We start from the raw sequence: 72,089 nt of genomic DNA, 5'->3' as shown, positions 1-72,089 counted from the left end.
TGTTCTAAAGATTTCTCTTGCATATAAGATTATATTTGCATGGTTAGAATTCTCATTTCATGAATGAAAATTGTGCATAGATTACATTTGCATAGTGTTCACGAAAATTGTGCATAGATTACATTTGCATAGTGTTCACAAGAATTGTGCATAGATTATAGTTGCATAGTGTTCACGGAAATTGTGCATAATTACATTTGCATAGTTTTCAGACAAATTGTGCATAAATTACAGTGCGTAGTTTACAACTTAAAGCTTTGAATTGCATTGAAAAATTAGAAGTGGTACATTTTGGAGTTAATATATTAAAGAAGAACCTCTTTACTTACTCTAGCTAGAATTCATCGAAATGAAGAGATTACAAATTTCATATTTAATGTATTAGAGTTTTGAGTCAAGTCATAAAACCATTAGTTTCACGTCCATTTACCCTTTGAGTAAATAACAACTTAATAACACAGCATTAATAAAATTCATCTAGAATTTTTATTTTTTTTAGGGCTCCTTCCACCTACAGTAGATTAGGTTGTAGGTATTTTAATAGGAAAGGAAGTAAACTTTCCGAAGCTACAAACAAACAATAGAATCTTGAGTTAGGGAGAGAAATCCAATTATTTCAGTTTTTCTCTAGGAAGCTATTCGTATACATGAGTTAAGCACGAGATCATATCAGATATGGTGAAGTGATCGTACCCACTTCATTGGCTATGATAGAGCAATTTTCACGTATTACAATGATGTCGAAAGGTACTTGGGTCACTTGAAATTAAACCTCCAATTAACCATGTTGAGTAACTTTCAAGGGGATTGAGCTTTGTTACTCTGCCCCTGCATGTACGTCCGATTTACGACTGTACCCCCAAACAGAATTGTTGTAGTTGGTAAGCTTAGTGACCTGTTGTGGTACACAACAACCCCCATTATTTCTAGATTTAGAATAAGAAATAATGGGGACCCTTCTAAATTTTTAAAAATAAACCCTTTCTTTTTTCCATAAAATAGGATATCAAACTCTCTATATCAATATTGTAGTTTGTAACTGCCAATGGATGTGTCATTACTACCTTCATTTTATCAAGATTAGCTCAAGTACTTGACTTTGCACAGTCGACAAACCTGCACAAAAATCCTTCATTCTCAGATATTCAGAATCAAAGAATAAGAAGGAAACAATTCAACATTGATATCTTTTGTATTTCTTGGCAAATGATAAATCTATGAAATTCCACACCCTTTCCTGGGGAGACATTTTGCACAGATGAAATTTTTATTAATAAGTAAACCACGCGGTATAATTAATGAGTAGTATACCAGCAAAAGTTTTATGCAATAGGACTCCATAGAAACCTTGGAATGGGCACAAGCCTACAATCAAGCATTTACACATTCTTGGGAGCACATGTTATGCAAATGTTCCCAAAGAGCACAGAAACCCGACCTAGCAGATAGTGGGCACAAAGGTATTCTTTGGGGTTATGAAGACAATCAAAATCCTATTGATTGTAGGAACTTGATGACCATAAGTTGATCATCAAGACAGGTGATATTTGATAAAAGAACTACAGCAGTAGCAAAGCCTAGGCAATATAATGAAATCAAGAAAAATTACCCAGTAGCTGAAGAAACTAGCAAACAGGAACATGCTGAAGAAGCAGAAGAAAAAGTGTATCAAAGCACCACAGAAGAAAAAAAAACTGTACACGGAAATAGTTGAAGAATCTAGTTCAAAACTAGAGAATAGTGAAGTTGTAAAAATGCAGAGACAGAAACAGATACAAATGGAAGCAGAATATGCACAACTCAGAAAATAGTGTGCTTGTACAAGAAACCATCAATTAATTTCACACATTATGATGAGGTTCATATAACCACGGAGTTTTGAATAAGTAAGGGATAAGGAAGAATGGTGCAAAGTTAAGTAGACTAAAATAGGTTTCACTTAGAGAAACCAAACACGCAATTGTACAGAGTTACTTGAGGCCTAAAAGGCAATTAGATGCAAAAAGGTGGACAAGGAAAAGCACAAAATCAGATGGTATAGATCAAGTACAAGGCAAGATTAAAAACTGTGTTAGCTCTAGCCTCTTGCATTGCAATTTGGATGGACAGTACATCAAATGGATATGAAGAGATGGATAGAGTAAGATGGGTAAATGGAGTAGCCAACGAAATTCGCACAACCTGGAGAAAGATCATCTTTTCATAATTTTTTTTACGATTGGTAGTTTATAGATCCATGGTTTTGGTAAACCATTGGCCCATGGTATTTCCTACCATATAAAACAAAACAAAAGATTTTCTTAAAGTGAAGTGCATGTTAAAACAAACATTACTCCATAGTTGGAATAAATAGTCATTTACAAGAGGATGTCCAATCTCAGAGTAGAAGATAGGCTAGATGGAGCAGACAATTTCAAATCATGAAAGCATAGAATACTTCTCATCTTAGAAGAGAATGAGCTCTTGGATTATGCCAAGAAATACCTCCCAGAACCAGAAGAGGAAGAGGCCAAGGAAAAACATAAGAAGAATGTGATCAAAGCCAAGAAAAATAGAAGATCAATTCAAGATCACAAGAAGGATGTGTTTAAGATTAAGTGTTACAACTGTCAGAAGTTGGGACACTTTGCTTACCAGTATACTCAAGGGAAAGGAAAAAGAAAAGATAATGCACATGAAGCAGATATGGAGGAGTCTACATCTTAGAAAAAAGACAAGGAACAAAAAATATTAAAAGTATGTATTTGCCTCAGCTCTCATAGGCACCATCACTCAAAGAACAATATTTGGCTAGTAGACAGTGGTGCTTCCAAGCACATGATTGGGTTCCTAAATTCTCTTACAAATTTGACAAAAAGGAGTTCATCCCTTCAAGTGGAACTTGGAGATGATTCAAATCATGCAGTAAAAGGAGTAGGAGAAACATCATACCAACTTGATTTAGATAACTCCATTTCAATAAAATATTTATTTCTTATACAAGATTTATGGAATAATCTTCTCTCTATCTTTGCTTTAGAATATCGGGGCTTTAGTATCTTTTTTTGATGGCCAAGTCCTTGTATGGCTTAAGGGTTCAATTATAGATTCAGCCGATGTGATTGTTGTCCGAAAGGGAGGAATTTTTAAATCAAAGGGACACCCAACACAAGCTCTTATACACAATAGTATTATCTCTAGTGAGCTATGGTACTGAAGACTTGCTTACCTCAACTACAAAGCCTTGCCAGTTTTTAGCAAAAAGGTCACAGGTCCGCCAAATATGTAGGCGAAGCGATGGAGCATGCAAAGGTTTTTCACTTAGCAAGAATGCCAAGGAAAGTTTTCCAAGCAGTGACAATAGATCCAAGGGAATCTTAGACATTATACATTCGGATGTATGTAAACAAATAATTGTATCATCTTGTTCACTGTACTGGACCCGCCAACATTTAGGGGATCACCCTGGTATGAATTCCCAACTAGACCTCACACCGCTTGGTGTGGGAGTCCCATATGGTATGATGGCCCAGTTTCCATTATCTTAAGGATTTGCCTCAACTCTTGCTTATCAGCATAGGAGAGTGGTTCGCTTTGTCTTCGAGAAGTGGGGTTTGTGTGCCTGGTGAGTGTAAGTGTACTTGTGTTAATGGTTCTTTCACTATGAGGGGAAAAAGGTGAAGGTGAGTTCCATGTTGAAAGGAATCAATCCCAGCTTAGCTAGGAACACACAACACTAAGGACATACACAGATTCCGGCGGAGTATTCCACTCGGATGCGGCAGTCACAACATACAAGGTAAGATAACATGTACAACACTCACGGATTAGTTCGAGACGAGTGCAATGATTGTTACAGCAAGGTTCATGTGAAAGGTCTTTCCGATGTGTTTATCTTTTTTAAGATGAAGAATTCAGCACCTCCAACTCTAACAGTGCCTCCTAAAGATTGGTCCTGACACCAACCTTTCTCATTTATATGAGAGATGTAGACTTCAGCACACCATCACTCACAGTGCCTCCTAAAGATTGGCATCATATTAAATTGATCAAAACTCCTAACCAGAAAATTGATTCCTGACAACGGACACCTTACTCATGACCAACAAAACCGTACTCCTTCATTATAGCTGACACCAGACAGAAGACACTAATGGATCACCAGCCCGACAGAGTAGTCGACATGGACGGGACAACATTAACAGCATATACAACACATTTTCATTAATAGATTACGCATTACAACAAATGAACCAATTCAGATGTAGAACACATGGTTAAAGGAACATGCATTACAAGTGTTAAAGATAAGCCTTACAACAAATACAATACATGTGTGAAAACGTGTTGGCCTGTTGACAGGCTTTTGAATTAAGTGAAAGCTCCAAGACACATCGTTACACCATACATCACTAACCCCGTTAGCAGGGGGTTGGAGCCACTACTTACTCCTCAAAAAAAAGATTACAGACTCTCTTGGCTATGTGGGAGGAGCTGAGGTGAAAGGTCCCTTCATGTACAAATGAGGGGGGTATTTATAGCTAAGGGTGAAACTGACACTTGTGGTTGTTCGACTACCCTCATGACCATTCGACTTCCATGACTTTCCAACTTACATGACTCTATGTTCAACAAGTGGGTCTCTTGGACTTCCACGTTACATCACGTTGTTTGACATCAAGCCCATAGTGGAGATGTGAGCAACATGACTCATGACTTGATTCGACATGACTTGACATGACAATGCTGGTACATTCATGTCGGTATTGGAGTGCATGTCTAGCTAGAGTGATGCTAAGTGATGGATGTCTTCATTGTGTACCATAGCTTCAATTCCACATGGCGAAGTGCACAGAGTCTTCAAATTATGGTCCTTGGTTCGCTTGATGACTCTTTAGCATGTTGTTCCTTGCTTTCATGCTAGAAGGCTTGATAGGCTCACTTGTTCACGAAGGTGCATGTTCGTAACGTTCATCCGCCTCGCATGCTTCGCTCGTTCGTCCATTGGTGAACCTCTCCATCTGCATGTGGTCCCTTCGTTCATCCTGATCATCGTCTTGACATGTTTTTTGGTGTACTTGTACCTACAGTCACTCATGATGAGACGACCTCAAATCCAAAACCTCCTAGTCTACCATGATACATGATCATTCGAATGCAGGTACTATGAGAGGCAGCAGGGTTGTCATGCGGGATGATGGCTCTTTGCAACTGCTGATGAAAACTACGTAAGAGTCATTGAGAGATGGAAACAGGAAATCTGAGTCGAAAGTGACTGTCTGCAAGGTCTGGCTCAGCTGGGAGGCAAAATTGTGCAAATTTTGGGAGGAACAGTTCAGGCTGCTAGAATGCAAGGTAGGGAGGGATTGTGCAGTTTTTATGGGGAACTACCTGGGAGACTAGCAGCCAGATCTGCACAATTCCCAGAGGGAACTGCCAGTTGGCTGTTGGGGTCACTGGCAGCCAAATCTGCGCAATTCCCTAAGGTATCTTCCAATTGGATGTTGGGGTCACTGGCAGCAAGATTTGTGCAATTCCCAGAGGGAACTGCCAGTTGGCTGCTGGGGTCATTGGCAGCCAGATCTGTGCAATTCTTAGATGGAACTGCCAGTTGGTTGTTGGGGTCATTGACAGCCAGATTTGCACAATTTCCAGAGGGAACTGCCAGTTGGCTTCTCAGTCACTGGCAGCAGAAACTGCGAAATTCCTGGAGAGAATAGGCAATCTACTGCTGGGAGCTGCTAGCTGGGAAAATTGTATTAAGGTCGGGAAGTCAACCTGCTGATCATCTCTACGTAATTTCTAAGCTGAGCTGACTTATGGGCAGCGGGAAGCCTACTCATGAGCACTGCGCAATTTATGAGATGAACAGTCGGTCAACTGTCCGGGTGGCCAACATGAGTGCTGATTGAATTACTTGCACGCAAGACAGCTTGAACGAACTAGCTTGGTGCCTTTGCGCTATTTTAGTTGACAGTCGATCAAGTCGAAAGCAGGGTGATGGCTTAGCTTTCAGTGAGGAGTCTGGTCATCAAAACTTCAGCAAAAATGACTAAGTGTGTGAACAGGCGAAAGATGTATAGGTGATCATATGGACACACACTCACATGACTTGACAATGAAAAAACCAAACCATCCGGACATACATGTTCAACATGACTGACTGGCGGTGCAAGCGACAAGCATGACACTCATGATAGATTGTTCATGATCGAGACAATGCTTGCGCGACAGTGAATGTGACTCCATGTGTGAGTGCGACAGATGCTTTCATGGTGAACACAACAAACACATACGAAGAAAAGACTTTGGGCATAACCAAAACACAGTCGCAAGCATGACTTAAACATCAACATGCAGAGACTTAAGTGAAATAAACAAGCAAGGCGAATGTAAAGACACATGATCTCATGGAGTGAACCTGGGTGTGTGCAATAATCAAGTGAAACTCTTCAAAGGAGGCTCCGAAATTGATTTAGGCCAAAATTTTGGAGGGTGGTTGTAGCCGCTACAACACATCTCTAGGTAAATTTTTATATTCTGTCACTTTTACTGATGATTTCTCATGCAAAACATGGATCTATTTCTTGAAAGCAAAAGATGAATTTTTCAATAAGTTTCAAGAATTCAAGGCTTTAGTAGAAATTCTTTCTGGAATAAATATTAAAGTTTTGAGGTGAGATAATGGAGGTGAATACAACTCAAATGAGATCAAGTACTTCTGCAGAGAATCAAGGATTAAGAGGGAGCTGACAACTCCCTACAACCCCTAACAAAATTGGGTTGCATAGAGAAAGAATAATTTAATTATAGATGCAGCTAAAGCAATGATCCAGGACCAAAACTTACCCGTGTATCTACGGGCAAAAGCATCCAAAGCAATTGTATATGCTCAGAAAACAAGTCCTCATAAGATATCGGTGAACAAGACAGCAGAAGAGGTATTCACCGAGAATACACCAAAAGTCATCCATTAGAGGATATTTGGTTGTCCATTGTAGAGACATGTTCCCCAAAGAAAAAAGAACGAAGCTAGAGTGTTTAGGAAACAAGGGCACCTTTGTTGGATACAGTGAGACTTCAAAGGCTTATAAAATACACATCTATGGATAGAGAAAGATTGAGATTAGTAGAGATGTCACTTTTGATGAAGAAGCAGCTTCTTGGAAATCTAGTGAGTCTCACATGGACGAGGACAGAGAGGAGCAAGAGGCTCCCAAGTATATAGTGATGATTGACTCTACTCTAGAAGAACATATCTCGGAAGATCAATATGAGACAATAGAGCCAAAGATACCAATAGATCCACCCAAAGAGGTTGTAGTCATCAAGAAGAGACCAGTATGACTCTAGAACACATTGCAGGAAGCAAAAAAACATGCAACTCCCAGAGGCTCCTTCAAAGAGAGCAAGGGTCAACACAGGGTTTCCAACTATGTGGCTGTAATGAGTAAGATCATTTATTCAGAACCTTGCACTTATGAGGAAGCCACAAAATAGCAAGTGTGGAAGGATGCTATGATGGAAGAGTACCAATCCATCATGAAAAATGATGTGTGGAACGTGGTTCTGATACCCGAAGGTAAGTCAGTGTTGACTTCAGAATGGATCTACAAGGTCAAGCATGTTACATATGGAAACATAGAAAAGTAAAAGGCTATATTTGTGGCTAGAGGATTCTCCCAGAAAATGATTATGACGAAACATTTTCCCCAATAGCCAGATACACTTTTATTGGATCTATCATCTCTATTTCTTCTATTATGGGTTTGAAATTATAGCAAATGGATGCAAACACTTCCTTCTTGAGTGGTGTAATGGAAGAAGAAGTGTGCATACAGAAACCACAAGGTTTTGTGATCCATGGGAAGGAGTCCCATGTTTGTAAATTGAAAAACGCTTTGTATGGGCTTAAGCAAGCACCTAGGTAATGGTATGCAAAAATATATAGGTATTTGATGAGCTTGGGTTTTACCAAGAGTAATGCAAATCCCAACCTTTATTATAAGCTTGAACATGGTTTCCCCTTGATATTGGTACTATATGTATATGAATTGTTTCTTACAATGGATGAGAAGCTCATAAATGGGGCAAGAGGGAGCTCACTTCAGAGTTCGAAATGAAGGATTATTGTTTAATGCACTATTTCTTGAGATTAGAAGTGTGGTAGAGACAAAATGAGATCTTCCTTGGCCAAGGAAATTATACAGTTGAGATCCTGTAGAGATTCGGGATGATGGACTGAAAGTCCATGCCCGCATCTATGGTTACTATTATGAAGTTATTAGGTGATTCTTTTTCATATTTGGTTGATCTCATGATGTATAGACAGTTGATCGGATCCTTGATGCACCTGGTTAGTACTAGGTCAGATATATTCTTTGTAGTGAACACATTGAGTCAGTACATGGTTGAGCCTAGAAATGTACATTTGGTAGCAGAAAATCATGTATTGAGGACCTACAGGTACAATTGGATATGGACTCAGATTTGCCTTGGACGGTGAAGTAAAGCTGCAAGGTTATACAGACTCTCACTAGGCAAGGAGTGCAATAGACACGAAAAGTACCTCAAGATGTTGCTTTAGTTTTGGATAAGGTATAGGCACATGGTTTAGCAGAAAACAGTTGTTAATGGGACTCAGTAAAGTAGAGGTTGAATATATCGCAGACAATGATGCAAGCCATGAAGAAATTTGGCTTCGGAAATTACTTGTATGGTTATTTGATCTAGAGTTGGAGCAAACCTTGATATATTGTGATAATCAAAGTTGTGTGAAGCTTTCAGATAAGCCAGTCTTTCACGACAAGTTAAAGCATATAGAGATCAAATACCATTTCATCTGAGACATGGTACAAAGTGGAGCAGTAGAACTCTAGTACATATCCACAGATGAGCAAACAACAAAAATTTTGAACAAGCCTTTGTCTAAAGTGAATTTTGAATACTTCATAGACAAGCTTGGTGTGATGAAGAATGCCCACCCTTGTTGAGAGGGAGTTGTAATGTTTTTCCTACAGTAGGCAGATACTCTCCCTCTAGCCAAGGGTTTCCTAAATCAATCATGTGAAGTGACTGAGGGAGTAATGAGTATCCTGGTACAAGTATTTTCTATGCCATGTGAAGTGGCTAGGTGTGATTAGTACTACTAGGCGAGGAGAAACATCAGATATTTGCAACGCAGTCTTGAGACTATGGTGGTAGTCCTGCCCATACCATGTGAAGTGGTTGGGTGCGATTGGGACAAGTAGAGGAGAACATCATGGAAAAATACCTCCCTCGCTAAGAGGGAGTGTTGAAGTTTTATATAGTAGTGGAAGGTATCCCCTTCCAGATAACAATGTATAATATATATTATATTATATACAACAACATATATTTATATATTATATTATATATACAATATAATATATAAATAGAAATAATCAATAATTAATTAAAAAGACATTTCTTATTGAAAAGATGTGTCTATTAATGAAAAGACACCCGGACTATGTATATATATCGGGCTGCTCAATTGTAATTAGACACAAATCAATATCTCATATATCATATATCAATCTAATAATGTTTTCTCAATCGTAAAAATGAAATTAAGGTTGAAATTTTTTCAAGTGTGTAATTATTGATCGTAAGGCAATAATTACCAAGGTCTAAAAATAAGAAGGAATTCAACATCCACGAAAAGTGAGATGCTATTGCTAACCGAGAAAATGAGTGTTGATGTGGAAACACCTGATTAAATAGCAAAGGGAAAGAAGGTTAAATGGAATAATTCTAAAATTAAACCAGAATCCATCTACAGGAGCAAGAAGAAAGACTTGTCCTAAATCAAATGCTTCAATTGTCATGAATTTGGGCACTATGATACAAAGTGTCCACACAAAATTCTGGCAAGAAGAAATCAGGGGGATCAACAGGTGAAGTTTTGACTTCTCAATTTGTGTTATACTTCACCCTTATCGCATGCATGGCTAGCATGGTGATGGGGAGTGTGTGGTACTTGGAATCAGGTGCCTAATTCCACATGACAAGATGTAGAGAGTTTTTCAGTAACTTGGAGGAGAAAGATCTCCATATCCATATTGATCTTGGGGAAGATAGAAGGTACAATGTTACTAGGATTGGTACAGTAACCTTTAAGAGGGAGTCGATATCCCCTCTTCGCCTCAAATATGTGATGTTTGTTCCAGGGCTAAAGAAGAATCTCATCTCTGTAGTAGTTTTGGAAGACTATGGTTATGATGTGATATTCAGAAAAGGGAAATCATTCCTAAGATGCATAGCCACTGGAAGGTGAAGAAAAACAGGGGTCATGTGAAGAACATGTATAAACTTGAGGTGAGAGAATGTTTACCCTTGAGGATCAAGGCAGAGATTAGAGATGTGGTGGCTGAGAAGGAGATAGACCTCACAAAATGGAGCCTCGACAAGTTGGTAGTTAGGTTGACCAACAGGATGATTATGAGGAGGAACATCCAGATACCTCCAATAGAGGGAGGGTTCGAGAGAAGTGGGAAGATGGGGCAAGTATAGATATACCTCTAGGAGTGAGGTGGAGTGATGTAGAACCTTAGTCCAAAAGTTGCAGAAATTTGGGCAGGGTCTATTGAGGTGTCCTCCTCATGGATCATTACCTTACTATAGGGGCCCACAGTATTCAGTAGCAGGAGGATTAGTGTTAGTCGGATATTGAGGAGTGCAAAGGAGTGTTGACATTAGAGTAGGAGGCTCAATATAAGAGTCAACAGTAGCACAATTTTCCAAGTAGACAATTGTAGACATAGTTGATTCAATGTTTTATTTTTTATGCTTCTCAGTTACAGTTGTTGCAGTAGCAACAGCAATAGTGAGAGGTTTTGCTACAATACATTCCGATAGAGGAACAAAATTTTGACATCTTGACAAAGACTTTGTCAAGAGGGAAGTTTGAATTCCACAGGTGTAGTATAGGGGTGGTTGATAAACCCATTCTTGCTAAGAGGGAGTGTTGATAAGTGTAGCAAGAAAGTCTCAATTCGCTTTTTCCTTGCTCAAATTGAAAAAGTTTGAATTTCCACGTAAGCAGACAACATGGAGGCACTCAACTGAGATTATATGGCTCTTGTCACTCAGTTAGCTTAGTAAATTTGAGTTAGAGAGCTTGGAGTTCAGTTAATCATGTGTGATTGATAATTTGTAGCAATCAAGGTCAGTTATTTCCAGTTGTATTCAGTTAAACTAATTCCAACTGTTGATAGAACTAGTGGAAGATCAAGTTTGTAGTGGGACAACAGTCTAACTCAGTGATCATCTAGTTAATTGATCAACCAGCTCAAAATAGCTAATGCATGCATGGAATTCAAGTTCATCAATTGTGGTGGAGATTCCAACGCAGTGTACAATTAATTATATACTAGATTGAGTGTACATTTTAGAGTATTGGTCAAGTGATCAATCCTTGGGTACCGTGCAATATCAATGGGGAGAAAGGATATTTCTCTATCACTTAATCAACACATTAACTATGATTTAAGTTGATGTTTATAGATATAAGTAAAAACGGGGGCTTCATCAAGGCTTTTGCCATGATGAGCCACATCACAATTTCATGCAATGAAGTTTTAATGCACATCCACCCTCTTCTTCATCAGCTGTGTTGGTGGAGGTTCACCCATATAAGAGATTATATAAATGTACAGGGGATAAGGATGGACATGACGAGCCTTTTCATCAAGGATAAGGGGCCAATAGATTGAAACATAGTGAATTTGTACATGCACCGGATTATTAACAGTGATTGTGTATTTGAACCTATGAGACGAAGCACAGGGATGATGTTAGTGGTCTTAATGGAAATTTACGACCCCCTGCACGGAATTGACAGCATCCAAAAAAGTTATATTTCTCTAGTGTGAGGATACAAGGAGGCATGTCGAAATAATGACCAAGCTTGGGAGAAAAACATTTGAGGAGACTTGGGGAGATAAATCTCCACTACATTTGATTTTAATGCAACAAAAGGGAAATTTAGAACCTCTCTATGCGGTAATGTTGATCAATAAGTGGTCTTTGCAGATATACAGGTGAAATTATAAGTTGGCAATGCAGGGTGGTAATAACAACTTCTGCAAAAATAGGGGATACGGTGAGAAATAGCTACAGGGGATTTCTTATCACACAGCAGGAGCAACCCTGGTATATGTGGAATCTAATTCCAATGGAGGCAAAGCTATCTAGTTTGTGTGCATCCTTCGTTTATCTTAATTTCTAGATCATTTGGAATAAGTACGAGAGGACAATGTCGAGACAGGCATATAGGGTAGAACTTTAGAGGGCTTGGAAGGGCTTTTCACATAGAAATAAACTCAAATGATAAAATTGGAAACTTCTTAATTATGGAACATTAATGTTGCAATTAAAAGATGATATCATATGCGGTGGATTCCAAGCTTTCGAATGACAAATCTAATTCCACCTAGAGTGCAATCAGATTCCAGCTTGAGTAATGCAAGTGATGGTCAGCATGGGATGTAAGTTCATTCTTTAAAATACTTTGTGAAAGAGCGCACTCAGTTGTTTACATATATTAAAAGTATTTTAATCTATGTTTTATATATTCGGTTTTACTGTCATTGTATAAAGTAGATTTGTCCCTTCTCTGGCCTCCATACATGGGACCACGGGACCATTTGTTATGTTTTTAGTTTCCTTTATTAGTGGGAAGATGACCTTTCAATATAGCTCATTTTCAGTAATAAAAACACTACCACTAAAAACAGTCACCAAATAACTCTACAATAAATAATAGCAAGTTTGTCAATTGCAACTACTTAGGCAATTTGGTATCCATTTAAAATTTAAGCTCAGATAGATAGCAAATACTATATCAAAATGGCAAGACATCCCTCCACCAAGTGCAGGGAACCCATACTCATGCCCAAAACAGAACTATTAAGAAAAGCCAATATAACAAAACTTAGTTTTTGGATGTAGCACATGCCAAATTGCCGATTACGGAAATGGAATAATGCCCTCCTAAAATTCCTCCAAATTGGTGTAGTTATGAACCAAGCTTTGTTATTCTCAGTTGGAATGGCTTTCTGAGTTATCAATAAATCATGAAATATCAAATTATTATTAGATACAAAGGATATGATGTCCTAGGTTATCACGAAATCATGTAATATCAAATATTTGTAAATATACCTAACTCTGATGCCAAGTAACGAACAAATAACTTCAGAGAAAATTATTGCCACTAAATATGCCACAAGTTCTGTAAAATATGAAAAATTCATACCAGAGTCTTACAGATCTAGAGCTCTTTATATGTGCCATATCAAGAGTCTTACATCTCTAGCTCTTTGAATGATGTACTGTTACAATAAACCTCAAATGGAACAAACCCCTTCCGGGTAAAATCATCAGCATTATTAGCATTTTGTTCCTTCAAAACCCACTTTCAATATTAAAAAGGAAAACATAAATGAAACGAATCAATAAGTACTAAGAAGCTATAGCTTTAACCTGCCCTCCACAGGTTATTTGAAACACCATTTGGGATAAACTCAAAAATAAAATGCATGATTTGCACTACAAGCATATTCTCGGGGAGGTGCTTAAGTTAGCACACTATGGAAAATTGATATAGTTGTGGAAATATCTACCAGATAGAGCAAATGTATTTGCATTTTCTTCATCAACCAACGGCTTGGAATGATGAAAGATATCTGCACCCTTAGCCATTAGCAACAATTTCATGTATGGCATCACTTACAAATTGGTCTTCCGACCGCACTGCAAGCTTCATAGCAACTTGTTTAGGTCCATCAATGCCAAACGACAGTCTAACTAGTACTTGAACATTGCCAATGAATCTACCAGCCAATAGGCAAGTGTGTGAACGTGAATTGCTTGAGACAACATCAGTACCCTGTCACAATCAAAAAATGCATCAAATACGAATTGCAAGATGCCAATATCTAGAAGATGGCACAAATAATTTGAGTACAAGGTACTAGAAAGAATCAAGCTCGTGAATCTTACCTCACAAGCCTGCATTCCGAGAAGACTGATTACTGCCTGTACAGCCTCTGACAAGCTTTCCCTCACACCAAGACCATACTCATCAACACGTTCAAAGTCTGCCCCTAAGGACTCCCATGCATTTTTGAAATTTGAAACTCCAACCTTCAACATGTAATCAGCTGGAGTCACCTGTACATGAAAAGAGGGTAATTAGACTTGTACATTTTCGTCCTCCGGTACAACAATGGGCACTTAAGCTATATCATCTTTATCATCACAAGGAAAATGCAACCTCTAGGTCCTCAAGTTGATATTCATCTTCAACTCCCTCCTCTTCTACATCACCAGTAGCAGGATCAACCTGAAAGACAATCCACACATTTAAGTTCCACCTTTTAAACCAACTAACCTTCACTCAAGCATCCCCAAATCCCAAGATAGTAAGCATCTTACACAATACAAAGCAACTACACCAATAAATTTTAATTTTCATAATCTTCTGGATTGATTCTTATTTCCTAGGGTATAGCACAAATTATTCAAAAAATGAATAAGTGAATGAAATAAAACCGTGTAGAAAACAAGGAATTCATGTTTGATATGGCCTTAAAAAGTAAATCAAAAAAGACTTTTGACATAAAAATTTGGAGAAGTTGATTGACAAAAATCCAAAGACTCGTATTATTACAAGTATATGATCTCTGACAGAAATCAACTCCAGAATTAGGGAAGCACAATAATAAAAGGAAATCACAGGTTAGGTTTTTAAATGGAAACATGTGTCACTCTGCTAAGTTGCTAACTATTCCAAGCAAAAACATGCCACAAGAACCATGAAGAGACTTCTCATTAAATTTGCAAAAACTACAATTTTGCTATACATGGTTCCTGCTACAGAAATGTGTTGCATGCATTTTGAAATCTACAAATCTGAAACGGCCATATTTGAGCCTATTTTCCATTCAGTTAGAATATACAAGCAGCTTGACTCATGTTATTCTGGTTGATCTTCCTTGTGCATGGATTATTTTGGAAAAAATGTTTGGAAAAAACTATTTGAATTTTTGCATGATCAAATGTACATGACAAATGTCTTCCCACCATATAATGATACTGGAACAAAGGGTTTTCCATATCAAAGGTGTTTAGCTCCTTTTATGAGGGAGGTTCTCAGATTTAGATCAGAGTCCTTGCAGGGTCCCTGTCCAGTTTCCTTCAGGAGGATCACCTATTTCTTCTCTGCTGTCCAATCAACTCAAGGAAGAAGCAACAGCAGAGATTCAGACTTCGTCAGTATCAGATCAGTGAGCAATTGGGTAATCATCTGCTTAATTTGAGAAACACCATAATTCTTGGTATCTGCAATTTATTCATATGCACGAGAGCTAGGAGACCAAACCTAGCTACTTATATATCTTTGAAAAAAAAAGGCAATCATAAAACAATGCAATGCTCAAGCCCACTCCACAACTACCTATCCAAATACTCAACTGGTGACTCACTTAGCTCTATTGTGCCCAAGTTTATAGAGGTGACAACCAAGGCAAATCCCGTGAATTGTCTATTTCTAAGGTGAATATACAAGTGTAAAAACTTAACAAGGGCTCATTTATCCAGAGCATCTCCACTTCTGTTTGTCATACAACCCCAAAACTTACACTTTTACCATGGAAAGCATGCATGTGCCTTATGTGGAAAAAGTGCATTTGCAAGCGCTATAAATAGATGTTAATTAAAAAAAATTGACTAGTGGTTTACTTAACTCTATTGTGTCCTAAATTTATAGAATTAAAAACTAAGGTAACATCTAGTTGATCATCTATTTCTAATATGCAGATATGATTACCAAAACTTTGTTAGGGCAGTTTAACTGAAACATGGCCACTTTTGTTTGTTACATAACACATCTCAGCCCACTCACTTTTACCATGGAAAAAGTACATTTTTGTAGAAAATTTATAGGTCCCCGTAGCCCCTCCAGTCTAGTTTGTTTTGCACATAGAGTTTAATGCCCAGAACCCATTTCAATTAGCTGATATATAAACATAAATGTGCGTTCAAAATAAAACACTGCTAGGCTACCTCTGATCTTTACACACAGTTCAGCTGACAAAATAATACCCTGGAAAAACCCAAATGGGAAAGCCAGTCTAGGAGTTTTTATTGCATTTCACAGAGAAATAATTACCGCATTAAATTACATGTCAAAGGACTTATCTCTCCTTTGAAACTTGTGCTCAGCCTACTAGGAAATCAAACTGCTGCTCAGAAATTCGTGCCTCTGTCAGACCTTTTCCTTCCTCAAACTGCATGCCAGAGATCTGCAATTATTGCCTCGAATTTCAGACCTCTGCTCAGCAAGTATTACCCTCCACTTCTGCGCTGAAAACTCTGTAATTTCTCCTTGAACTGCATGCTAAACAGCCCTGAAATTTTCCTCAAATTTAAGGCTGTCAGACAGCAAACTCTTTAATTTTCGTGCCAATTAACCCAGCAATTAATGCTCAGACTCTCCCTTGAAAACCACAATGATACTCGACCCACATTCCCTCAAAAATCATGCTGAGGATGACTGAACTTTCTCGGGTTTTGAGCCAGAAATCTCTGCCTTGGGATCCAAGCTGCTTTGTGGTCTCTTGGCATGGAAACTCAGATCTATCAGTCCAGCAAACCCTTACTGAATTTTGTGCCTCAGAATGATGGAATCTGCACTCAAATTCAGTGCTGGAACTCTACCCTTTTCATTGGTCTGAGTGCTGCTATCTTAGCCTTGAAACTCTGGCCTGAGATTTGGTCTCCTTCACAATGCTGTAGCTTCTCTCCTTAAATAATGGCTCTCACAGCCTTCCTTCTCCTTGCTGTAGATTCTCTCCACCAGCAGAGGCTATCTCAGCCTCCTCCTCCTTGAAGCTCTCTCAGCGTCCTCCTCCTCCTTGAACCTCTCTCAGCCTCCAACTCTTCTCCTTCTCCAACCTACACTTGAAGAAAAATGAATGAGTTCTCCTTGCCTTTTTCCTTTTTTGGTCTCTCATAATGAGAAACCCTAACCCTTTGATCTATCACTGACATTAGATCTCAGCTCTCATAGATCAATGGTGGGGACCTAATGTCCAGTTGACCCCCCTTTTTCATGTCCCCCACCTTCATTAAGAGCTTCCCTAGTCACTTTAATATTGCTTTGTACCTTGTATCTTTTTCCACATAAAGTAACTTTCATAATATAAGGTACCATGTACTTTTACTCATAAAGTCACTTTGAAAACATAAAGTGACTTTAAGTCACATGACTTCAATAACTCATAAAGTCACTTACTAAAAAGGTGTTCTCATGTGTTTTCCTAGGCCAAGGGCAAAAAGGCACTAGGAAACACTTCCTCGGTACCCTATCTCAACAACTTTCAAGCAACCAGTGTAGACCTTAATTTCCAATTGAGAATTAGCCCTTGTATTTTCTCTCCTATTTTCTTTTGCCAGTAACCTGTTACCAGAGAACTAGTTTCCTTTCACCCCACTTACGCCAATAATCACCTCTGCTCCAACATTCATGATAAGAAAAAAATATACCCTTAAATTTAAACCTTCTGACCACCTCCAGTTTTCCAACAATTCAGTGCTGGAACTCTACCCTCAGCTGTCCCCTTAGCTTCAAACTATACATTGCCAACTGTGCAACTTCTAAAATACCTTTCAAGGTTGGATTTTATTTATATATGTATATATCATTTCATTATTCTGGAAGCTACCCATGTTGGATTCAAAAGAATGGGAGCACATTTTCTTGTTTAGAGACTATTTTTCTTCAAAAGTATGCTCACAAACAACTGTTAAGAACAGGGTTGTTTTTGGCTGGATAAACTAGAGCAGCAAGGCTATTGTTTCCTACTACCCTAAAATAATACTTAAACAAATTGATTCAGGCAGAAAATCATGATATTTGTGAATTTACAGAAAATAAGCTAGTCTCTAGAGAGTTTACAAAGACATAAAAGTTCCGAAGAATACCTCTTTCACAACAAATTTCAGCATATTTGAAAATTTCCCAGTAGACAAAGCTCCTTCTGGTTTTTCAAATGCCACAAAAGTCTGTCCGGGTGAGTCATAAGGCAATGATTTTAGAGGTTTAGATACCACTTCAGAAAATTCTTCTGCCTCGGATGCATCTACTATTACATGAACCTGCAAACGAGGAAAGAAAATGAGATTTTGCAAATGGAAAAGATAGATAAAACCATCATGGATAATCTACACTCGAAGATAATTACATTAAAATATCTGGGAAGGTTTAGATTTTTATGCACCCAAATAGATATGTCTGAGATAATCGTTAGAGAGGCATACACTACAAAAAGGATACACATGTAAAAATTAAATTGTATTTATGCACAGTAACATAACATGAAAGTTCATGCAGAATCCTACATTTTCCAAAACTTGTTCTGGTATAGTGTTTGTGCAGTTATACTGGAGCACAACATGGTTAGAAAATATGTGCTTCACAACATTCACTGCATATTCTGTCTCTGCCTCAGTCAGCTCCACAGGTGGGGAAGACTGCAAACACAGGAAATAACACATGCTACCCGAATAAGTGTATGACAAACAAAAACAGCTTCCGTTGTATTAAATCAAATTCAAAATTACAAACCAACAACCTTGAAAAGTTTTCCAAATTCTGAAAACTCAGGGATTGAGGCGAGTAATTTTTCATATGTTTCTCCAATTGAAGTGACAGTAGTGGGCCCAACATTTGTTGCTGCTGCCTTTTTTCCAGGGGCTTTCTTCTCTGCCAAGGGCTGTGATTTAACCTCTTTTGGAACGGCAGACAGGTTGAAAGGTTCTTCGCTAGCCTCCTATACATTCAGAGATACAAAGGACAAGAAAGTCAACAATCCATCTATAATCAAATGGTAAGAAATTACTTAACAAAAGCTTGAGAAAATTACTTACATAAGCCTGTAAACTTGCTTCAAGGTTAACTAGTGGCAAGTGTAAGGTACCATAAATAAACTCCTTCAAATCCCTTCCATCATTATCAGAAGAAACATCACCACCAAGAGCATTTAGGTAAAGTGTTGCTCGGTCCCGAACCTGTCTCAGATCCAATACAGATTTATATTTAGATTTTGCATTCTCATTTAAAGCAACTTTTCATTGTCTCATGCTGCTATGCTAACCAATATGATCAACGAGAACAAAAGATACCAGCACAACATCACATTAATATATATAAAAAACATAAAGAATATTTTTAAGCCAGGAAACAAAACATTTTAAAGACATAGTGGAATATCACAACATAAGGTGCAAACCTTCATCCTAGCACTAACTCTTCTCTTCAAACATAACAAGAGAAACAATTCAACCATAACAATGAAAAAGAATCACAAGCCTAGCACTTATTTTACTTCAAAATATAACAAGAAAACAAACTCAAACATAGTTTTAGCACTAGCTTCACTCCAAGATATAGCAGTACTCACCTCATCATCATTGTCAAAGAGACACCGCCGCAACAATACAAATATGCGAGGCTGTACAGCACATTGACAACGAACATAAACATATATTTCAGAATAATCATCAGAACAATAGATTACAATGCATGTTCTTTAAGATGACATTATATACGAAATATAAATACAGAATATGCACCTTTAGAGACTCAACCAGTGCCCCAAACTTTGCTAGTGCACTTACAGCACTTGCCCTGACCGTTGCATTTTCAAGAATAACTCGATTATAAATGTAACGAATATACTTGCTAGGATCTGCGGTCTTTGGTCCTTCATTACCAAGAAAATGAAGAATCTGCAACAGAAATACCTTATCAATAATATGCCGCACATTTTCTGAGATAATAAGTCAAGCAGATGGATTAATTAAAATATTTTGGATAGTGCATTGTAGTTGACTTGTTCAAAGCATAGTCATACATGGACTGCATTTTTGGATATTTCTCTCCATAAGATTTTTTCTAAATTCTTTTCAATCTCTCAAAGTCAAATTTCTCACACTTGTTACCATTTCAACATCTTTAGCTGCCACGCCTATATGGCCTAATGATATTCCAACATCAGGGAGCAGAATAGACAACCACTACTTCTGTGATCAGTTGGAGGAATAGAAAGACTGAATACAAACAATGAAAAATGAATGAACAAAAATTGATGACACAATGCTAAGGTTTTATGCAGTAGATAACACTTACTTGTGTAGAAAGATAAGTAAATTCACAATCTTCAATGAATTCACAAAGATGAGACAAGCCACTTTCTTTTGCTTCTGGGATATCTCGAATGAGAATAAGAATAGAGTCCACAATAGCTTTCTTATATTCAAATCCACCTTCTTCTCTAAGTATATTACTTAGAAAGTTCATTCTGAAAGATCATTCGACAAACAACATAGTTACCAGCTGTCCTCCAAGAAAATGAGCAAAGAAGACATATTTACATGGAACAACAAAAAACTCCCATTTACTCACAGTGTTCGATACTTCTGTGGGAACTTTAAGCACAGAGATCGAATAGCTTCTACAACAACAATCTTGAACTCATCCGCTATATCTGACATAAAATTCGTGATTTGCTTCATCAAACGATCCACACTCGACTCATTTCCTGTTTTCAACAGTGTAGTAATAGCCAGAGTGGCTATGCTCCGGTTTTGATCTGATATCAGGCTCTCCATATCAATATTGCAGTTTGTAACTGCCAATGGATGTGTCATTGCTACCTGCATTTTATCAAGATTAGTTCAAGTACTTGACTTTGCTTAGTCTACAAACCTACACAAAAATCCTTCATTCTCAGATATTCAGAATCAGAAAATAAGCAGGAAACAATTCAGCATTGATATTTTGTGTATTTCTTGGCAAAATGATAGATCTATGAAATGCCACACCCTCTCCTGGGGAAACATTCTGCACAGATGAAATTTTTAGTAATAAGTAAACCACGCAGTATAATTGATGAGTAGTAGACCAACAAAAGTTTTATGCAATAGGACTCCACAGAAACCTTGGAATGGGCACAAGCCTACAATCAAGCATTTACACATTCTTGGGAGCACAGCTTATGCACATGTTCCCAAAGAGCACAGAAACCTGAGCTAGCAGATAGTGGGCACAAAGGTATCCTTTGGGGTTATGAAGACAATCAAAATCCTATCGATTGTAGGAACTTGATGACCAGAATTTGATAAAAGAAGGCAGCAGAAGGAAAGCCTAGGCAATATAGTGGAATCAAGCAGAATTACCTAGCAGCTGAAGAAACTAGCAAACAGGAACCTGCTGAAGAAGCAGAAGAAAAAATGTAGCAAAGCAGCACAGAAGAAAACAAAATTGTACATGAAAATAGCTGAAGAACCTAGTTCAAAACCAGAGAATAGTGAAGCTGTAAAAATGCAGAGACAGATGCAGATACAAGTGGAAGCAGAATATGCACAACTGAGAAAAAAGTGTGCATGTACAAGCAACCATCAATCATTTTCACACATCATGATGAGGTCTGTATAACCAGAGTTTTGAATAAGTAGGAGAGAAGGAAGAATGTTGCAAAGCTAGGCAGACTAAAATAGGTTTCACCTAGAGAAACCAAACATGGAATCATACAGAGTTACTCGAGGCCAAAAAGGCAATTGGATGCAAAAAGGTGGACAAGAAAAAGCACAAAATCAGATGGTATAGATCAAGTACAAGGCAAGATTAAAACCGTGTTAGCTCTAGCCTCTTGCGTCGCAATTTGGATGGACAGTTCATCAAATGGATATGAAGAGCATTTCTTGAAGGGATGGATAGAGGAAGAAGAGTAAATGGAGCAACCAATGAAATTCGCACAACCTGGAGAAGAAACTCTTGTGTGAAAATTACAGAAGGTGCCTTATGGCCTGCAGCAAGTGCCAACATTCATTGATGAATATTTTATAGAAATTAGATTTACATTGGAAAAGGCAACAATGCCATTTTGTGATAACCAAAGTACAATTCAATTTGCAAAGAATGCAGTAATACATGCAAGAAGAAACGTATTGAAGTCCATTTCCATTATTTGAATATTTGCAGGAGGAAGACTAAATTCAGATTAGTTATTCTAATTCAATATTTTCACAACCTCCCTAAGACAAAGTTCAAAAGCTCAGATGTTTATTGAACATGAGCAAAGGATTTTTCAGCACATATTGTAAGTATGATAAAGTGCAGAGAAAAGGTAAGCAGGAGAATTGTTGGCACAACTACACTGTCTGGTGAAAAAATATGATAATGTATCATGTGCGCAATTTCTGATGCAGGATTGAATCCGCTGTTGATGTTTTACATAGCAGCAGAAGGCATTCCCTTCCAGACAACAATGTATATTATATATTATATTATGTACAACAATACATATTTATATATTATATTATATATATAATATAAAATATAATATAAATATAAATAATCAATAATTAATTAAAAAGATATGTCTTATTGAAAAGACATCCCGATTATGTCAATCTAATAACTAATAATGTTTACTCAATCATAAAAACAAAATTAAAGTTGAAAATTTTTCAAGTGTGTAATTATTGATCATAAGGCAATTATTACCGAGATATGAAAATAAGAAAGAATTCAACATGGTATCAGAGCCAGGTTAAGAGCCCATGGTATTGGCCAAAACAATTTCATAAAAAAAATAATAATAAACAAACAAACAAAAATTGTTACTGATAATTTTACTGGATCAAAAAGAATTCATGTATCATTTTGTAAAAAAAGTTATGGTTGGTGGTTTATAGGTCCATGGTTTTGATAAACCATTGGCCCATGGTACTTCCTAGTAGAAGGATGACCCTCCAGAGATCTCTACTATGATTGAGATCAATCTGTTCACATAAGTCTTCTTTAAAGTTTTGGATATCAAAGAAACATGTAGCAGTAGGATAGAATGCATGGTTTATGAGAATGGCATCTTCAGGAATATAGGAGCATTTTGCAGAGATAACTCAGATAAAGATATTCATGTAGGAAGGATGTAGCCATTGAATGACCTCGTCAATGCATAAAGAAATGATCATGATCAAGAAGAATCATCTTAGAAGGTCATTATCATCAGCATAGGGAAGTATTTGCAGGAGGACTACAAAGATCCTCCAGTGGAATCTAAAATAGAGGGTTCAGGACTTCCAGGAAAAGCAGATGTGTTGATAGGAATCCCACTTATGGGGGATTCAAGAAAAGGATGATATGTAGACAAGGAAAGCTATGGAAAAGCAACAGAGATTGAGGTAATCTCAATCTAGTAAGTTGTCAAAGGAAGTTGAGATGATCATGGAAAGAACTAAGATGAGGTATGTATGCATCTATGTTTCCAGTTAGAGTCATGTCATCATTTGTAAGCATGGGGAGTTGCTCTGGAAGCATGGTCAAGAATAAGATGATATCTCTTTCATTAGGATATGCATGAAAGTATGGTTCACACTGAAAAAGGTCAACATGAGAAATATCCTCAAATGAAGTATGAGGTGATTGACAAGAGAATCTATAAAGAAGCATGTGGGAAAGAGATTAGGAATAAAAGGACACCATGGACTCTAGGAATCAACATCTGATAGATTTGTTAAAGACATTTCTTGGAAGAAGGCACTAGAATTTCGACAAAGGACCAAAAAGATCAAAGGACCCTTGACACCTAGAAAGGCCTTGGAGATGTGAAAATACAGGATGCTGATAATTTAAGCGAACAAGATGTCATGATGAAGAGCCTTCTTGAAATGTGCTGTTTGACTTAATGTTATATTTTGATTTTTCTTGAGTAATATCTATATGGGTTCATGCAGGGCTACTAGAACAAGAGTTGTAAGTATAAATGCAACTAACATTCATGTGGAGGATGGAAATTCTTGAGAGAAATGAAGAAGTGTAACTTGTCTTCAAACAACAAACTTGATTATGCCATCTCACCAAATTGGTTTCAACCACAAAACCCTTGTTACAAAATAAAAATTCCGCTGGTAAAATAATTTTGTTGTTGTAAAACCCTTATGTTGTATGATCTCCGCAAAAAAGTTTCTATTGCTTTGATACCATGTTAAATCTCTAATACCCGATCTGAATTAATTGATAAAAAATAAAATCACTGGTATTTTACCTTTTTGAAATAAAAATTTGTAGCGGCAATAAAAATGGGGAAATCAATCTCACTACAATAGAAAAATTCTTCCCAAAACTAACTTCCTTCACTTTATATTACTCAGGCAAATTAGGGTCTAGACCCACAGAGAATACATACAAAAATTACAATTGTTGGAACTTGATATTGGTTCTTATGGAAAATTGACCTCAAGGAATTCCCCCCTCCTAGAATTTGGCCCACTTGAAGATTTTGGCCCAAGAAAATCAGCCTCCTCTACCAGCTAAACTCGGCCCCTCTTTCTCCCTTTGTATAACCTCTGTGCAATAGAGAAAAAATGGTCCCTAGATAATTTGGCCTCCCTCCAAAACTTGACCCGCCTCTTTAACAATTTCTCATGTCTTGACAATGGACCAGGATAGTGGCTGTGAAACGTCGACATTAAAATTCATATTTGTGAATCTTCCTGTATAAACAAACAACTCCAATCACATAAACTTGAACATTGCAATTTGGTCCTTATCTCCTAGGCTTTGCCTCGAAAATTTCACTTAAAATTTTCTTGCTTTAATCCTTTTCCCTTCTCTTCGGTCTTGCAGTTTCTCAGTCCTTGAGAAACTTGCTCTCTTAACAATAACAATTTAAGGTGTCTTCATCCTCTCACATAGGTTCTCTTTATAATTTCTTCATGTGCCAAATCCCTAATCTCCAAAGTAATAGATGGCTAAGATTAAATCTCAGCTTTCTTAGATCAACTGGTGAGATCTAAGACTCTTTAATAATTTAATATTTATTGTTACATAAGCATTAGCCCAAAGTCAACATTAATTAACTAATTAATCAATGTACTTTTTCCTAAGTTAAAACGTAGAAACGAGATCATATTAGTTGCTCTACTTGAACAATAGAGGACTTCCCTTGCATGCTAGACAAAAGCCTATGCAAAAGACCTTCCGAAGCTACAAAATCAACATTTCCATACGCTTGTTAGCAGATTCCAATTGCACTTATCATTACCTTGATGTCTATCCTTGGTTAGGAATTCTGATTCCTAACTAACCCAAATTGACTTATGGGTAGCATAGTTTTAAAATTCGGCCGAATCGAATCCGAAACGGCCGAGTTGATCCGAGTCATTGAAGAATTTTATGACTCGGCAGAAAAACCAGTTCGGGAGGCCGAGTCATGACTGACTCGGCCGAGTTATTGCATGACTCGGCCGAGTCAATCATGACTCGGTCAACCCGGCCGTTTCCACATCTACTCGGCCGAGTCATTAAATCTAGCCAGTCCCCACAAAAAACAGCGATTTTTCTAAAAAAAATTTAACTTTTTAACATTTAGCTGATTGTTGGGGACTCCAAGGTGTTTTCTAAATTGGTTAAGTGCTATTTGGGGTCCATTCACCTCTCCTAGTATTGATATGCTACTCAAATTTCATGGTAATGTTAAAGTCTTAAAGTAAAAGTGACATTCTCCTTAATCTTCATTTTCATCCTTTTACTTAAATTTTTAACATTACCATGAAATGACTCACGATGTTTGAGAGTGGTTCCGGCCTCATTGGATTTCATATGGAGAAAGTAGAATTTCAGATTTCATTCAAAATTCAGCAGACTTATCAGATTTTCAGGATTTCAGGATTGGAGGATTGCAATGTTTCCATTGAATTTTGTCCTGTATTAGGGTATGGAACTCATATTTAACCAAGAGCACCAATCCCTCTTTGTACCTTGATGTTAGTGACATTGGTTGTCGAACTTCTCCAAGATTCGCTCCCAAACCAGGAGCTTCTGAAAATGTCGCTCCAGCTCCCGTTTTCGCTCTTGCTCCCCACTTTCGCTCCCGCTCCCAAGTAACACTGAGCCAGATGATGTTGGCAACTCTAGCAGTAGCCAGTAGTACTGGTCACAGAGTTTTGTTGTAGAGGCCATTTATAGCCTCCTTGGTTATTTGTTTTTGTTTTGATCTCTATATCATCATCGTGTATGTATTGGACAATGCAATGGATGCCATTTTGATATAATGGATATATTCATGAGCCTACTTTGATAATATGTTGTCTTCTATCTATATTCTAATGCTGTGTGTTTGGAAACATGAAGGAAAATCTTTAAAATTATGTGTTTTTATAAAAAAAAAAAATATTTAATGTATTTTTTACAACGACCGAGTCATTGAAATCGAGCCGGCCGAGTCGATACCGAGTCGGAGTCGGAGTCGGAGTTTTAAAACATTGCTTCTACTTCTTTTCTTCTTCTTTCACTTCTTGGGTAATGTGGGCTTGTTCTCGTTTCCTCTTATTGTTGTCCTTATTGAACTTAGCACAATCCCTTTTATAGTGTCCATACTCTTGGCAGCCAAAGCATTGGACTTTGGACATATTTCTTGTACCCTTTCTCTGTGGACCAAACTTGCCAAATTTCCCTTTTCTCTTGGCCATAGCAGCAAATGCCTGCTCCTTTGATCCCACATCATCCTTGGCTTTGAGTCGAGTATCTTCATTTTTGCGTAGAGACAATAGTTCATTCAACGGGGTGGCTTCCTTCTTGGCATATATACTTGATGTGAAGTTGCCCCATTCCTCAGGTAATAAATTGAGCACCACAATTGTCATCTCTCTGTCTGACATCACTTCTCCTAGTTTTTGCAATTGGTCTCCCATCTCAAAGACATTCATGAAGTAGGAAACTATTCCTTCTTCCTTGAATATCTTCATTTTCGACAATTCATTACACAATGATATCACTTCTCCTGCTGTACTAACTGAGAATACCTCCACTAGCTTATCATAGATTTCTTTAGATGTTCCAAGTTTAGAGACATAAGGAATGAGACGGTCCTTAATGGATTCTATCGGAATCCTTTGAGCCCTTGTTTCATCCTGGTTATACTTTGCTAGGGCTTGAGTTTGTTCTTTAGCAGGAACAGTGACACTCCCTTTGATGTAGTCCAAAAGTTCATTTTCTTTGATAGGTAGATCAATCCTCTTTTTCCATGTAAGAAATTAGCAGTCCCAACCAATTTGTTGCTTTCCTTGCAAAAAGACATTTTGATATGATCAGAAGAGGACATAAAAGTACTTACTTGAGAAAGTTGTTGTGAAGAGATCTTGTTGCTTCTTTGATGATTTGATGATTTGACTTCTTAGATCTTGGAGTTCTTCAAGATGCTTCCTTCAAGGTACCTTATGAGAGACTTGCTTGGTGATGAGAACTTTTCACTATATAGATATGGAGATCTTTAATGATGGGCCTGGATCTAAGTACCTTGCTTTGAAAATGATGAGTCTTTGATATAAACCCTTCTTGGATGAACCATCTTATAGAAGCCTTTAGGTGGAAGGCTTTCTTCTTTCTTTGTTCCCAGACTGGTAGTCCTTCTTGATGGATCTAGGAGAGGAGATGGTAATCCTCCTTGTCTTTGATGGATTCGGAACCTTGCTTGTAGATCTAATGCTTCAACCTTTTTGTGCCCTTGCTTTTTGATCTTAATGCTTCAATGTTCTATGTGTTCTTGAGACGCCCTTCCTTAATGTGTCACCTTAGCTTCGATCCCATGTTGAAGAATCTAGGGCATCTAGGTTATAATGATATTCTTCTGACGATGATAATTATTTGTGAAGCACTTTTTACTTTTTCTTATTAACACAATCTTCTCTTATTATTATTAGTGTGTGATCTCTTTCTTCATCAAACAGTTACCAAAAACAAAAAAGGCAAGAACACAAGATGTTGGCTCTCAATCAAGGCAAAACCTCTCTCCTAGAGAGGAAAACCCTTATGCAAACTTCTCTTATTGAAGCTTAAATTGACAAATTCCAAACCCTAGACCCTTGACCAGTAGATCCTCCAAACACAAGACATTGTCTATGTTTTGTACCTTCCCTTGTGTGCTTCAATCAAAGCCTTCTTCTACACTGCACCTTGATCTCTTCCCTCGAACTTCTTCCAGAAACTGATGGCACTTTCCTTTGCTCCCTTTCCGACAACTATAGAAACCCTAGGTCTCCTTAGAGGCATCTTTTTGGTGTCTTCCATGCCTTCTCTACTTCGCTTGGTAATCTTCCCTTTCCTTGACACTTAGGCTACAAAATGAGACCTTTCTTGATAGATATTTCCAAGTCAAGGGATTGATCCTCTTACCCTACTGCAGCTCTGATTTCTCCTCGCACGTGTGGCTGATTTTGGCACAAGATCGTCCTTCTAGCATGCTCCCTTCCTTCGCTTGAGGTGGGGCCCACTTCGCTTAATATGGAGGCTTATTTGAAGCCTCTTTTTAGCACAATTGAAACTTTTTGGAGGACTACAATTTCTGACTTGTTGCAACAGCAGAATGTCCTCCTTTTCCTTCGCACATGTGAATGAGATCAGCCCAAAACAAAGATAACACTTGCCTTTTCTTGCCTCTCCTTCTTCGCTTGCCCTTTAAGGCTTCTTCCTTCTATTTCACACCTATTTCTCGCTGACTTATAGAGCTAGTCAAATTGGTTCTTGAATAAGAACAAGTTGCCCTATATATAGTGGTCGATCTTCCTCTTTTGGGCTGACTTGGTCAACTGGTGAGGCCAACTTCACTTTTGTGCATAAAAATTCATTTTTGAGTCGACATGAAGGGGAGACGTGTCTTTGCTTTGGAGGATCACCTATTGACATATTTCTTTGTCTCTAATACATAAATTTACATAGTGTAACATGCCCACATGGGTCTTTAACAATTACACTTGAGTCTTTCACTTTCCTAGAAGCACTTAAACATGTGCTTGACCTATCAAATGGGCAAGAAACCCATTCTTAATAATGACAAAAATAATAATTCATTTCCTTTACAAGTACAAAGATCAAAATTACATTTATGAAGACCGAACCTAGTTACACTTTCTTCAACAGACTCTAGGAGTCCTAAGGAGGTGGAGGAAGTATTGTATGTACCTAGGTTGGAGAGAACTTGCTCTCCATTTCAACTATGGAGGGTAAATAACTTTAGGTCAATTTCACAAGAGTGAGGTATTTGCCAGGCCGAAAGGCATTGATCCTATCATGAGGCGAGTGATAGGAAACAAAGAGAGCAGCTTGTATTTGTTGAGAGGACGGCCAGTGATGGCCATTGTACATGATAGTGACAACCGAAGTGAGTTGCGACACAAGAAGATGGGGCATATAGACTATAGGGATCTACCACTATTATGGGAGATGGCCACTGGTATTTTAGAGTTTAGTGTGAAGGAGGATGGTGAGTGCAAAGGATGTACATTTAGCAACCATGCTAAAGCATTGTTGCCTAACAGTGAGACCAAGTCCAATGGAGTGTTGGATTTGGTGCATTCCAGGATTTGTAGTTCCATGACAATGGAGTCTATCTCTTGGTGTAGTCAATTTGGGATCTTCATAGATCAAATAATTGGGGGAAGTATACCTCCAATGAGTTCGATGGTTTCTGCAGAGAGGTAGGAATCAAGAAAGAACAAACAGTGCCCTATAATCCACAACAAAATGTAATGGCAAAGAGGAAGAACGAGGTTAATGTTGAAGCAGCAAAGGCAATAATCCATGATCAAAACTTGCCTATGTTCTTATGGGCAGAGGCTTGTTACACAACAGTGTACCTATAGAATAGGAGTCATCGTAGGGCAGTGGAGGCCAAGACTCCTAAGGAGGAATTTACAGGAGTGAGACTGAAGGTGAGCCATCTTTGCATCTTCGGTAGCCTAATGTATGTCCACATTGCTTTAGAGAAGAGGACTAAGTTGTAACCCTCATTTGAGAGAGGGATTTTTGTTGGATACAATGAGATCTCAAAGGCCTACAGGGTTTACGTTCCAAGCCAAAGGAAGATAGTAGTTAGACGAGATGTCATATTTGAGAATGATAGGAACTTTAGGATGCCACATGACACTGGTCCAACAATGGCAAAGGATCAAGAGCAAGAGGCTCTGAAATTTGAGAAAGGACCAACACGATCACAGTCTTCTAATCAGGACGAGGAGTGAGATGTTCCTGCAAGCTCTACCATGAAGAGGTCAAAATGGACCGAGTAGACCTTGAGGGATGCGAAGAAGCATGTGGAGGCTCCCAGCATGACCTTCAAGAAGTGTAGACCACCAGCCATATTTTCCAATTATGTGGCCTTGATAAACAACATCAGTGAGTCTAAGCCTTCTACCTTTGAGGAGGTAGCAAACGAACAGGTTTGGCGAGACACCATGGTGGAAGAATATAGTTCCATCATGAGGAACAATGTGTGGGAGATAGTTCTAAGGCCTTGTTGGAAAAGTAACTAGGTTTGGTCTTCATAATTATGATTGTACTTGTTCATGTAAAAGCAAAAAGAAGAAAAAGAAATTATTATTATTATGTTTATTTCATGTCAAAGTATGTTCTTCATGCTTCTAGGATTTATTGAGTCAGAATTGTAAATGACTCAAAGTCCTATTTGAACTTCTTGTAAAGAAAAAAGGGAAAAAATAAAAAATGTAATTTCGGTCAATTCACCTCAAGAAGCCAAGTCAACCCTCCAGGATGACAAGTCGGCTCACTCAAAAGATGTGTCTTTTCACATGTGAAAACAATTATATATTGGTATACATCCTCCACCAAATGGTAAGAAATTTTCGGTGCTTTTTCTGTGCTGAGTTCTGAAGTGAAGATATGCAAAGTTCAGAGGCTACATTCTTGTGGAGACTTGCAAGTTCTTGAGGCCATATATCTCCAAATAAATGTGAGTTTCCTGTGTTATACGTCTCAGATAAATGCGAGTTTTCTGTGGCAAATGATCTGAGATAAATGTGAGGTCTCTGTGGCAAATGATCTGAGATAAATGTGAGGTCTCTGTGGCAGATGATTTGAGATAAAAGCGAGTTCCCTATGGCATATAAGCTAAGATTGATGCAAGTTACTGTGGCTGATACTGATGCTATCTCCTGTGACTGAGATTGATGGATTCTACCATGATGATGCAGAATTTGGAGTGCTTGACTTGGCATCTTGGAGGTTGGATTCTTGGATTTTGGATATCTCACTTTGATCAGATTCTATAAGAAGAGGATTTGTGGGGTTTCTAATTTCTTGTGTTCTGTCTCTTGTGATCTTCACGTTTTGTATATTTTGGTAATTGCTTGATGAAGAAGAACATAAATTTAATAAGAAGCCAACAAACATTCACAAGTAATTATCAAGTTATGAGAAATCACTCTAATTTATCTGCCTCTACATTTCTCAAAATCGTATCAGAGCTAAGGTGAAAGAAAGGCAGCTTGAAGATCACATTTTGTTGTTATATTTAAATATCTCTACAGCAGTTGTATCTGAAGTTATTCTATCAAAGGCAAGAAGGAGAAGATCCCGAGATCTTCTAGCAATCATCACTCACTCTTGAGGCTGTCACCTTTGAAAGCATTAATGTAACAAGAAGACTCTTCAGAACAGTATAAAGGACACTCTTGACAAATAAGTATTCTCTCCATATCAACCTATTGATATCCATACGGAGGGCTCTAATTGAACTAATCCTCAAAGAAAGATGGAGTCCTGTTGAAAGAAGAGTTCCAGCATAAGACATAGTTATCATACGAGTCATCATCACTATGGAAAATCAAAATTGTATCTCTGTGGCATACTAAAATCAAATTCTTGTAGCTCTCATGAATGAAGTCAGAATTCCCTTTGTATGGATTAGATGGAGCCCGAAGTTTCCTCTTTGTAACTTCTTTATTATTCTTAATACTTCTCAGTGGTTTGCCTGAGCTGAACAAAGGTTTAAGGTTCCTATTCCATGAAAAGAAAAACCTAGTTCTTGAGAATGACAGGTATAACATAATGTTAATGTGAGGAAAAGGTTTGATGAAAAAGGTCCAAATTCAGAGGAAGTTGACACTCATCAAAAGGATAAGTATCTACTTTCTTTAATTATTATTGTTGCTATTTTTGTATATGTGCTTTGCCTTTTGTTCTTTCATTGTCTTCTAACGAAGATTGCAGTTCAAGACAAGATCCGTCTAAGCTTGATTAACAGATGGAAGATTTGGAAGAACATAGCAAAGCACAAAGACAAGAAAAGAGAATGCATCAAACAAAATCATTTAGAAGGCAGCAAAGAAAGCACAATTTAAAAGGGTAAAGTTTACCTGTCTCAACTAGAAAAGATGACAAATCAATCATAAAACCCTTTGAGAAGGAGAAGAGTTTTGATATCATTGTATATCAGCAACTGATTGATTCGGTCTAGGAAGGCATTAATAAATTTATTAAATAAATATAAGTTATTATAATTATATAAATTTATTTAATTAATGTATTAAATAAATAAATATAATTGATGATATTAAATAAATATTATTAATTAATTAATATATAAAATTAATATTTTTAATATAATATCTACCTTGGGTAATCCATGATTATTTATTACAAAATAATTATTATTGATTTATATATTAGCCATTTTATTAAGATATAAATGAATATATTAATAAGTAATTATATTTCATTGTCAATAAAATCAAATATTTATTAATTTGGTTTATTTATAAATTAAAATAGTTGATCATTATCCTATTAACATTATATTAATTAATGTTTAAGTTATTATTATATTAATTTATTTTATTTTAAATGATAATTATTAATAATATATAACATTTAATATGAAATAAAAATTAATTTTTCATAAAATTTAGGGTTCTAGCCGACTGTTGTTCTTCCATTGAATTTTTCCTCCTTAGTATTTATTCTTCCGGTTTGCTCTTCTTTTATCATCATTCTTCTACCCTGATGATGGATCCCACTTGGGATTCAAAACGTTGGTTTGAAAATAATTCTACTGTGGATTCTCCGATCATTTCAGAAGATGAAGAAGTTTGGCTTCATAAGATGTTTGACAAACAACTTGATGACATGTTAGAGCTATGTGAAGATTGGAAAGGTCCACGAAGGTTGAAGCTCCTTATGATAGGAGCCAAGCAGCTACAACAGATCTCCCCGAAGAACATGTAGTCGATGCTTTGATGAGTATTGTGATTGTTCCTCCCTGCTTGAGAGAGAGTGATGAGGGACACAGTATTCTCCATCTGTCATGCATTATGGCTAGGACTAACAGTTGTAATACTAGTTCAGGTACTGGTAGGGAGAACAGACGATTGGACAAGCATCTATGACCAATGGTCCTTGAGGAATGGTATCCAAGATAGAAGTAGTCCCGAGGACCGATAATCTTTGAATCCAAGATAAGAGTAGTCCTCAGGACCGATATTCTTTGAGGATGGGGGTGATATCCAAGATAAGAATAGTCTTGTAAGGACATACCTGGTGAACATCTGGATGCGGTATGTGCCTTGAGAGGTTGTGGTAGTGTCCAAATATATGCCTCCCAGCATTGTGCTCTGATCTAGTGGAGAGATAGAGTTTGTCAGTCAAGGCCTTGCTATTTTGTAATTAACAATGTTGGTTATGATGCCGCTTGATGATGCTTATCAACTTGAACTCTTCTTATGAGAGTATCTTGTTGAGTAGTTGGAAAAGTAACTAGGTTGGGTCTTCATAATTATCATTGTAGTTGTACATGTAAAAGCAAGAAGATGAAAAAGAAATTATTATTATAATTTATTATGTTTATTTCTAGTCAAAGCATGTTCTTCACGCTTCTAGGATTTATTGAGTCAAAGAATTGTAATTGAGTCAAAATCCTATTTGGACTTCTTGTAAAGAAAAAGGAAAAAGAAATTTCAAAAATGTAACTTGGGTCAATTCACCTCAAGAAGCCAAGTCGGCCCTCCATGATGACAAGTCGGCTCACTCAAAAGATGTGTCTTTTCGCATGTGAAAACAACTATATATTGGCATACATCCTCCAAATGGTAAGAAACTTTCGGTGTTTTTCTATGATGAGTTCTGAAGTGAAGATATGCGAAGTTTAGAGGCTACATTCTTGTGGATACTTGCGAGTTCCTGAGGCCATATATCTGCAAAGAAATATGAGTTTCTCGCGTTATATATCTGAGATAAATGCGAGCTCTTTGTGGCATATGATCTGAGATAAATGTGAGTGCTTTAAGAGAGATGATCTGAGATAAATGCGAGTTCTCTGTGGTAGATAATCTTAGATAAAGCTGAGTTCCATGTAGCATATAAGCTAGGATTGGTGCAAGTTAATGTGGCTAAGATTGATGCTATCTCCTCTTATTGAGATTGATGGATTGTACCATGATGATGCAGAATTTGGAGGGCTTCACTTGGTATCTTGGAGGTTGGATTCTTGTATTAGTCTTGGGTCTTGGATATCTCACTTTGATATGATTCTATAAGAAGAGGATTTGTTGGGTTTCCCCCTTGTGGGGTTTTTCCCTGGCTTGGAGCCTAATTTCTTGTGTTATTTGTCTCTTGTGATCTTCATGTTTTGTATATTTTGGTAATTGTTTGACGAAGAACTTAAATTTAATAAGAAGCCAACAAACATTTCCAAGTAATTATCAAGTTATGAGAAATCCCTCTAATTTATCTGCCACTAGATTTCTCAATAGGCCTAAGGGAAACTCAGTGGTCACTTCTCGATGAATCTACAAGATAGAGCAAGTAGCAAATAGTTCTCCTTGAAGGTGGGAGTGGATTACGAGGAGACATACGCACTCGTCATCAAATATGCATCTAGCAAGGCAATTACATCTATTACCTCAAAGATGAGGTGGAGGATTCATCAGATGGATGCGAAGATTGCCTTCCTCAATGGGGTAATTAAGCAAGAGGTGTATATTAAGCAACCTTGAGAATTTGAGATCATGGAAGGGAGTCCCTTTTGTGCACATTGCAAACTAAAGAAGGCCTAATATGCACTTAAGGCAGGCACCTCGCATGGTAACCTAGGATTGATGGGTACCTACTTGGATTGGGCTTCACCAAGAGTGAGGTGGACTCCAACTTGTACTATGTAACAGTTGACAGTAAGCCACTTATCTTGGTAGTATATGTTGATGACCTCTTTTTGACAAGGTGGACGAATCTCAAAGGGATGTGCAAGGAGGACCTTGCTTCGAAGTCCGAGATGAAGGATTTTGGATTGATGCACTATTTTTTGGGATTGGTGGTGTGGCAACAACCCGAAGAGATTTTCCTAGGGAAATACAAGTATGCTATTGAGATCTCGAAGAGATTCAAGATGGAGGATTGGAATACAAGATAAAGCATGCAATAGATGGTTCCCCTAGAAGGAGGGAGTGGATTACGCGAAGACAATTACACTCGTCATCATATATGCATCTATCAAGGCAATTACATCTATTACCTCAAAGATGGGGTGGAGGATTCATCAGATGGATGTGAAGATTGCCTTCCTTAATGGGGTAATTGAGGAAGAGGTATATATTGAGCAGCCTTGGGAATTTGAGATCATGGGAGGGTGTCCCTTGTATGCACACTAAAGAAGGTCTCATATGCACTTACGGAAGGCACCTCGCATGGTAATCTAGGATTGATGGGTAACTACTTGGATTGGGCTTCACCAAGAGTGAGGTGGAGTCCAACTTGTACTATGTACCAATTGATGGTGAGCCACTTATCTTTGTAGTATATGTTAACGATCTCTTTTCAACAACATCGAAGAAGCTCATAGGGATGTGCAAGGAGAACCTCACTTCAGAGTTCGAGATGAAGGATATTGGATTAATGAACTACTTTCTGGGATTGGAAGTGTGGTAGCAGCTCAAAGATATTTTTCTAGTACAAGGCAAGTATGCAATTGAGATCCTGAAGAGATTCAAGATGGAGGTTTGCAGGACAATGTCTACAACTGTGATTACAAACTTGGGGAAGCTTAATGCTTCTGAGGGTGAATTGGTGGATCCCACATTATACAGATAGTTGAACAAGTCATTGATGTATCTGGTTAATACTAGATTGGATATATGCTTTGTAGTGAATACACTCAGCTAGTTTATGGTGGAGTCAAGGAGGGTTCATTGCGTGATGGAAAAACATATGTTAAGGTATATTTGTGGTAGTGGCATATGAACTAAGATATGTCAAAGTTGGGGGAGTACAATTGCAAAGCTATACAAATTCGCATTGGGCAAGGAGTGCAATGGACAGGAAGAGTACATCAAGATGTTGTTTTAGCTTATGGTCAACAATGATCTTACGATTTAGCAAAAAGATGCACTGAATGGCACATAGAAATCTTGTGACCTAATAAATTTTAATGTTTTTCTAGAGTACTAGGAAGTTGGAGCTTCCCTTTCAGTTAGAGCTAAAGTATTTTTTACTCATAAAATATTAGAAAAGCATTCGAAGGTTTTTCTCCCGGAAGGGTTTCCACCTAAAAAATTCTTGTGCACTACTCTTGTGATGTGTTGATGATTAATTGTTAATGCTCTAAATTTTGATAACTAACTAATTGCAAGAGAAATATTGATTCACTCAATGACACATAGAAATCGTGTGCCCTGATAAATTTGATTTGATCAACGGCACATAGAAATCATATACCATTTCATCAGAGACAAGATACGGAGAGGTATTGTGACATTGCAGTATATTTCCATAGGGGAGAAAATAGCAAACATTCTCGCCACGCCCCTAGTGAAGGGAAAATTTGTGTTCTACAAAGACACACTATGTGTGGTGGAAAATCCCTTCCTTGCTTGGAGGGATTGTTGATTTTGTGGCTTTGAAAGTTCTTCTACATAGGCTTGTCTCTAGCATGCAAGAGCAAAAGTCCTCTTTAGGTTGACTTTGGGCTACTATTTATCTAAGGATAAATTTTAAATTATTTAAGTGACTTAGTTCTAAACTCCACCATTGATCTAAGAAGGTTGGGATTTAATCTTAGTCTCTATCAGTTCGGAGATTATGGATTTGGCCCATGGAGAAATTATAAAGAGAACGCATGGGAGAGGATGAAGACACCTTATATTGTTGGTGTGGAGAGAGTGATTTTCTCATTAAGTGAGAGGCTCCAAGATTGAAGAAGGGAAAAAGATTGCAGCAAGGAAATTTCGAGAGAAATTTTTAGTAAGGCCAAGTCTAGGAGAGGGACCAAATTGCTGAAGAGGATGGCCAAGTTTTGGAAGGAGGCCAAATTATCCAAGTAGCAATTTTTCTCTAGCGTGCAAGGGTTGTACAAAGGGAGAAAGAGGGGCCAAGTTAGCTGGTAGAGAAGGATGATTTTCTAGCGCTGAAATATTCAGGAGGGTCGAGTTCCTTGTGGCCAATTTCGGGTTCCAACAGTTGTAATTTTTCTATGTATTCTTTGTGGGTGGTCTAGACTCTAATTTTCTTGAGTAATACAAAATTAAGGAAGAATGTTTTGGGCAGAATTTTCTGTTGCAGTGTGATTGATTTCCCTTTTTTTGAGGTATAAATAAATCAAATCCGGTATTAGAGATTTGACAGACAATCTCTTTATCTTGAAGCATTTATTGGTTTTCACATCCCTTATATTATAGTATCACTCCTTTTAAACTATATAATCTTTAGTAGGTCTTCAAGGCCATTAATTTTGAACTCCAAACTATTATTACTTAGAAATTGGGTGCATGAAGCCAGTACGATGCTACTCTTAGGATTGTTCTACTCAATATGCAGCTTTGACACATTTTGATATTCATATATCTTGAGTTTAAGTCAATATAAACATCCCCATATACTCTCCACAATTTATGCTTTAATGAGCATATATTAATATTTAGTTGTAATAAATTGATGATTTAGCTTGTTTTTAAATTTCATATATATATATATATATATATATATATATATATATATATATATATATATTAAGAATATATATGGTGCTGCACAATTCCTTGGAAAAAAAATATATAGTGCTGCACAATTGAATACTAAAGCTTAATTAAGAGATTACAAACATGGGAGCTTAATTAAGAGATATGGGCTTCATTGTCAATATAGATTATAGGAGGAGAGAATTGAGTAACCTGATCCAATTCCTGGTATATGTAGTAAATCTCCCATCAAGCATTGCTTCATATATATTTTTCCACTATTGTATATAGTTCCTTCTTCAGTCCTCATCTGCAATCCTTCTATTTCCTTAAACAGTTTTCTATGTATATGGGGGAGAAAGAATCCAGCATTATCACAAGTATTTACCTTTATCTCTTTCCAGTGGGAATTGTATAAAAGGGTTTGTTTCTGAGTAAAGAGTGCCTTGTTTGCTTGATGTGCCCAGCGATATCTTACATGGCTTATATTCTAGATGTAACCACTACCAGTAATGATAGTGTATATGGTATATGTTCCTAGCATGGATGTCTGAACACAAATAGCTGGGAAACAAAAAAGTTCTTCCCTTGTCCCATAAAGAGAGTTCCATCCCTTGTTTGGTTGAAGTGACCAACAAGAGCTTACACACCTTGTATTTGTTCCCTTTTATACTAGGAACCCAGCAAAGATGCTCCGTACGGTACATGTTCCAACTTCCACACATAAATGATAGAAGAGGAGTAGCTGAAGAAAAAGGATTTTGACTTCACACCTAAATGGGACAGGCCAAGAGTCTCATCATTATAGCAAAGATTTAATTTTTTTTCCTCCAATGGCTATTGATTCATGTCGAGATGTATCCCTTGAGTTTATTGAGTACTCTGTGCACTCGATTCATTACATTTCCTACACTCCGGGGCAACTTTCTTGTGATGAGTTGATCTGTTGAGTTGTGAGAAACCCCAATCTAAACAACCAACATACTAACGAAAAATCCCAATTTAACTGTTCCCTATAATAAAATATAAAAAATTGTCACTCAAACAATAACAGAAACACAGTTTGGGACGACTTTTGCTCAACAAATGACTATTGAGAAAGAAGTAGTTTCTCAGCTTGGGAAGGCTCATAGAGGAGTTACCATCATTTTCAGCATAAAGAAGCCTTACAGCAAAAAGCTTTTTAGAGAGATCAGGAAAGGATTTCACTTTCAGCTTGGGAGAAGTTTTTTTTTCCACGGAAACCCTTGCAGGAAAACACCCCTGTACCTCCATATATTTCATGAATGTTATCTAGTGTAAACCTGATGATGCTGATTACGGCACCTAACCCAGTAGAAACATCAAGTCAGGTAGACATTCAGCTTGGGAAGGCGTAGAGAGGAGTTACCATCATTTTAAACATAGAGAAGCCTTACATAAGAAAGTTTTTTAGATTGAGAGATCACACGAGGAATTCTCATCATTTTTCAGCTTGGGAAGTGTCATTTAAATTTTTTTCCAAGGAAAGACTTGCAGGGAAACCCCCAGGCATTTTCCTGCATTTCATGGATGTTACTAGTGTAAACCGGCTGATGTTGATTACAGCACCTGACCCAGAAGGAACATTAAGTCGGGCAAACAACAGAGGCGGCCAGTCTGGGGGATCACCCTGGAGACGTCCTACATGAAGCTTAAGCTGGCCCACCAGGCTTCTTGGGAGGAGTTTTACAACATAGGGAATTTAAATTTTGAGTGAGCAATCTTCAAATTTTGAGGGGTTTCATCTGATTAAGCATTGTTCTCTCACCACCCCACCCCCCCAACAACCTTTTTAAAGGTTGGGAGAGTTCTTTTGGCCCTCTCAAAGACAAATATTAAAAAGCTATCCAAGAAAAGGCAAAAAAAGCAAACAAAGGAATCATGGCAGAAAGATTCAGTGGAGCAATTGCTGTCACAGGCATGCACCGATTCCTCAAAAAATGTAATTAAGATGTCGAGTTCTTCTATTAAAAAAGAAAAAGAGGGCATCGTGGCAAAAAGCCAACTTTCGATGAGGCAATTATATACCTAAACTGTTGGGGAATTATTTATCTTATATCTTCATCCAGTTTATTGAAAGGAACATAGTTGCTCAGTGCTAAGCTGCTAACACATTAGCATTGAGATGGGTTTACAGTTTCCACTGCATGACTAGAGATGATACAGATTAGTTAGCACAACCTTATAAGACTTACACTATGCCAAGGAGATCTCTGTGCAGTTGAATTCTAAGCTACAGCAGAAGATATTATGGAACTCTAGGTCCAAGTATAGGAATTCCATTAGCAAAACCGATTTCATGGAAAGGGAAGACTTCATGTAGCATTCCAAAAATGCATGACGTGGACCTTTATTATGCATTTTAGATTCAACGAGAAGAGACATAAAAAACAAATATGAAAATTGGAAACAGATAAGACCAGGGTGCATCTTCTAGTAAAAGCAATCCTAAATTGAAATTAGGGATCTGTACTTTCTAGCCTCTATGTAGAGGAAAGGAAGCCTCGAAATGTAGCTATATTGAATACTTTTGCAACAAAGAACCTACCTTGTTTAGTGTACGAACAGCTGCAAACCGGAGAACTGGCTTTGATGAGCTTAAAAACAGCTGCAAGACAGTGATAGCTGGAGTCAACTCTCGACTGGTCACTCCACTCAACTCCGTTATAGCTCTTGCAGCTTCAAATATGACCATTTCTGCTTTGTGCCGCAAACAACCCTCCAGGTAGTCATAGAAAGGGCGATCAGGTGCTTGTGTATTTAAACTCGATTCTCGTATAACCTGGTTAAAAAGTAAATTACTGTTAGAAATATTATAGCACATACATTAGAAAACCATCATTTGCCTACTATGCAAGCTTAGGTGTATTGAAAAGGAAATACATCCAACCTGACTGGTGTAACGGATCAAAAGACATTGAGCTAAAGGTGAACGAACTGATCCTCTGGTTAAACTGGACACCAGCTTGCTCACAGCCAAACGGTCATTTTGTCGAATCTGTAATAAAACATATCAATTATGCAGTACTATTTTCAACTTCAAATTATAGTTCTAACTGTCCTGTCCAGCAACATCAAATATGGTTTTGAATAGGGATATAACTGATCAGCATTTTGTTCTTAGTTTTTCCAAAAGCCATGAATCCTACAATTGCAAATAATCGATTTGAACATTGAATCATATAATCCAATCCTACAATAAACTAAGATTTGTGCTATCAGCCATATATTCCCCTCCATCATCATTCTACTTTGCCTAGGAATTGTGCATTCTTTCAAAAGCAAAGCATGTAAAAACATTGAAGGAGAAATGCAAAAACAGAGTTCCAAGATTTTAGGCAAAACTTTGAGGCTTGTGTCATGTTTTGCGATAATGCATAAAGTAAACTACTGTGAAAACTCATGAAAATGTGCCTTCCACAATAATACACCATCGCAAACTCATGAAAACTCGCAACTTCATGCTGTCTTTTGCAAGAATGGATCACAGTAAAGGACTCATGGTAAAGGAGACAAAGTTCAAATAGTAAAAGAAAACACATGCATGCAATAATCATGAAAATGTTGTAAAACAATTCCATGAAGGCACTCGTAGAACCACCAACAGTAAAGCAGAAATTGACACCAAAACAGTTGTACCAGCATTTTCACATCCAAATTATGCAATAGCAAACCCAGTTTCCTATGCCTTGAGACGCATTCAGTACCTAGCCCATATGGCATAGAGACAGTAAGTACAAATTGTATGAGCAGCTATAGTTTCCATAATCAGCCAAATCAAACCAACAAAATTGAAAATTCCAGTGTTCCACAGGGGCTTGTCCCCCAGGGTGGGGACGCAGTCCCCATGTCTCCCACACTCCCAGGATGGGGGGATACTTGCGAAAACATTTCCCCACGTCCCCCTTTTGGGGAAACTCAAGGAGACACAGGGGGAAACGTTTCCCCAATGTGGGGGATGCATTCCCCAAAAGAGGTGCTCGTGGTGCTTGTGGGCATCCCCTTAAATTTTGTTTGAAAACTTGGGAGGAACTTTGACTTTGGTCTTTGGGTCTCGAAAGTCTCATTTGATTTGATTCTATAAGAAGAGAATTATTATTTCTTGGTTTTGCCCTGGCTTGGAGCCTATATCTTGTGTACTTTGTATTTTTGTGATCTTCATTGTTTTGGTAATTGCTTGAAGAAAAAGAAATAAAAATAATTAAAGGCCAACTAATATCACAAGTAATTATCAAGTAAGGAAAGTCAACTATAATCTTCAAGTACTTTGATTTTCCAACAAGAGGATGATGGATATAGAGTTTTGTTCCAGGACGGACAAGCGCTTCTATGTTCACAGGGAGCAACCTTGGATGCAGCAATAGTGCTTGGCATCAAATAGGTGCAGTCATACAAGTTGTTAGGATAGCTTGTAGGTGGATCAATGTCAACAACAGAGGGAGGACATGTGACTAGGAAGAGTAATTCTTCAAGTACTGCCAGGAGACTCAATTGGTATGATATTCAAGCAATGTTTTAAAACTCCGACTCCGGTTCAAAAACCACCGAGGGTTGGCTCTGACTCCGACTCCAACTCGTTATCAACTCAGCCAGTTTGATTTCAATGACTCGGTTGTTGTAAAAAAATACATTAAATATTTATATTTCTATAAAAAAAAAAAATATATATATATATATATATATATATATATATAATTTTAAAGATTTTCATTCATGTTTCCAAACACAAAGCTTTAGAATATAGAGAGAAGACAACATATGATCAAAGTAGGTTCAAATATATCCATTATATCAAAATGGCACCCAGTGCACCGTCCAATACAAATTTCATGCTTAGCCACCAATGCCAGGATTCTTTTTTGCCTCAGCCCAAGGACAATCACTAGACTACAACAACAATAATATCAATTCTCTACAACCAATCATAACTTCCCAAATGATAAGCCAATGAACTGATCAACATATGTCTTCAAAATTGTGGCTTTGCTACAGGACAGGGTGTCTCATACTTCTACCTAAACTACTGGAGATGATTTCAAGAAATCTGCCCCTAATGAATTCTCAAAACCCTTAATTTAATTCTGGTCAAGCTCCAGAACAATCAGAGGTAAATATGTTTCTATTAGTCCATTACCAGAACATTTGTCTTTTTAAAAACATTGTATGGCTCAATGCATTGTTTCAGTTTTCTAATTCATGCCACTAGGATAACCATACTTCGGCCTTGTAATTTTCAAAACTTTCTCAGAGTGATAGATTACGTTAAGGCCATAAATATGCAATAAAAAACAACCTGAATGTGCTTCAAGTTCTTTTTCAAAGAGCCGAGCCGGTCGGGTTGTTACCGAGCGGGCCGAGTTGTTACCGAGTTAGCCGAGTCGATGACTGGCTCGATTGGCTCGATAACAACCTGGGCAACCATTTTGTTTCGGCCACCAAGCTGACCCGGGCAGGCATTGGCTCGATCTGGCTCAGCCGAGTCGGAGTCAGCTCAGGGGTTTTTTAAGACACTGGTTTCAAGTCAGGTAGGAGGACAAGCTTCAGGGTTTATGGAAGTAGCTACAGGTACCAAGATAGACTTGGAGACGGTTTTGGTGGTGGAGGTGCCAAAAGCACCTCCCTAGCTAAGGGGGAGTGTTTGTTTTGGTAACTCAAGGGTACTTTATATTGGCAGTGCCTAGCATGCAGAGTGACCGAGCACATTTCTCTCTCTATGCACTTTACTTTATAAAGTAATTTTATAAAGTTGGAAAGTGTACTTTTTATTCTTAATGACTAAAAAGTGACTTTTTATAAAGTGAGTTTAACTTTATTAAGTTTGGATAACTTAGGTGATTCAAGTGGACCCAATGTGAAATTAAGTCATGACCGTTGATCTCGAGATGGCCAAATTGAATCTCAGCCATTGAAATCTAGGGTTAGGCATTTTAGTCATTAATGAGAAATAAAAAGAGAAAAGAGAGCGAAAGAGGCACATTCTTTGAGGTGAAACGCAGGAAGGGAGGAGTTGAATAAAATCATATAGATTGAACACACACTTCAAGGCAATTTTCAGCCATTATTTGCAAGGCGTACAACTAGGTTGTACAATAGCAATTGGCACAATTTTTAAATGTTGTTCAGCAGGTCTTTGGCACAAAAATTGAGGGCCACAAAATGCCTTTATTGATGAGTTGTTTGGCATGATTTTCAAGGGATAGTACAGCAAGGTATTTCTATACCATACAACGTGTTTTTCAAGGGTCGTACAACAGAGAGAAGGGTAATCATATAGCAACAGCACAAACAATTGAGCGACCTTCCTTCCAAGTTTGAGAGTTACTTTTCACTCGTATCTTACCTTTCTACCAACACCATTGCTAGAAGTGCTCGATACATGGACAATGGCGCCTCCTGCCACAGGACAAAGGCTAGAGAGTTATCCAATAGTTTTGCAGAGGACGACTCACGATCCATATTGAGCTTGGCGATGATGCCAAGTACGCATTGAGGGGGCAAGGGACAATTTAGTTCCAGCTTGATTCAAGGGGGTCCTTTGATGCACAGGAGGTATTCTATGTAATTGGCCTAAATAAGAACCTTTTGTCCATCTCAGTAATGGAGGACAAAGGTTATGAGGTTGGCACAAGTGTCCATCTGCCCGGAGGGAGCCAGTCCAAAGACTACATGAACCTGCCCTAATGAAGAACCTTTTGTACATCTCAGTTACAGAGGACAAAGGTTATGAGGTTAACTTCCAAAGGGTGCAAGTTTCCATCTGACCCGAGGGAGCCAGTCCAAAGACTACATTGTTGATTGGAGTCAGGGAGAGGAACCCATATAAACTTTAGGGTCAACCTGTTCAGGCACTAGAGCACACCAATGAGAGCATGCGCGAGCATTGGCACAAGAGGATGGGACATCCCCATCACAAACCTCTATCATTACTGAGGCGAATGGTCATTGGGCTTCCAAATCCACTTTTCCTAAGTTTTGTGAAAAATGTGGCAATAAATTAGCCCAGCCATTAAATAAACTAGAGAAAATAAATATCCACACATGTGACATGCTAAATGATGTGGAAATGAGGTGGAAAATCATCAGAGTTAAGGAGTGATGTGGACTCCACAATGGACCGAGAATCAAGGAGAAACATGTGACAAAAAAGGAAAATCGAATTTTTTGGGAGAAAACGAGTTCTCAAGGACATATCCCACGATTTGTGGAAGCTAACTCGAGTTTCAAGTTCAAGTCTTGAGTTTGGTTGGAGTTCACTTGAGAGAGATGGAGAGTGGTCTCCTACCACTCCACTTCACTCTCCCACATGTCCCCTCATCTCAACGAAGTCTCCCTCATCAAGGATTGTGTGGGCCTCTAAGGAAGAAATCGAGTTACGACTTGGGAAATTCGAATTTGCAGGGAGAAGCATTGGGATTGTCACCCATTTGCTTTGGGATTGTCACCATTTGCCTTGGGATTGGCTCTCAAGCTTCTATTTAAGCGAGCATTGGTCCTTCACTATGTATTCATGTTATAAGCTATTAGGCTTGAGGAAACTTTGTCATTTCATACACTTGCAATTCGCTAATATAAGAAAAGTCTTTGAGGCAATTTTGATAGTGTTCTCTTAGCATTTTGAAGTGATATTCTCTCATAATTTGTTATTATGTTTTAATATCTTGCATATTTAAATATCGTTAGCTCATATTTGCCATATCTTGATATGTACAAGCTATCTTGCACATATCCTTGATTTTGAGTAGCATTCTAGGAGTGAACTTCCCAATTTATTTTTGGAGGAATATTTGGTTTATCTCATCCAATGTGTTGTTCTAATATTTTGTAAGCTATTTTTTGTTTCAAGTGCGTAGGGAGAAATCTATTGGATATTGTGTGTAAAAATCCATTTGGGCGTGGTAGAAATCTCACGTAGATCAACTCACTCCCGGATTCAAAGTGACTCAAGACTCATCAATTTTCACTCCAAGTCTTTTATCTAAAGAGGAGTAAGAGGGGAGTTTCCCTTTCTCATTATCTACTTGAATCATCCATTTATTTAAATTACATGTTTCTTTGATCTAGAGCTTTCAAGATTACATAAGCTACTTAAGAGCAATTTTCTAAGCTAAACAAGTATGGGGGTTTACTCTCCCATTACTTAGTTTGGTTTCTTGTATATTAGTATGTACTATATTTTGTTTACTTTGCTCTCTCTCTCTACACTAATACTCTCTTTTGTTTTGCAGCCCATAGTTGGAGCTTTTGGCAACTAGAGTCTTGAAGAGAAATCTTGGAAACCTCTAACTATTTTTTGCAGGACCTCCCACACATTTGAAGACCAATTTCAAGGAGGTCGTGAGCATTAGAGGACAACTGCAAATTAGCTAGGCCGTGGGCTTTTGGGGCTGATTTTAGTCCTTGTAATTTTCAGATTTTGAGAGGATTCCATTGGCCATTGTGGTTGCCAATTTTTGGAAGGAGATTCTAGTCCCTATAGCTCCTATTTTGTAAAATTTCTCCTTCATCTTTTGGGCAGCCCTCTAAGAGGCCTTCTACTCATTGTAACAATTAATAAAACATCAAAATTTGCTTGTGGGAGCTTGGGATTTTACCCATGGCATCCCTCTTCCTCATTTAGAGGGAGGACTTTAGTGGGTGGATTGACTTTCCATCTCATTTTCCTAGCTTTCATACTTAATTTCATTTGCATGTTTAATTGGGAATTAACACAACCTCACTTCACATTTCATTTGTTAATTTTGATATATAATTTCTTGCATGTGTAAGTTTCAACATTGACAACTTGTCTTGAAAAATTTCAGCAAGCATTTTAATTTTGTTGGAAAGCCTTGATCTATTTTGTACTCAACTTGTTTAATTGTTTCACCAATATTTGGATATATGCTTCATTATTGTGTCAACTTATGCTTACATGTTTTGGTAATTTTGGAGCATTATATTTCACTTGAAGCAATTTTATCTTAAGCAAATTAGTTGTCTCATTTCATTTAGCTTGTCTACTTTCAATCAATTGGTGAAGCACATGCAACACTTGTGAGCTAATTTCCATTTTATTTCTCCAATTGAAGTCATTTTTGCAATTTATGTTGAGCACTATCTCATTGTCCATATTTTGAAGCATTGCAATCAACATTTCTTTTGGGGAAAACTTACATGCATCTCATTTAGGCATATTAGCATAACTTGCATTTCTTAAAATTCACCTCCAAGTATAAGTTTGGTTGAATAGAAACCTTAGGACCAAGATTTTCTTGGAAAGTTCTTCCAACTGGTACGGAGTAAGGTAAAGTGTGTGACCCTGCAATTATGAAGGCGGCATTGTCCCCTTGTAGGAACGAAGGCACACATGGCTTGTAAGGATTAAGGGAAGGGTATCGTTAACAACGACAAATGCGTCCTCAACCCCTCTTCCTTGCAGTCACCCCAATCTTTACCCTTTGGTAAGAGGTTGAAAAGAGAGTCTCTCACTTAGAATAGGCATTTAGTTTAAAACTTACCAAGATAATTGCATTTCACTTTAGTTAAGTGCATCTCATCCTAACTCATTTTATTTCTAAAGCTTTCTTACTTGCAAGTTTATCTCATGTACTTGTTATGGTGAACATCTATTGAAGTTATCATTTTCATTGTTGAAGTATTTCATTGAGCAAGTGCAATATCTTTCTTGTTTGCAAGTGAAGCTTTGGTTCATCATATTCCATGTTGCAAGTTATTTAAATTGCCATTTTACATGTTTTTCAATCATGAACGATAGTATCTTGGCTTAAGGCATCTCTTCGCAATTTATACCTTGCAAGTTAATCTTTCTTAATCTAACATTGATTTGTTTTGCAAGATAACTTGTTTTTTTTCATTTGAGCAAGTGTTTATTATTTTGAAGCAATTATTTAACGCACCAGTTTTACATGCTTATCTTTTGAATATGTTGATGATCATTGAGAATATTTTTCATTCCATATCTTGTATTGCTCATCATACTGGTTGAACTTGCTCATAATCTTGAAATAGTCCAATTGACTTTAGGATCTCCTAGAAACTCATATCATTTTCATCTAATTTTTCATTAGGGACCACCCCCGCTTAGCTTACCTAAGAGAAAGCTTTAACAGAGAGAGTTGGGAATAGGTAACAGCCCCATCTCTTAGTTTTGCTACCAAGCCACACCTTATAGTTTTGCCACCAAGCCACACCTTGTGGGGTTAAGGGATTTTTCTCACTAACTTAGGTGTGTGTGCTAGGCGGCAACAATAGATCAGAAGCTTGAGCCGACAATAATTCATTGTGATGATAGAGTTGTATCAAACTCTCGACGAATCTAGTATTTCACGATAAGTCAAAGCACATTGAGAACAAATACCACTTCATCAAAGACAAGGTGCTAAAAGGAGCAGTCAAGCTCCAATATATTTATACAAAGGAGCAATCGGCAAACATTTTCACCAAGCCCTTGGGGAAGGGCAAGTTTGTTTGGTTTCAAGACAAGCTTAGAGTGGTGGAGAATACCTTCCTCGCTAAGAGGGAGTGTTAATGTTTGTGGCTCAAATAGGTATTTCCATGAGGATGTCTACATATGAAAATCATCATTAAAAATATACCATGCTTTTTCAGAAGTTCACTTTATTAAATAATTAATAAAGTAAACTTTTTTTTATTAAAGTGATTTTTAATTAATAAAGTGAATAAAGTTCCTCGATGGGGGTGGGCAAACAAATGAAAATCGTGCTTCGGGGTTGTCCCCTCACAACACACAGCAGACATGCTTGGAGTTAAGTTTGGTTTAAGGCGATGGTACCATTACTAGTTGAATTCTCAAAAAGCGAGGCCTTGTATTTTAAACATAGCTATGGGAAAGGGACAAAATGTTGGAACTTTGGTGATGAGTGTTGGGCGTAGGGAGAGAAGTAAGGTCATTGATGGGAACCATGTGTGCTCGCATGGGTGCTGGCGAAGCGCAATGGTCGCCTGTCTTACAGTGGTGTGGCTCAGTATCGACTCTTAGATTACTATTTGGACCCTGGCACAAATCTGATTGGAGGGCTTCTTCCTAGCAGTGAGCCTAGCGAGGAATTCAGGAGCAGTAAAGTCAATTTCGTGTCTGGGTTTCAAGATGGCTTAGACCTTGGTCTGGTGCAAGTAACCCTTTTGTCTTGTTTTTGGGTCTCCCGTTGGTTCGTAATTTGTGTTGTCGTCGCATTCTAGGGTTATTTCTGTCTAAGGTGCGCGGTGTGGGATTGGAACCAGGAGGGTGGACTCGGTAATTTACTCAAAGGATATTTATGGTGTCTCTGTAAGTGGGTCTCAGTTTCTCGAGCCCAGGAGGGTGTCTTAGTTTCTTGTTTGGTTTTGTCTCTACTTGGGTATTTTCCTCTTCTCTGTCCTACCCTGGCTCTCGTGACCACCTTTTTCTTTGTTTTGGGTCTATGTTTGCTTAATTTTATCTTTCACCCCTAGTTTTCCCTGTGTTGTCGTTGGCCCACCGGGGTTTGTTCTTCATGGTTGGGCTTTCTGGCTAGGTTGGTGAAAGGGGTGACACTCTGGAAGGAAGTCATTGCAACTACGAAGGGTGTATCTGTTAGTGAGTTAGCTAGGTGTGTGACTTTCGATACCTTGTTTGGGGTTTATTCCTACTGTGGGTCTAGTGCTCAGAGGCGAGGAAGGATCCCTTGTGCTTTAGGTTGGCCTTCCTGCCCCTATTGGTTTATTCAGATAGGCTTCTTGGGGCTCTCTCTCAGCCCAAGTTCGTGAACCATTCGCATCGGTGGCAATGTTGCGCCAATGAGGGCGGCCACGTCGTGGAGGTAGCCATCATATATTTGCAAATCATCCAGCCAATAGTCATAGTTCATCTTCAGATAATTCAGCAAGTGAGGAACGTGAAGGGGAGGTGGCTCATGCTCCAGGTCGCTCACCAAGACGAGTGGATATTCCAACTTCTTTGGAATCCATTGCAGATCAACTTAGAAGAAATCAGGAAAACATGGACATTCTTAGAGAGCACAGGTATGAGGACCGCAATGAACTGGTAGCTTACATGAATGATATATAGTTCAGCCAGAATGAAATTCTTGAGCAACTGGACAATATTCGTCAAAGCCAAACGTCGAACCAATGAACGTCTTTGTGACCTGGAAGCACGAGTTGAACACATCGACTTCCACATGCATGATCGTGTTGGATTTCTTGCTACACCTCCTGGAGTTCCTCCCCAACATCCTCCTTGATATGTTGTTGTCAGTATGTATGATCATTTTGTCTCCTTTGTGTTGTAAGGCTCTTCAGCCTGGTGGAAATAATGATTGTATGGGTTTATCTTTGGAAAAATCTGGCTCCCCTTGCCAACAAGTCTAGTCAAAATGAGGCTCGGGGAGCTATAGGAAAACATGTTGTACTTCCTATTTCCATGAGAATATAATAGAAGAAATTTGACTAACAAAAAAAATAAAGCGACTAAAGTGGGTCACTTAATAATTTAATTATAAGAGAGCCATTGATCTCACAGTTAGATCTCAATCGTTGAAGATTAGGTTTTTGGTTCATGTCAAAGTTACAAAAGAAAGAGAGGACAAAGGACAAAGACACAAAGCATTTATTTCACAAGTAACGAGAGTGAAGGAGAAAATCAGAGATCTCATTTTCAGCCATTGGTGAGAATTTCAGTAATAGTTCAACAAGGAGAAGATATCGAGTCTTCAGCAAGGAGGGGCAGCCAATCAGCAACAAGGAAAAGAGCAACATACAGTCTAGCAGAGCAAGTCGTATAATCATACCTATGAATTACGTATGATGTATGGATTGGAGGGTAGGCTGCCTCAATTTCCATGCAGACTGTAATTTTTAAGTTCGTTGTTCATTTGATTAATTTCTCAAAGCCATTTTCCCCTGTAAGGGAACTCTTGTAAGTTCTGAAGATAATTTTGGATGATGAATTGATCTGTAAGGGTAGAAATATTTGTGCACTGAGTGTGGTTGCTTTTCTCATTTTCTGATGCATGCAAAAGTTGATGTTACCAGCAAGTAACTAGATTCGATCTGTTTGTTTAGATATTCCATTTTAGGATATTTTAAAACAAATTGTTTTGATTCTGTTTAAATAATGTTTATCCATGAAAATATAGTGCGTAGCCAAATTTTCGCAAGTTAATTGGGCCTCGCAATCATCAAGAATGTGAAATCATAGTTTCAAGAAATTTGTGATCACGAGCCGTGAGCCCTTGGGATATGTGAGGAAGGCTCTCCCTGTTGGCATTCTAGTCTGGAAGCCCAAAGACTTAACGAATTTAAGAATTTTTGTAGTCAATCAATCAAATCAGCACCAAAGAATGTGGATTGAACATGCTTAAATTTAAAAATCTAGACACAATTAATTGGTAACTAAGGTTTACCACACCAAGTATAAACTTGGGATACAGAAATTACCAAAGGGAGGAGGTATCATGATATCTCCCCATTGTGAATGGAGCGTATCTAATCTTTATAAAATTGAGAAATGTAACTTAACATAACTTCATTGTCTATTGTAGAAAACATTGTCCTTAGGAATCTCGCTTTCAATGACTATGATGAAATACTTCATGGTTGTCTTCTCCATCAAGTTTTGTTTTCTTATTTTCCACCATCCTGCACATTTATCCTCTTCCTGAGTCACTCTTATCCTCTGCTCACATCATCCCCTTGCATTTTTGCACATGTTGGCCTTGACATTTGGGTCAGACCGACCCATGTTTGCATTGGCCTTGATCGTTATGGCAACCCCCACCTCCATCTCAGCCCTTACAGCATCAACCCTACCTCCTATATGTCAACTACTTCTCTGGTCGACTTCAATTGAGCATGGGCTCTACGCCATGTAAGCTGACCTCCCTGCCAACTCTATGCCTCCCTTCTACACCACCTTATCTTTCTCCCTCTCAAATGTTCATAGCTCCCTTCCTTATCCCCTCTTCTATACATTCATCCGCTTCCACTTCTATCTTATATTCCTTATCTCACAACCCCTCCCCTTCACCCACCATACAACCCCTCTCCCCTCCATGTCAACAAATCTACAAACCCTCTCCTCTGCACTCCCTTTGCTATCCGAGCCACTTGATTTGAGTTTGTGTTACTTAAGTTTGACAAAAATTCAACAATGAAAATTTAGGTGATAAAATTTGAGTACCATAAAATTTAAATTTTCCAAAAAAAGAAGTTATCTATAACAAAATTTGACATGCTCCAAGATCAAGGCTATCATTATAACAAACTCAATGCAATGAAATAAAATATATAAGAAAATATGAATCTCTATGTTTATTGGTCATAAAGCTTCATCTTCCAAGTATCCTCTAAAATTGAGGACTAAATAAGCAAGCAAAGAGGCACCACATTCCAAGTCTCAAGCAAAAGGGAGGGAAAGGGATTGAGCAAGACATACCATGAGGCCCCAAACAAAGTGTTTCACCAGTGAAAATGAAAGGGCTTTAACTATGTTTCCAATTGGTTTTTTTCAACAAAAGAAAAGCATAGTTGTAAAAATATAAGAAACTCTATGTAACAAAAAATATATTAAAAACATAATCATCTTTGTGGAATAAAAAATATAATAAAATATAGCAATTCAGTTAATAAAAAAATATATGGAAAAAGGTTGAGGGTCGGTGCTATCAATCTTGGTTGAACTTTGAAGTACATGGCCATTGTTGAAGCTTGAAGTTGCCACCAAACTACCATGGTAGTTTGCAATCATAAATCGAGAGCAATCATTGTCATCAATCAATGTATCTGATAAAGAGTGGGACTAGGGAGGGGTCAAGACCTACAAAATGAGAAAGAGCAAGATGCAAGAGGACACTTGGAAGTTGGAGAATTAAACGAGTGAGTGGGCAAAAGGAAGGGGATGAACTAGAGTTTATGTATAGATTTATTTCATATTTCTAAACCTTCAAAAACAATTCAAACCTCAACAAACTTCAATGAACACAATATATTTTAAAGTGAAAATCTTTGATGTAAAATTTGAATTCAAATTTTCCTTGCAATTTGTCTTGAAGTTCAACAAGTTTGTTTATATTTCCTTGAAGTTCAACGAATTTCAAAACTTAAACATTGAAATTCGTTGAACATGGTGATTTAGTTCGCAGTGTAACATAACAGTACTACAAGAAAATTATAGTTACAAGTAGCACATCTATTTATTGACAGTCACAAACATGTGCAACTAGGGAAGGTGTAACACAAATGCCCCCAAGTCTGGTACAAAATCCAAAAGTTTTGACTAGGTAAATTTAGCAACTCATAACAACAATTTAGTTGGCATGAAAAAGAAAGAACAAGCAAAGATCAACACACTCTATAACAGTGTTTCAAGGTTGAAGCCTAAAACGCCCTCCTCAAACAAATGCCAATTAAGAAAAAAATGCAAGAATCCCTTCAACCACAGAGGGACTCCCTTCATGTCGAGATTCTAGATCTTAAAAACCATTCTAAACAGGTGTAGTTCGCGGGTTTCAAGTCGTTAAAGGGAAAAATAAAAAATTCACCTTTATGCATAGGTTGAGGAGGTTATCCAAACCAAACTCGATGAGGAACATACCATGCATGCACAGAAGTTAAATCTCAAAGTGAAGGGTCTTTACTCAACACCCTTGATATAGTCTCTAGAACCTTGCAAATACGGGCCTCTTTCCTTCAAGACACCTTTTGTCTTCCTTCACTTCAATACCATCAGAGATATATTATGAGCCCATCTAGGTAAGCGGCAACACATTTCTCTCCCTAATTGGATGTCTTTGATGCAAGTCTTACAAAATCCCAGGTGACGAAGCTCTAACAATCCCAATAACAAGTGACAACACAAAGATAAAGTAAATGGGCAATTATCAAGGACGTCAAAGGTATCATCCAATATTCCCCAACCTTGCCCCCCCCCAAGGGGTGGACATACCTTTGACTTACCAAATGACATTCACGTCAAGGCATTAATGAGGTCTTATGGATTTTTGTTAGATTTTGCAATAGCAATTGAGTATTTTGGTTCTCTGTCGCTCGTTTCACAATGCGTTCAGACCCTCAAGTATTCTCTTTCTAACTAAGATCCGCAAATCCCATTCAAACAATATCAAACGGCCCAGGATATCAATGTTTCTCATTTTGCAAACAAGAGACTCAAAGTTCCAAGGCAGTTATGTTCAAGCCTCTCTCTAAAAGGAAAAATCACCATTATGGCTTCAACACCTCTACTCAATTCATGTGGGGTCTGAATTAGTCGCTTGTTACCCCTCCCTTAAGAAGTAATGTCCTAGGGTAGTTTTTACCCTAAGGTTTCTAATTTTGGCTAGGATTACTCATCAATCAGACAAGTTATGTGACAACAGTGCAAATTCATCCATTTAACAGTAGGTAACATAAAGATGTCCAACAACAATAAATATTTCCAATAGCAATATGATTCCTCAATAACACAATAAAGTAGGGTTGCATGCCCAAGAACAATATTCCACCAAGTTTGCAATGTCGATATTCAATAAACCAGTACTCCAAATATCATTATCCAATTATCACTATCCCAACTATAACTCTAACACTATTCAAAATTATTGTTGCTACACTGATTATGACTCGCTATCTAACTCCCTATACCAACTATGGTGGTGTCTACTGTTTAGAGAGGGTCTGACTTCACTGTACAAACGTTCAAGCCTTTGGTTCCTTTAACAAATGTGCTCCTATAATTTGACTTACTATCAGAATTAGAAATAATATTTTTGGCCCTACAGCCCAAAAGTCACTCATTGTGCCTAAGGGAAAATCTTCCACAGTTTCAATGTCTTGAATCTCTAGGGCCAACGAACCTCAGAATCTTGACCTTACTATATTGGGCAAATCCAAGTAGTTCCAAGAGAAGTTGTTATGCCAGAACAAGAAAATATCATCAATCTTCAAAACCAAACTAGAATTGCTCCAATGTTGTGCCAGAACAAGGGAAACAAGGTGTCTAGGTAGGGTAGGGTTAGCTCCACCGAAACTAGACAAAGGATTAGCCAGAGTGGGATCACCTCCACCGAAACCAGTTGACAAGAGGTATTAAAATCCACAAAGCCTCAGGCTCAAGAAAATTAGAGATATTCCAATCCAAAATGATGATCCAAAATTATTCCAACTCCCCTCTATTTATAGATTTTCTCATGGAGTTCACTCTAATGTGAGGGCTAACAAGTGCAACCCACCAATTTGGGCATTTTGCCCCAACAGACCCAAAAGTTACCTAATGTTGCCCCAAGCATTGGATAATTGGGTTTTCCCCCCTTTATCAAGACCATAGCCTACAGGGTTGAATAGGCTACTTTATCCTCCCGTAGGCAATAAATCCATAGGAGGCATTACATAAGACATCTACATCGCAATTTGCTCTTTCCCCCTACAACATCAAACTTTACTCTACAAAAAGATGTCAATAAGGACCCATACATATATAAGAATTTCATCCAAATCACAACAATGAAGGAGGTCATCCTCTTGGAGATTTCAATGCTCACACTAGAGACCAATAAATCCCACTTCACAACATGTGTGACAATGCTCTTCGTCTTCAAGAGAATGATCTAGCATCCATTGATCTACATTAGGTATTAAATGATATATTTGAACCACTTTTAGCATAAAGCAAGCATCTCTTGCACAATAGTCTTGTATGAGAATTTCATCCAATTCACAAAAATGGAGGAGGTCATCCTCTTAGGGATTTCAATGCTTACACTAGAGACTAGCCAATCCCACTTCACAACATGTGTGAGGATGCTCTATCTTCAAGAGAATGTTCTAGCCTCAATTGATCTATAAAGGGTTTCATATGATATATTTGAACCGCTTTTAGCAAATGGCAAGCATCTCTTGCACCTTAGCAAGTCCCAAATGCATTTGATTATGAATGGCCTCCCTTGTTTCCCAACATCCAATGGATTTACAATGTGGGAAAAACATGTAAGTGTGGTCAACTATGTTCTAGTTGTTGAGAAATTTTTTCCTCTGAAAAAATCATAATTTTATTAATGAAAACAAAATTACATGTTGTAGAAGCTTACAATTCATTCAATCATGCTAGTCGAAACTAGTGTTCACATAGACAAAAAAAGTTCTTCGAAATGGAAGAAATCAGATTACCCTTTTCTCCATTTCTTCTTTTCTACCTTTCACCATTCTCCTTGGGATGGAGTGGTCGTGACAAGTGCTAGCTAGGACCCTTCTTTCATTTTTGGATTTTCCTTATCTGAATGTGATCTTTCAAATACATGATGATGTTTAGAGCCCCTGTCTCCTTTGCTTCAAGGATGATCCCCTGTCGCGATCTCTATGTTGGGGTTCCTGAAACTTCATGATTAACTCCTTCCTTTTCTACGCTATCTTGAGGATTATGGGTTTCTTCAGTGGTGGGGGGGGCTCCAATTCTTCATCATCCTCTTCTTCAAACAACAATTGTGGGAATTGCCATCCCTTGGGTTGCTTCCCTGATTTCTTCTTCCTTCGAGGCGCTTTCTTGATATTAGGACATGAGTTTTGTAGATGTCTGATCTGTCGACAAATTCGACATCTAAAAGTTGTGTTCTCAAAATCTAAGAATTGTGCCCAACATTGTTTGTTATGTGTCAAGAGGATACAATCCGGCAATCCTTTGTTGAGATCCACCTCTACACAAATTCTGGCATAAGTGTAGATGTGTTCTTCAACTCTTTGTGCGTGTGTCTCTATGTATCTCCCTAAGAGGTTCTTCAAGCACTTTATGGTGCCAAAAACGTATGGGGAGATTATGCAATCTAACCCAAACCGACATTCTTGATACCACCATAGTATTTGCATCAAAATATGGGAACCATGAGGTGACAAAAAGTCTTGCAGAACCACAGGCCCTCTCATAATATATATTCATGTTCCTCTAATGATGCAAACTTTACTATGAAAAGGCCCTTGGAGCAGAGGTGAATATCGCAATTTATTGTCCAAGTTGTGAAGATCCAATGAAAAAGTTCCCTAGGTTTTGGCCAAATACCATTGAATTTGCATATAACTGCTTGAGATTCATAGGTTGTGCATAGAACATTTATTTCTAATAGATCTACAGTCATTACTGGTAGTTGATTCAATTCTTCCATGATATAGGGGCTAGGTATTTTTTGTGTCTGATCTGGTATTGCAGATGCTCTAGATTTCCCTTTATGGATGTCTTTGAACGAAAGTCCTCCAGTTACTGGTCCTTGTTCCTTTGGGAAAACTAGATCTGGATATTCCCCTTGCTCCCTTTTAATAGCTTGGTCCAGGAGAGCCTCCCCAAAGCCTCAAATTTAATAAGACGGTGGATGACAGAAGAATGTTGTATTCTTGTAATCTCATTTCATCCTGCATGGATTTTCCTCCACAGATCAGGCTTTGTAGTGGCACCGGAATACCCAAAATATGCAGGATATTTTGCTTCAATTGGTTGACACTCTCCGAGGCCCGCACCCAAAATAGAACTAATTTTCCATCTGGGGTTTTAATAAAAATTTGAAAAGATGTCTTAGTTCTGTGATCCGTCTCCCATTCATGTAAATCAAGCAAATCATCAACCAGATCAAAATCGGAAAAAGGATCAGAGAGGAGGGCAAGTGGTTGTATTGGAAAAAGTGTACATGTCCGTTAACCCTCATTGCACGGTCCATCAAGGAAATCCCCCCATTGCATTCGACCTGGGAGAAGTCAGATCAATGTGGAACCACTCAAAACAAAAAGGAGAATTTCGGATTTGGCCAAATCTGAGGTTGATATTCACCTTGGAGAACTAGATTTGAGAGACGGTATGGTGATCTATGCAGGGCGCCACGAATCAACAAGGATAACCACAGATCTGTCCAAAGCGGATGTCAATCTACCACCGAGGAATCTAGATCTGCAAAACGGTGAATTAGTTCTGCATCTAGGGTCACCATATAGCTTTGGTTGTGGCTTTGCAAAGGGAGTACCGTCATCACAGATACACAGCTCCTTTCCAGCGTGACCAGAGAGAGAGTCCCTTCCTCAGCTGAGATCTTAAAACTTCAATTCCAAATGACAGTAAACTCCTCTACATACCTTCGGTGGATACGTCATTCTCCCATCCTGTGATCTCCATTTGTGTCCAGGTCGTACAGAGGCTTGAGGGCAGCACCATAGCAAGACTTGTCAGTAGAAACCCTCACCATTCCGCCAACCATTCTAGCTGTTGAGAAATGTAGCTAGTTTCAGTGTTCATAATTGTTGTACTCATTTCAATATGTATCCTATGTAACAAACACAAAAAAAAGAAAGAAAATTATTATTATTAAAGCATGGGTTTCATGCTCATTATTGATGGTCTTCTAGGTTAAAGCATGTTCTTCGTGCTTCTAGGGTTTGTTAGGTCTTCAAATTTATTGCCATTAGTCAAAGAAGTCAACATCATGTTTATAAGACCCTTCCAAGAAATTTGTAATTGTAATAAGAATTATTTTAGAGTCTAGAAAGTCTTGGAATCTCAAAAAGTACAAGTCGGCCTTGGGATCCTCATGTCAGCCTAAAGGAGGGAATTCAACCCCTTGAGAAGGCTACAAAAGGAAGCAGTTCGACCTCATTTGAAGACACACGCTCACACGTTTGATCTATCAAGGAAAGAGTTTGATCTTTAGCTGAGAAGTTAGGAAAAGGAGAGCAAAAGTCCAAGAGAAGCTGGGAGGACAAATTTTGTTGTTTCTAGGCTCTATCTCTCTCACACGTGTGAAAAACTAGGGTTTCTACAGCCAAAAAGAGGTTGAAGTTGCAAATTCGAATTGTTGGGGAGCGAAGCTGTTGCTAGGGTGTAGAATTGAAAGAACAAGATATTGGAAAGAGCAAAATCCTTCTCTTGACCTTGTTGACCTTGGGGAGAGTTGTTTTGCTCCAAGGTGGTCTCAAAAGGAAGATAGATTAGGGTTTCTGCAACAATTGCTAGGACGAAGTTGTTGGGTCAAGTAGCTAGGAAATTGCTAGCAGGTCAAAGTTGCAGGGAAGAAGCACTTTAAGGGATGGTCTTGAGGAAGGGTTGACTTCGTACTGGGAGAAGGACTTGGTCTAGGGATTGGGTCATTATATCTCATTTGAAGCAGATTCTAAGAAGAGAAGAGTTTTTGGGTTTTCCCCTTGGAGGGGTTTTTGCCCTGGCTGAGAGCCTATATCTATGTCCTCTTTTGTTGTTATTGTTTCTTGATATTGTTTGATGAAAAGATCTAACTAAAGAACATAAATAAGATAACTAAGTTTCACAAGCAAGTATCAAGGTTAAAGAAAATAAGTTATAATCGCTGCCACTTTCCATTTTCTAACACTAGCCAACCAAAACCTACTCCTTTATATTCATGAACTCTCAATTTCCCCCATTCTATTAGCAAATCACGCCCTCCTCTCTTCTCTCTTTGTGCCAACCCTCCCCTCTTCGCCACCCATCCCCCATCAACAACATTTTATTCAAGGATGGAGATTATGATGATTGCTCATCCTACCTTTGACACTTCATTCCCCCTCTCACTTGCTTCTTATCCCTTGACTCAACCTCTTACAAATACAATATGCTCTCTTCAATTATTTGGGATGCATCCTTCAACTCCTCCCCCCATATCACCAAATTTTCCTCCTCATATCACAACATTGGATCCTATCATATTCACCATTGGTATGACAAGGAGTGGAAAATCCACCACTAACAACTCGATTGTGCCCTTTTTCACAATCCTACATCCTACCCCACCTTCAAAGCTCTCTTCTTTCGCCACAAGAAACATTTATTTATCTCGCTAAGAATATGTTAATTGCGCACTCCTCTCCTTCACTCCCCCAAAACCTTTTGGCACTCTTTTCCCTCACCACTCCTATCTCTTGAATACCTTGATCCCGAAGCCCTATTCAGTCATATGATTTCCCTAAATGATGTAACCGAACAAACTCAAATTCTCATGACCTCCCCTCCATCCTCATTTGACCACTGTTTTTCTCACCTACAACTCCTCAAAGGCCATAGTTGCTTCTAGTACCTCTAATTGAGCTCATTATAGATTTGTGAAGGTCATTTGTCTATGTCAATCGATCGATATCACAATCAATTGCCAACTCCCAATTAAAATACTCTCTCAATTGCCCCAGTCCATTATTATTGATTAAGCAAGAGTTTAAAAGGATCAACAAAAAGGACATCAACAAATAGTTTGTTCAAATCACTTGGGTTGATCTTCTAAGTGAGCTAATTCGCAAGATGGCCCTCAAATGCATAGCACCACATAGAGCTAAGAGATGGCCTTCCAACCCCCCACATTCTTTGGCACTAGATGGATTCCTCTTGGGTTGTTTCATCACCCAAGGGAATAAGGTTCGCAAGCCCTACCATCCTCATGAATCTAAGACAAAGGAGCACTTCATCTTCGAGTGCCCCATGTATTACAAGCTTATAGGAGGGTTTTTATTTCCTTTTCCAATATTCTTAGAACTCCCTATCCAAGTTCTTATATTTCCAAAACCAAAGATGGTTGTGCATGAGGGATGCCTTTGGATTCAGATATCACTCACTCTATGCTCTCCAATAAAAGTCATGCCCAATCCAATCAATTATAGATTTATTTCTAATGCTTCCATCAGATAGAGGCACCAAGAGGAATGGAAACAACAACACTACATCAAGGAACTCTCTATCTAGGTTCTTACATCTCCCAAACCAAAGATGGTTAGAGGAATGCCTTTGGATTCAAATCTCACTCATTCTATTCTCTCCAACACAGACATGGAAAACAAATTAAGCCAAAAAAATTGTGTGTAAAACATAACTAAGTTGCTTCATGTACATTACCCGCAACTAAGAGATTTACAGAGACAATAAAGGTAATATTATTACCTTTATTCAAATATGGTAATAAATATAACAAAGCTAATTTACAAATTAATTAATTATTTAATTTTCCCTATCCCTATCCCTTGGTCCAGTGTAGTTGCCCAGTCAAATATAGTCGTTTCCTAGTCAAATATAGGCGTTGGTCCAGTCTAGTTGCCCAGTAAAATATAGTCGTTTCCTAGTCAAATATAGTTGTTGGATGATCTGCTCTCTCTATTTAACATGCAGCCATGATCTAGTCCATCAACTTGTCCTGACGATGAACCACACTCGTTGGTTCGAAACGCGTCAACAAATGAATTATGATGTGATTTTCGCTAAAAACTCTTCTCAATAAACTTGATATAGATCACAGAAGCCTAAATTCAACTACTTTCTCACTTCAATATACACCAAGTTCCATAGTTCCTTCCAACAACTAGCTATTACACCAAAGCATCATGTATTTGTAATATATGCATCCATTATGTTAGACACCTAATCCATTAAAGTTATGGTAACGAATATAAATTATCTTCAAGGGTCCAAACGACCTTGGAAGAAGTTGAAAATTTGCAGCTATGGGATGAATTTCCTAGAATAAAATTTCATTTTTGACTATTCTCGAATGACTTTCTAAAAATAGAAAGTCATGTCTATCATTGCAACCATGACTTTCCAAAATCAGTAAGTTTCCTTGTTTCAATTGGTAATCATATATATATGAAGGAAAATCACTTAACTTATCCTTAATCAATCTCAATTCTTTAATTTTTAATTTAATCATCAATATATATGTTTAATATTATTATTATCATTATGATACTATAATATTATTATTAAAATGAAATTCCATGTCACCCTCTCCTACTTGGCACTCAATCGTGCCACTTCACATCTCTCTCCTTGATGGCAAATCAAACTTTCTCATTCAATGATATGTTACTCTCTCTTCCTCTCTCTTTAATGCTCTTACGCACCTCTTACACTCTCTTACACACTTTAATGACCTATCATAAAAAATTCTTCTTACAACTCTTTAATGCATATGTTACACTTCACCTTAATGGCTTGAATTACTAAGGCATGCGATGGTATAAGTACTAAAGCAAGCGTACCTCCTTTATGGCATCAATTACACTCCTATTTTGTCATGTGTAACTCCTCAAGACATAGGAGTTACTGCCTCATGATTAGGAGTTACTGCCTCATGATTCTACCTTCTTGCTCTTCCTATATATTTGTGACTCTCATCCTCTATATTACTCACTTATGCATTGTGAAAGGAGAGTACGAACTTGAGAAAGAGAGAGTTAGAGAGACTACAAAAGAAAAGAATTGAGAGAGAGAGAGAGAGAGAGAGAGAGAGAGAAAGACTTGAAGAGTAAGAGCAAATCTTGGTGAGCCAAAGTAATTCATAGTTTACATCAGCTACTTCTATCAGAGATCTTCTTCATATTTGGGTGAATTTTTTCTCTCTTATTGTATTTTGTATCTCTGTTGAACAATTGATTTCTAATAGAAGAAAAATCTGGTTGGATTTTCCCCTTGTGGGTTTTGCCCTGGTCATTGGACCTAAATTCTCTGTCTATTTGTGTTCTTGGTTGTCTTCTATTTTGCATATGATTTGTATCGTGCATGTTCTATCTACAATTGCTTAACTAATATTGCAGAAGAAAGAAGTTTTTGGAATAAGTAATTGTTGCAACATAGAACTTCAAATTTCAACAAAAGATGAATCCAACGGTCATAAATATTGTATTTATGTGTATCGTTTTAATGAAATGCAACTTGCATTTATCATCTAATTTTGGTGCAGCCTAACAATGGTTTCAAAGCCTAGATGCTCTTCAGAGCTTGTCACATCTACGCCCTACTATGGGTTGACATTCCCTGGTGCCCAATTTTCTACCATTCTATGTGTTTCTTTGTATATACGTCAAATCTATCTACTCCTATAACAGATCCTACCACGAGCCTAATTTGGGTCTGATTTTTGCTAATTCTCAAGCTATTCTTTGCACGAACAATTCCATTGAGCACAGGAGATTCTTCACCTACCAAAAATTTAAAGAAAATAAAATAAAATTGTCGAGACTCTCATGCAATCCGAAAACCCCCTATGGTTTAGACACTCTTCGACCTGAGCCCCTCGTATTCACCTACATTGCTTGGTATGCTCCTTATATTTCATCACAAGGATCTCATCCCAGCACTCCCACACCCAATTGATTATGACCATGAGCCTTTCAAAATAGAACAAAATCAACTTGGAGAAGCTTCATTACACTCTATGGATGAACCCTCGCAGTTTGAAGAGAGGTAATTTACAGTCATTCCGTTGAGCTTCTTCTAGAGATCTTTGAGTACTGAAAGCAAACCAAAAGCCATCGCCATCACCATCAACAAGTCATTTAGTAACCCCATTGTATGATTAGGGATCATATTTATGGCCTCAACTCCATCCATGCTTTCGTCACAACTATGTATGGTACAAGTTTAAAGGTAATTATGTCTTATGAACCAATGTGAAGTAACTCCACTACATAACGATTGACTTGGAGATCACTTTGGAAATTACAATACTCAAAATTGGAACAATATGATGTGATGGGATTGGAGCAAGCAAGTTTGAAGAGTTGTTGAAGGCAACAATCAAATTTTCTAGACAGTTAAAGTAAAGCATATGAGATGGTATATGCCCTTACCTCATCATAAGCATAATTCTATTCCTGTAGTGGTGGATTTCTTTTAATATTAAAGCCACACTCCCATTTAAAAAGCAATGTAATGCTAGCTAGCCAAGTCCAATATAATCTGATTGTTTAAGGAATTCGCAATATTGCATGCATGGAGTGCAACCAACCATTACAAAGGATATAGACACAAATCTGACTAGTCATTTTGGGTGGTGACATATTCATTTGGAGAATGTGATGGTAGTCTTCATTCCCTCAAATCAACGAAGGTGTACAACCCAAGCAAAAGTAGATGGTCTTGCATCTCTAACATGAGCACTTCGATTATTCCTTCTTTTGGAGAGGCGCAACACCAGTGAATTTTTCAATGTAGGGGAACATGACATTGTTCATATATATTCAATCATGAATATCAATTCACATTAAACAATGAAGAATAACAACAACTTGCAAATGGTATTTTGTAAGTTGACTAGTTATATTGCATTGAAGCAGGTGCATTTTCGGTAGAATCCAACACCCTCATCCTTGTGAGCGAGGTGGAAAGATTTGTCTTCTCACCTTGTATCTAACAGCAGGGGAATAACATCAATGGTTGACAATCAGACTTCAAGTTTGAAAGTCCTACCAATTGAGCAAGAACAAGCGAGCCTGAACCATAGCCAAAATCAAAGCCTGTAGCCAGAGTCAAAGCCATAAAGCATGATTCAGTTTGTGGTCCTCTTGAAACCACCATATAGTAGAAGATTTACAGCTTCTGCTAGACATTGGTACATCAGTTTGCAGTCATCTTCAAATCACCATTTGCGAGTACTTACAGTGAGCAGAAGACATCAACTTCTACACAAATTTGGAAATGCTATGAGAACTATTGAGCCTTAGAGCAAAGTTCCACAATTTAGTTTGTGATCATTTTCAAGCCACCATCAATTTGCAATAATCTTCAAATTACCATTTGTGAGCAATTCCAATCAGCAGAAAACATTAACATCTAGCCAAATTTGGAAATGCTTTGAGAACTACTGAGCCTTAGATCCAAGTTCTAGAGTTGGTGGTCAGCCTTAAACCACCATCTGCTAGCCTTTTGGTTTGTGGTCATCCCAAAACCACCAGATTTAGAAATCCCATTTACCGATTGGTAGCTATCCTCGTCTCTCTACTTGGACTCACAAGACCCCCTTCAGATTAAGGCAGAGAATGTTAAACACCTAATCCATTAGGGTTATTGTAGGGAATATGAACCATCATCAGGAGTCCAGGAGACCTTGGAAGATGAATCCAACAGCCATAAACACTGTATTTATATGATTATATGCATAAGTTGCTATTAATAAGCCTATTGGAACTTCAACAATATTCATATCTCAACCATAAATGATTCTCTGATATGCATCTACTATTCAATGGAATATCAAACACAATTGTGGATCCAAGTTTCAGTCCCAAAGAGACCAAGTATACTAGGCATGAATCTAGCATGCCATGGCCTTAAGACATACATAATAAATTCCAATTGGCACTTATTAACATGGATAAATATGCACCACGCCAACAATCAGCTTATTCAGTATTCTAGAAAATAACCGTGGTTGTTGATAAAAGACACAAAGTAGCCTGTAGTACACAGTCAATTGTTGAAAGCATGAACCTCTGGTTTGCTACAAGGTCCAATTCCAATGCTATCATTCTTGTTGATAAATTCCTATGGTACAAACCCCCACACTACAGCACATTCCATTGCCTAATCTCCTCCTATATAATGTTATAATATCCAGACTTCTAGACGGTGCTGTGCTAATTAATACTGTCTCAGGGCACAATTATCTCAAGTCTATTCCATGGATCTTATGGGTGTCAAACAGCATTTGATGACCTGATATCAGTCATTTGATTAAAAATTAGCAATACCGGGCGGCAACAATGCTTAAACCCAAGTCATTTTTCATTGTTGGTCAGTTAGTCTGTCTCATCAACAGTCACTTCCAAAACCATTTAAAAGATTGCAAAATAAGCAGGAAGATTTCAAAATACATTCCACAACAAAATGAGGGTGCATGGAAGATAGGTTGCAAAGAGAAAAAAGGAATATAAAACTGACTGAGAAGCTGCTTGAATATGTTGGAAATTGGGAAACAAAGTACCTTTCACAACTGCAGAGGCAATGCAAAACCACACTACAGTGCTGTGATTAGCCATAAAATTTACAAGCAACTAAACAAATTCTCTCTAAAATTCCAAGAAGAACATATAAACCAACCTGGTGAAGTAAGCCTAGTGCATGAAATTGTACAAGAGCAGCTCGGGAATTGACTGCTTCCTGGACCTCATTACTCCATCGTCTCACAATCTCAGGATTGGTCTGCAATGCAATGGTTAAAGATTAAGTAACAGGGAATTAACCTTGTTAGTTAGGAAAAGATGTGGCCATGAAAGCCTTAATATGGCTACCTGAAGCAAGTGAATTCCACTGACAAGGGCAGCACTGGCTACAACAGGATTCTTGTCAACAATAGCTTGTTTAAGATATCTTTCAATCTGACCCAACAAGGCCCCATCTGTGATCCTGCATAAAACTCGTATTGCATTAGCCCCATACATATCTGTCTTGCTATTCATGTCTTTCATTAATGAACTTGTCACAATAATAACCTGGAAGAGACTTGATGAAGAATCAGTAAAACCAAACTGAGGAATAATCTTAATAGATCAACATAAAAGAGAGACATAAGCCAATCCCTCACCTCATCAGTAGAAGGAGAAAGCTCCTTGATGATCAAATAAACCATTCTCCTCAAGCCAATGTCCTTAGACTGAAAAAGCTTTGTGACATCAAAGAAAACTTATGTAGCTTCAACCTACAAAGAAAATAAGACTTGAATCAGAAAATAAGACAGCAAATGATATGCACAACAAACTCAAACAACTATAAATGAAAGAGATATTCAATACCAAAGAACAAACTAACCTTCGTGAAAGTCTCTTGATTAATTAAATATAAAAGCTTTGTGATAACCTGATTAGCATCCAAACCAAAAATTTGTATGTCAAACAAAAAGTAACTTTATTCAAATAAGACAGTATACCTAAAATTCAAACTCCGGGCAAAGCAGTACCAACCTGGGCACATCTCCTTGCATCGAGTTGAGGATCATTGAAAACGCGAGCTTCCTGCAGGACTGCTCCCTTTTCGATCCCAAGAAAGGGAGAGTACTCCGCTGAAATGAAATGAAAACGAAATGAGATCTTCATTATCGTCCTTCGAAGACTCCACAAGATCTATGGGATGTCATCAAAAGAACCACATAAAATGTATACAACTCTATGTAGCCATATAAAATATGAGATGGGATATGCAGTCAAGAAACTTGTGGTCAAGTGGTTAAATCAGAGTACATTCAGTGTTCAGAGTCTCAGACACGGCTTCAAAATCTCCGAAAGACATGATGTGCATTCGCGTGGCCAACAGAGTTAACTACCGCATCTGAGACCAAGGGAAAGTCCCAGTAACCTTAACAAGCCACAGATGCGGCGCATCTCAAAGAACAAAGCCAAGTCGAAATTATGGATGAATTCAATGGAATAGATAACCCTTGGTTGTGCCACGTAACCAAAGGTACAGTCCATTTCATTAACAAAAACCCATTTCCCATACAGATAAAAAAAAAAATATATATATATATATATATATATATATACGATTACAATATATTTAATTCATATAATTCCCAGATTGCGTTGTAAACCAGTAGATTTAGTAAATTGTCCTCTATCTGACTATGATAGAAAAAAAAAAAAAAAAAAAAAAAAAAATTTCCCTATACTCTAATAACCCCTTGAGAAAGCCTCCTACATACTTGACTGTAAAATTGATCCATGCATTCAGAAATCATTCAATAGTTGCTTGGAAAGGGTAGAATCAAAAGCTTAGACATTTCTCCGCCCCCGAAACCATGTGAACGTACCCAACTACAGAATTAGGATTTGACAATGCGATCCGCGTAGTAGAACAACATAAACAAGATACTGCCCCCATAGTAAAATTATAGCTATATCCACACCGAAGTAAAATTTACCCAAAAATGATACACCTTCCCCTGCTAAATTATCAACGCACTGATATAAATGAAACCCCAAGACAATAGACATGACAGGCATCTGAATCAGCTTTGCACATCACAACGAGTCATGATCGAAGCAATACTGCGTCGATCTAAGGCCCGTCAAATTGAAATACATGAAAATCTCAACTACGAAGGTATTTGTTCAAAGAATGCTATCGGATCTGCAAAAGGGGGGCATTGATCTATGTCCCTGAGGTTTGTTTATGGACGCCCTAATGTATGGGTTTATGGACATTTCGAGCATTCTCTCCTCGTAAGCTAAAAATGATTCGGATTGTATGGATCAACTACCAGGCACACTGATACAGAGCCTTAAAACAACATGACATATCATCACATAAGGTTACCCGAGGGTCTCTAAATATTCAATGAATGCTTAAAATTGCCATGCAATTTTGGGAAAATGGGTAGAAGAATACCTTCGTCATCTCGATCATCGTCCTTCTTCACCAGGGGCTGAGCAAGCGCCATTGCCGTTCAATCAATGGTGTCAAGTCGATTTCGGAGTACTCCTCGTCTCTGTAATGAGATGGGAGATTACACGAGAAAACTCACTCTGCTACTCTATCATCTGTCGTGGGGTTTTATATGGTTGAGTAAATTTATAGCGACCCTAATTCAATTTTCCAAATCATGAATCTCGTTGAAACACTCATATCGGGTTATTACCGCAGCGCACTTTATATCGGGTTCTTGGGGAGGATTTATGTTTGGTGTGTTGGTGAAGGCATGGTTAACATTTTGATTAAGGATTAATGGTAAAAGATTAAATTTATTTGAGGCATGGTTAACATTTTGATTAAGGATTAATGGTAAAAGATTAAATTTATTTGAGGCATGGTTAACATTTTGATTAAGGATTAATGGTAAAAGATTAAATTTATTTGAGGCATGGTTAACATTTTGATTAAGGATTAATGGTAAAAGATTAAATTTATTTGAGGCATGGTTAACATTTTGATTAAGGATTAATGGTAAAAGATTAAATTTATTTGAGGCATGGTTAACATTTTGATTAAGGATTAATGGTAAAAGATTAAATTTATTTGTTGGGATTAAAAGTCCATGGTAAATTAATTTTGGATGTTAATTAAGTTTATCATTTATAATTAGAGAAAATGACTATCACTTTATTTATTTATTTTATTTAAGTTTGATTTCTTTAAAACACATGCTAAGTTTATAATAAAGGTATTATTGTAATAGTTTATTTAATGTGGTGTTGTAATAGTTTATTTAAATTGCTTAAATTTATTTTCACTTTGGATTTAAATCCAAGTGTATAGAGGGATTAAATTTTCAAATACGCAAAAAAAAAATTAGCATAAAATTTGAGAAAAGGTTTGCACCTCACTAGATTTTATCCCTCTCAACCCTTAATAGATCCATAGTGAAAATGGATGTAGATTGGTTTAATATATAGATATATATATATATATATATATATATATATATATATATATATATATATATATAATGTTTTATTTTTTATTTTATTTATTTGACAAAATTAAAATGTTTACATAACATAACATCACAACATCTCTTCCATATTGGGTTGGAGAGCACCTCTTGGTACAATTGCCCAATTTATTTGAGTAGGGTTTAGTGCCTAATAGGCTTAAGGTTCAAACCTCATGGGGAGGGGTTGAGGATAGAAACCACTTTTGGGGGATTAAATTATCCCAAGAGACGTCGAAGCTCAATCAAGTTTTTCATAATCCTAGTGATAAAATCCCATTAGTGGGTATACAGTTCTTCCATAAAATACACGGATGAGCTAGCTTTAGAAAAAATAATAATAATATTTGTTTATCTATAATGTTTTTTAATCTATATTTATATATAATAAAATTAATAATGGTTATTTTCAATAAAGTTTTGGTTGTGTTTTAATTAAGGAATAATAAAAATTTTGATTTGTATGTAAAGGATTTATAGTGATTACTTCTCTTTTCATCTCTTGGTTTCTGATTAATAGAGAATATTTTTGTTTGATATACTAATTAAATATTTGTATATGTATGTAATAAGTTTATTGTTGTCAAATAATTATAAATCATAGTCACCAATGCATTTGGATTCAATGAAGCACAGGGAGTGCGCAGCTAGGGTTTTCTAGTTATCATTGCTTCTCCCCAAGAGTCTGCAATACCGCATAACATCCTGTGAGAGTGGTTTGTGGCTATTTTAGTGTTGTTTTGGATTTAGAGTTTTAATTTTTAGTTTCTTGGCTTGCTTGTTGATTTGCTTTGCGTAACATGCTCCTCCCACATTTACCCACGTTTACAAGCTTTTTAGGGTAAACATGAGTTAAGTGTCACTATGATATAACCCGACCTCCAAATTCTAGTTATGGAAGTGGGGCCTACAAACAACAATAAACTAACATCCCTTAGAGGCTGTAGATCACTCAGGAGCCTGTAAACTACTCTAGGTGATCAATCCCTAAGTTGGAACCTTTTTTCACAAGGTTTACACCCTAACTGCACCCATAAGACTGCAAGCATGCGGTTGGGAGGCTATAATCACACACACAAGCCTATCTGCTAGTCATTATGACCCAAAATCCCTTGTTCTACGCATGCGATCGCGAGATCTATGCCACGTTTTCAGGCTAGCCTCCAAACCATTGCCTGTAACTTTCCAAAATCATGACAATGATGATAGCAATGCTAAACAGTCAAAGTTTGGGCAAAATATTGACCTAGACATGCCTAATGCATGATAGGCATTTTGTCAAAGATATCATAGATATATAACCTACAAGTTATGAGTGCAAATCAGATCATAAACTTCTGAACTTCATTTGAGAATCACCAAGAAGGCTCTATGCCCTCTGTAGTTAGTTGCAACAACACTTGTTAGCCCATGTATTCATCAACCATTCAATAACTTATCAAATCATGAATGAGATACATAACTAGAGCACATCATATAACCAAGTATATAACTAACATATAACCAGAATAAAGACCATAACAAGTCAGCCATAATATCAATATGATAACCAGTATATGTGCTCATATATCACAATAGGAAAATATCTCATATTAACATATGCAAAAGTCAACCAAGTCAGGGAGTTCCACGTACAACCCGAACATAGATTGGTTAAACCAAAATCTCTCTTTCAGTCAATCAACATATTGACGATGTTGGACCCGCCAACATGTCAGGGGATCTCCCCGTTAAGAAGTCCCAACTAGACCTCAGACCATTTGGTGTAGGAGTCCCAGCAGTGGGTTGTACGGTATTGCCTTGACCACGGTTGCACGCAGAGGCAAGTAAGATACCCATGTTGGTAACAAGGGTGTGACATGCACAGCAAGCCAAGGAAGGTGTATGAACGGTTCTAACACGCTGAGACTAAGGTGAGTGCGCCCCTTGGAAACCTGTGAAAGCATGTGGTTAAGAAGGGAACACACGAGCAAGGATGCATCACAAACTGGAAGGCCAGTAAGCTGACAATCCAAAGTGATCGTTGAACCAACATCACATTTCAGTAAGATTCATACATACATTTATAGAAAGAGTTTATACACACATGCATAAGCAAACATATACATATATTATTTAGAGTAAACAAGATAGTTGAAATACAATAACAACATACGCATGAAACGTGCTTGCTATGTTATATTAATAAGTGAAAGTTCCAATCATCAATACAACCATGATTGACCACTATTCCTAATAGCGGAACATTACAGTCACTACTGCCAGCTCCTCCAAAGAGATGTACTAGCTCTGCACTATGGAGAAGCCAAGGCTTATTACAATACTCTCCAAGCTTTCTATAAGATACTCCTATCAGAAGATTGGCTGACCAAAAGCCTATACAATGAGTTATAAGGGACTATATATAGCAAAGGGTGGGGTGACCCTTAACATTCCCCTTTGTGACTGTTCATCTACCCTCGTGACTCTTCAACTACTCTATGATTGTTACATTCAACTGTCGACACTTGAACTTCCACTTGACAAGACGTTACATACAATTTGCACATGTACCCATGTGAGACAAAATAGGCTTAAGAAGCCATGCAAGACATCACTATGACTCGGACAATTGTGGGAAGACCAGCTCTTCGACATCCTCATGATGGTCGACAATAGCGAACTCATGCCAAGCTTGGTAGTCCACGATGGTGTCTGTCTACTCTGTGGTGACATCTTTTTGGAAACGAACTCTTGCCTCTGTTGCATCCAAGTACACTGCTCTAGCTCCTCTGTCTAACTCATCTAATAACATGTGCATCATTGTCTTGAGTGCGGCTAGACCAACGACATATTGATGCATGGGGTCTGCATTGATCGCCAAGTCTGCACTAGTGGCTATGTGCATTAGCTCGTCAAAGTACGAGTCAAGCTCCAGTCAGACTTGTTCCTTTATCTTTGCCTCGGTGAGTGTCCCGATAGATGGGATCGCATGTGCACGCACAACAACATCCATGCTTCTGAATACTCGTGCATGGGAAGCCTGCAAACTAGTGATGAGCTGTGGGAGTTCTTCATAGTTCCAAATCTAACTCTGGATATGTGCCTTCAGTTCGACCGCTCTGGGCTTCATCATCTTGGGCA

General features: G+C 37.8%; 1 protein-coding gene across 2 annotated transcripts; it reads right to left on the bottom strand.

The window, feature by feature from the left end:
* Positions 1-13,199: 13,199 nt before the first annotated feature.
* Positions 13,200-66,587, bottom strand: LOC149258715 (coatomer gamma-2 subunit, putative / gamma-2 coat protein, putative / gamma-2 COP). Of its 2 annotated transcripts, XM_089416025.1 has the most exons (18): positions 66,502-66,587; positions 66,350-66,397; positions 66,126-66,239; positions 65,833-66,033; positions 65,642-65,743; positions 40,721-40,828; positions 40,379-40,612; positions 20,474-20,724; positions 20,198-20,369; positions 19,642-19,797; positions 19,470-19,520; positions 18,937-19,077; positions 18,642-18,839; positions 18,409-18,540; positions 17,992-18,165; positions 14,282-14,350; positions 14,008-14,178; positions 13,200-13,894 (listed from the first exon to the last, which is right to left on the bottom strand). In XM_089416025.1, the coding sequence occupies exons 3-18, from the start codon at positions 66,168-66,170 to the stop codon at positions 13,700-13,702; spliced, it is 2,400 nt and encodes a 799-aa protein (XP_089272151.1). In that variant the 5' UTR covers positions 66,171-66,239; positions 66,350-66,397; positions 66,502-66,587; the 3' UTR covers positions 13,200-13,699. The 2 variants fall into 2 exon arrangements, with proteins under 2 accessions (XP_089272151.1, XP_089272145.1); XM_089416019.1 differs by lacking the exons at positions 66,126-66,239; positions 66,350-66,397; positions 66,502-66,587.
* Positions 66,588-72,089: the final 5,502 nt, after the last annotated feature.

The sequence above is a fragment of the Pinus tabuliformis genome, chromosome 6 (genome assembly GCF_031772625.1).
Source record: "Pinus tabuliformis cultivar Carrire ecotype Pingquan chromosome 6, CPIR1, whole genome shotgun sequence".
In the NCBI taxonomy this organism is placed as follows: domain Eukaryota; kingdom Viridiplantae; phylum Streptophyta; class Pinopsida; order Pinales; family Pinaceae; genus Pinus; species Pinus tabuliformis.
This window is presented reverse-complemented; position numbering and strand designations above follow the sequence as displayed.

What these genes read in the sequence shown, in the direction of transcription:
- LOC149258715 (XM_089416025.1), bottom strand. Translation starts at nt 66,170, where the DNA reads ATGGTTTATTTGATCATCAAGGAGCTTTCTCCTTCTACTGATGAG. An exon ending in TGAAATTTGTTGTGAAAGAG is followed by an intron (nt 14,351 to 17,991) that starts GTATTCTTCGGA and finishes ATTGTCTTTCAG; the next exon opens with GTTGATCCTGCTACTGGTGA. An exon ending in TCGGAATGCAGGCTTGTGAG is followed by an intron (nt 13,895 to 14,007) that starts GTAAGATTCACG and finishes TGATTGTGACAG; the next exon opens with GGTACTGATGTTGTCTCAAG.